We start from the raw sequence: 57,065 nt of genomic DNA on the forward strand, positions 1-57,065 counted from the left end.
TTCTGATAGTACTTCTGGCCCCAGATAATTGGCCCAGTCTTCACAAAGGTTGGCCAGTAATATTTAGAGAACATGGCAGAAACCTCACACAGTAATGTCTTCCTCACCCAGATCTGTGTGAGGCATGACAAGTTACTCAGCTGCAAACAGAGGATGAAGGCACAGAAAGGCAGAGATCTGAAGAGACTGTATGGAGCTTTGAAGACACAGAAACTCAGTAAGCAGCCTATGAGCATACTACTGGGTATACTGAATGGAGGGCAAAGTATTTGCCCAGAGTACCAGAAACAGAATCCTAAACTCACTATAGTGGCAGAAGACAACCTCTTGTTACTGAATCCCAATACTAGATAATAGTGTGTACCCGTTATCTTCTTGTTGTTAGAACAAAATGCCTGGCAAAAATCAGTTAAGGTTGGAAAGGTTTATTCCAATTAATAGTTCCAGGTTAGTCCATCAGGGCAGGGCAGGCGTGGTGCAGGATTTGAGGCGCTGGTCACATTCAGTCCGTAGTAAGGAAGTAGAGTGATGAATGCTGCTGCTCAGCTCCCTTCTCATTTGCTCCAGGGACCTCAGTCCTGGGAACGGCATCTTCCCATCTTTATTAACCTGATCAAGATCATCCCTGACAGGCGTGCCCAGAGACTAACCCAATCTACACAATGCCTCACAGTTGATTCTAGGTCCCGTCATGCTGACAAGCACTCCAAAGCATCACACAGTACTAGCCATGCTAGGCCAGGAACCTCCCCTGTATGCCATCCTGAATGTCCTGCTGTGAGCTCCTTAGGACGTGAGTCATCCCGTCATCCCTGCTGTGTAGGCGACATGACTGTTAGTCACGCAGCAGCTCTCGGGTTATCACAGCACGCCGGTGCTTGTGCTCAGATGCCCTTTATTTTACTTAATAACGGTCACAAGCTCGTCAGCAGTGATGCTGCCAACTCATACATGACAGACAGAAGCTGCCAAGTGTTTCCATTAAGTGAAATTGCAATAAGGTATCTGGAGGGGAGAATGAGGAGAGGACACATTGACATTTTTATGATAGTCATTGGTATAGTTCTATTGTATTATGAGTCATCATTTTTAATGCCTTACTATGCCTGATTTATAACTCAAACTTTCTCTCTCTCTTTCTCTCTCTCTCTCCACACACACACACACACACACACACACACACCCTGAATATGACTCCATCCTATTTGTGGTTTCAGACATTCAATAAGAAGTATCCCATCCCAATGTCATCCTGATAGGTAGAGAGGCCTATTGTAGTACACTGCAACTCATAGCCGGGTGGTACTATATTGCTGCTTAAAACTTTTTTTTTTTTTTTTTTGAGATGTGGAATTCACTATGTGGTCCTGGCTGGTCTTGAACTCCTAACCCTCCTTCTTTGTCCTCTGGAGTGCTTTGTGCATCACCATGTCTGGCTTTAGTACACTGGTTCCTGTGTGATTTCTCATGAGGTTATCACTCCTGTGACCTCAACCACAAATACCACATATTCTAGTCATACAAGTTACCTCCTCCTCCACAAACACTTTGCTCTATTTGTTTGTTTACAGAGTCAATTTCCTCCAGACAGAACCATATTTTCTTGTCTCCTAACAACCTAATTTTACGTGGCTACCACTTACTTTTCCTGACCAAGCTTGGGCTTCCTTTAGCAACTCTCTGTAACCCAACCAGGGTAGACATTCTTCCTTTAAGAACAAACATGTTGGTACTACACAGTGTGGCTCCACGGCTAGAATATGAAATTCTTTTTGAGAGGAGAGATACTGTTCTGCTTACCTTTGTCTCCCCAGTGCCTGGCACAGTACCCAGCACAAAGCATTTAATACCTGCCATTGCTTTTGTCCAGTTCCGTTGCTAGACTCTTCCATTAGCTAATACAAATTAGCAACATTCTCTTGTCATTATCCCTTTCAAAAGACCCACTTTCAGTATGTGGTCTCTGAAGTATTCCAGGGTACTATAGCAACACAATTCCATGGGTTTGTACATGAAATTGCCTCAGCTCATATTATCCTTTGTATTTCTGTCCCCCATCCTCCTCCACGAATGGACGCAGGGAGCTGCGAGTTAACAGGCACAGATACTGTAGTTCAGGCAAGAGAGGAGGATGGCCGGGACTCCGGATTGTTGGAATAAGAATGAAGAATTCTGGGGGTGGAATAGGTAGGTGAAAATTTGGATATGGGTTGAGGAAGGAAGAAAAAGCACAAATATGACTTCTGTGTTTCCTGATTTGACCTACTGCATGGTGTTTTCATTTAATTATATGGCAAAGAATCAAGGAGAAGCTGCTAGCAAGTCAGCCAACCATCCATATACCTACACAATCAAATTTATACTTCTTGAAATTTATTTTGAAAATTTTTTTCTTTTATTTTTATGTATTTATTTGAGAGTGACAGAGAGAGAAAGAGGGAGAGAGAACGAGAGAGAATGGGCATGCCAGGGTGTCCAGCCACTGCAAACGAACTCCAGATGCGTGCGGCCCCGTGTGTATCTGGCTAACGTGGGTCCTAGGGAATCGAGCCTCGAATGGGGTCCTTAGGCTTCACAAGCAAGTGCTTAACCGCTAAGCCATTTCTCCAGCCCTACTTCTCTAAATTTTGTTGATATGTGCTGTCATTTTTATTTTTTGACAGTGGTATCAGGGAGGATACTTAGCACTTATTATTTTAACCAGTTTAAGGGTACTGCTCAGTGGTCTTAAGCACATGCATATTGTTTTGTTGTCATGACCACCACTCATCTCCAGAACTTTTTCATCATCACTAACTGAAACTGCTTACTCCATGCAATAACTGACCATTCCCCTGTAGCACATTCTCTCCCTTTTCTGTTGGGTTATCTCATCACCATGAAGAAGGAAGTACAGAGACAACAAGGAGCGAGCAAAGCAAGGATTTTATTCAGTCAGAAGTGACAGCTTAAATGTGAAAGCTCTCAGCTGCTATGGGCTGGGAGCCCAGCAGGTTGCTTGCAGAAGGGCAAATGGTATCTCTAAACTCTAACCAGCCAGGATCTGAAACAAGTGAGTGGGCCAGAGTGACAGCTCAGAACTCTGGCTGGCAGTGGGCTGCCAGCTGAGACCCAACCTGAGAACAGTTGCCAACGAAAGTGACAGCTCAGAATTCTTCGTAGTGGCAGATTGCCAGCCAGGAGAGGACCAGTGAGGGGGTTGCCAAGAAGACTGTGTCCAGGCTCAGGTGGGCTCTGATTGTCTGGGTGTATGCAAATTAGGTGAACAATGAATATCAAGGAGGGGGCAACCCCCAAATAGGGAGGGCTCTCAAGCAGGTTGGTGGACTTTCCCCTTGATGTTACTAGGTCTGTGGGGAAGTGAGCATTTCAGCTTCCTGGAGAATGGGGTGGAAACAGTCTCCACCTGGTAGGTTTTAAGTCCCTTCTATAAAATGTTTCTAATCATTGGGCCCAATCACAGCTTGTGGAGGGAGACCTGTGCCCCTTCTACCCATCACTGCATTCACCATTCTACCTTTCGACTCTGTAAATTTGACTATTATAGGTGCTTCATGACTGTGGGTTTGCATAGTATGTGTCCTCTGGTGACTGCTTTATCCACTTAGCAAACGTCTTCAAAGTTTATGCATGATGCTCCATGTCAGAATTTCTTTCCCCTTATGATTAAATAACATTGTTGTGGTTAATCAATAATCTTAGTTATCTATTCACTGTTCAATGGACCCTATGACTACTGTGAATAATGTTATGAACATAAGCATCAGATATCTGTTTAAGTAAATTCTGGAGAGGGTATACTTTAGAAGTGGAATTGCTTGATCATATGGCAAATCTACTTTTTTAAAAAATAGTCATTTACAAGAGACAGTGTGAGAGAGAAAGAGATTGAGAGAGAGTAGCAGATAGATAAATGGGTGTGCCAGGGCCTCTTAACCATTGTAAACGAACTTCAGATGCATGTACCACCTTGTGCATTCAGCTTTATGTGGGTCCTGGGGAATTGAACCTGGGTCCTCTGGCTTTGCTGGCAAGCACCTTAACTGCTGAGCCATCTCTCCAGCCTGGCACTTCTATTTTTAATATTTGTGAGGAGGCACGATACTGTTTTCCACAGCAGCCACACCTATCCCATCAGCAATGCACAGGATCTAATTATTTCACATCATAATATTTATTTTTAATAAATATTTATTTGAGAGAGATAGAGATAGAGAATTAATGAGTATACCAGGACCTCTTGCTGCTGCAAATGAGCTCCAGACACATGTGCCACTTTGTGCATCTGGTTTTTCATGGATAGTGGAGAATCATACCCATGACATCAGGCTTTGCAAGCAAGTGCCTTTAACAGCTGAGGCATTTCTCCAGCCCACTAGTTATTCTTTTCTTCTTCTTTTTTTGCATTAAGAAACATTTTAATTTGCAATATTGTTAGGGTTCCATCTAGCAAACTATGAAGATTACATTGCCAATAAACTTTCAGAATTATTTACTGAAGTAGATTTTACTCAATGGAGAATAACAACTCTCCTAATGGGCAAGAAGTGCCCTCTTGTGTGCTTGAATATTTTTCTAATGATTAGTAATGCTGAGCATCTTTTCATGGGACCATTGGCCATTTCCATATCTTCCTTGGAGAAATGTCTGTTGAACTTTTTTGTTCATTTGTGAACTGGGTTCTTCTGTTTTTGTTAAGTTCACATTTATTTTGTAATATGGAGTAATTCTGGAAATGATAGTTCTCTATGACTTAAGAACAAAAGTGTATTAAAATGGTATGAAAATGTTAGGATCTTGGGAACAAGGATAGGAGGAGAAAGAAAATTAAAAACTGAAATCTTACTTTTATGGAAGAATTAAATAAAATGCATTCTTAGAATTCCAAACTTATTTTTGTATCAAAGTCTGGCAACTTGATGGGTCAAATAAGCATTGCTGAATGACTCTATGAATTTATTATTATAACCTTCTAATTAAAAAATTGTATATAATTCACATATAAGCTGAGGACTACTTCTGTATTAACATCTAAACTTAGAAAGTATGTTAGTTATACTAATGGATTATAAAAATATTTACACATCATACTTTTAGTTAACATTTTAATGAGCAAAAATGACTTACATGAGTCATTTGTGAGATACTGATATAAGAAAATATACATGATACACAGCTATAGAATTAATACTTAGATGATATATTGATAGAAATATGAAAATAAATCTAGTATTATGTAGATACAGATAAAAGTTGAAGGAAGGAATATGTACAAATATATGCTGTTCACCGAAGTACAGAAAACATTTCTGACAACTGGTAATAGATAACTAAACTCCTTTCTTTCTTTTTTTCTTTCTTTCTTTTTTTTTTTTTTTTTCTGAGGTAGGGTCTCACTCTAGCGCAGGTTGACCTGGAATTCACTATGTAGTCTCAGGGTGGCCTCGAACTCACAGTGATCCTTCTACCTCTGCCTCCTGAGTGCTGGGATTAAAGGCATGTGTCACCACGCCCGGCTAGATAACTAAACTCTAAGAGAAGTATCTGGTTAGTGTTAGGGTCATGCAAATTTTATTATTTTTAAAGTAACTTGTACTTATTCCAAAGGAAATTGTAAAATATTAGATTCTGAATTTTTGACAAAATGTTCCAAGACCAAGATTAGATAAATGACCTTATATTACAGATGTACAAAGTAATTTATACGTTTTATAAGTATATGTAGGGTTGTGTTCAAAGCTCTTTATTCTACATTCTTACAAATAATCCTCAGCTAAGCAAACATACCATTCTCTAAAAGCCAAAAAAGAAACAAAGCTTTCATTAATCTGAAACTAAAGTACAGCTCTCCATTTCTTGTCAGGATCTGTGTTGCAAACTGTGGAAAGAAAATCAAAGTAAAAATCAAGGATAGGTACATAGGCTAGATTTCAAGTTACCTTGTGGGAAGAAAAAGTACACATCCTTAAAAGGATTTTGTTGATCTTTACATAGTTAGCTTTTCTGGTATATGTAAATATCTTGCTGAGGTTTATACACAAAATCAAAGTTATGAAGAACTTCTTGCTTAAGTACTAAATTATAGAGATGACTGGTTTGACAAATGAACCTACCACTAGGTAAATAACTACAAAATTACTACTTGGTATCTTCTATTTCACTCTTTACTACCAGTTGAAACCTGTACTCATTTCCAACCCTTCCTCATGTCACAGTCTGCCTGGTCTTGGAATCTAGGAGATGAGAGGCACTATGGATAACCGCCTTTGAGTGTCATTATGGTGGTGAGGACTTAAACCCTACATGAGGTTCTAATTCTGTGGGAGCTTGTGGTTTCAATCTGTGTTCAACAGGCCTCATGCTGCCTCTCATCCTAGTGCCCATGTCTTGACTGAACATTTCAGGGCAAACTCTGATGGATGTTGTTTTAAGTAATAGGAAAGTCGTGCACTTGTAAAAATATTTTAAGTGCTAATAATAAGAGAATTAAAATTTAAATACACTTACATATTTTTCCTTCTTTTTCCAGTTTTCTCAAATGAAGTAAGAGATTATGCTCTGCCATTTTATGTAAAGTCTCTGGAATATTCTGAAAGGAAAACAATGATGAAAGAAAAACATCTTTATCTCTTTAACACATCTTTTGAAACTTTTTTTTTTTTTTATTTGAGAGCGACAGACACAGAGAGAAAGACAGATAGAGGGAGAGAGAGAATGGGCGCGTCAGGGCCTCCAGCCACTGCAAACGAACTCCAGATGCATGCGTCCCCTTGTGCATCTGGCTAATGTGGGACCTGGGGAACTGAACCTCGAACTGGGGTCCTTAGGCTTCACAGGCAAGCGCTTAACCACTAAGCCATCTCTCCAGCCCATCTTTTGAAACTTTTAAACTCCAGATATATACGTCACTTTTGTGTGTCTTTACATGGATAGTGGAGAATTGAACTTGGGCCAGCAGGCTGTGCAAGCAAGGGCCTTTAACAACTGAGACATTTTCCCTGACTGAAACTTTTAAAGTAAAGCAACATACATACAACAAAAAGTTTATCTTAAAGACATTTTAAGGTAGTACTAATTGTCTGCTTTTTTCACTACTGAATTCTCACTGGTTGGTATACTAGCACACAGTAGAAATTCATTAGTATTTACAAATGAAGAAAATAAAATATATTCTTGTATTTTCTTTTTAATATTTTTTTTCTCAAGGTAGGGTCTTGCTCTAGATCAGAATGACCTAGAATTCACTATATAGTCTCAAGGTAGCCTTGAACTCACTGCAGCTAGTCTTCCACCTCTGCCTCCTAAGTGCTATGATTAATAAAGGCATGCGCCACCAAGCCCAGCTATATATTTTTTTAATGGGTGTGTGTGTGAGGGGGGTACACATGTGTGTGGGTACAAATACACATCTCCTCAATAACTCTCCTTGTTACTTTACTGAGCTAGGGTCTCTCTCTTGAGCTCAGAGCCTGCTGGTTCAGTGTGCAGCTTGCCTGGAGGTTCCCCATCTTCACCTCCTGTGCACTAGGATTACAGGCAGTCTCCTGTATTTGCATGGTGCAGAAGTGCTGAATGCGGGTACTCACACTTGGATGGTGAGCGCATTATCAATCACTGAGCATGTCTGCAACCCTCACTAGATTTTTTTTTTGTTGTTGTTGTTTTTTCGAGGTAGGGTCTCACTCTAGCCCAGGCTGACCTGGAATTCACTATGGAGTCTCAGGGTGGCCTTGAACTCACGGCAATCCTCCTACCTCTGCCTTCCGAGTACTGGGATTAAAGGCGTGTGCCACCATGCCCGGCACTAGATGGTTTTTAAGAGTCTCATTCTCTACCAACTGAGCTAGCCTGGCACTAGATTGTTTTTGAAGACAGATGGCTTTCATGGCTTATTAAGGTTGTAGAATAATATCTATGTATCTTGTGACTCAAAAATTGTCTTTGTTTTTGCTGAAGTATAATGTGCTGTTGACAACTGTTAGCTACACGAAAAGCAAGTCGGGCTGGGGAGATGGCTCAGTTGTAAAGGTGCTAGCCTGCAAAGCCTGTCAGTCTGGGCTCAATTCCTCACTAGCTAGGTAAAACTAGACCAAGAAGTGGTGAATGCATCTGGTGCTTGTTTACAGCAGCAAGACACCCTAGTGTGTGTCCACATGCACACACATAAATATAAATAAGAAACAAAGCAAAAGTTTCTTTAAGTAAGGATTACAGTTCTGAAGGCAATCTTTTTTTGGGGGGGGATGGGAATCAAGGTAGGGTCTCGCTCTATCCCAGGGTGACCCATAATTCAGTATGTAGTCTCAGGGTAGCCTTGAACTCATGATGATCCTCCTACCTTTGACTCCCAAGTGTTGGGGTTAAAGGTGTGTGCCACCACATGTGGTTTGAAGCCAATCTTAAATACTGAATTATTTTGCCAAGATCATTGTTATTCAATCCATATTCAGTGGATTTGACTGCCTCCCTGGGGCAGAATTCAACTGACTACTCCGTACTCTTAAAGATCTCTTTCTTGCTGTGTATCCTGCTTGTTTTCCCGAATATTCTTCTTTAGAGTTCTCTTAAATGTTGATGCTTATACAAAGGCTCATGTCATTGGCTCTCTGCTTGTCGTTCTCATTAAAAGAAAATTTTTTTTGAGACAGGGTCATACTCTGTAGCTCAGGCTGGCCTGAAACTCACTATGTGTCCAAGGCTGGCTTCAAACTTACAGTGATCCCTCTGTTGTAGCCTCTAGAGTGCTGGAATTATAGCCAGTTTTTTTTTTTTCTCTCTCTCTTAGCCAATACACACAGCAATATCAAGTATTCATTTCCAAATCTCTGTTAAGGATCAGTATTATATACTAAGTCCACGAGTGTGGTTTTCCAGATCTTGGTAGGTGAGTTCCCTACCAAAGATCATTATGTGATCATTTCAGATTATTGGGTAGTTTTTTTGATTTGTTGATGAATCATGTCTACTTTTCCTATCTTATTTTCTGGGGTTTTCTTCCACATATGCAACTGTGTTTCTTTGTGGGCTTTCAAACCACCTTGCTCTTTCAAGCACACACATTGCTCCTACTGTTTGAACCCAACCTTCCCTCTGTCTAGAATAACTTCCTTTATTTTCTACTCTGGCCTAGAAAGTCCTTTGAGATGCAGTTCAGTGAGTAAGTTTCTGAAGGCTTTCCAGACAAACTTTATTACCATGTCATCACTCAGTAGAACTGATTTTTATTTTTGCAGCTTGACATACTGGTATAGAACCCAAAGTTTATATATATATATATATATAAATTATAAGCTCTGATATCCCAAATATCTGAGACATTTTGAGTGTCAACCCTCAAAATGTTTCTGATGTTGGTGTATTTTGGATTAAGGATGTTTGTATGAGGCAAGAGTCTAGCATGTACTCATGTGCTCAATAAATGGCAACTATTATCATAGAGCCAGTATTACAAGTATTTGTTGAAACAGGCCTGTCTTCACAAAAACATGGATCCCTTGAGAGCACATTCTGTAGTCAGCTTTGTATTTCTGCACCTACTCCAATGTGGTATAGAAAAATATGCAATAAATGCTGAGTGAGTAGAATACTTCATGCTATTCTTACGCCTCAGGGGTTCACACACTCGTCTGGTGAATATGCTTCTGTATGTGCGTGCACACAGTACATCTCTGTATGCAGAATCCAGAGTTCCTTAGGCTTGGACAGTTACTTGGTGATTCATTTGTATGGAGTATGAGAGTTTTGCTATCTGTACTTAGATTAGAAAAAAAAAAAATCCTTGTATATTCCAGTGTATAGATTAGAGAGACTACACTCCACTATTAAGAGGAAATGAGCTATTTTACATAACTTAAATGTTACATTTTCCAATGACTTAGTTTTCCTGGTGACACTGGAATCTGGATGCAGGCCTTGTGCATGCCAGGCAAGCAATCTACCCTAGCTAAATGTTACATTTTCCAATGACTTATTTTCCTGGTGACACTGGAATCTGAATGCAGAGCCTTGTGCATGCTAGGCAAGCACTCTACCCTAGCTCTCTTAGCTAATGACATTTTTGATCTTTAGATGCTTTAACTATTCAACCTTCTGTTTTAAAATGAAGCAGACTGAGTATGGTTTAACAGTGTATTGATGACACAAGCCTATGGGACATTAAGGTACTTCATTAACTGCAACTAACAGTTTAAAGTTATCTTTGCAGACTAAGTGTTCATAATAATCTCTTACATCTGGATGGCTACACAAGTTATGGTAGTTATACCTATTTATTTATTTGTTTATTGTTTTTTCAAGGCAGGGTATCACTCTAGACCAGGCTGACCTGGCACTTGCTCTGTAGCCAAGCTGACCTTGAACTCAAGGCGCTCCTCTTACCTCAGCCTCCCAAGTGCTTAAAGGCACCTGCCACCTTTTCCAGAAAATGGTGGTAGAACTCTTTTTTTTTTTTTTTTTTGAGACAGGTCTCACTGTTTAGTTCAGGATAGCCTGAAACCTATGATCTTCCTCTGTCTCCTGCTAGAACTACATAAATGAACCTTAAAAAACCTACACACTTACCTATGTTCTACCAATACAGCAGATTTTAGATAAACATTCACTCAAAATTGAGTAATTGAGTGCCACAAAGAACTGAGACATGGGGCATGCTCAGAAGGTTCGGTTGGTTTTCCCTATCTGTGAAATTATTCTACTTTGATGCATCTTTTTCCATCATTAGTCTACAACTTCTCCATTGTCATTATTCTAGTATTTCATAGTAGATTACCCTGTATCTGTCTCTTACTGAGGGCTAGGACATCAGATAATCATGATGGCTAGAAAAAATTAAGTCAGCAGTTTTTTTCTGCTGAGTCAAGTACTGAAGTTTAATGATGGCCCAGGATGGTTATTTTTGTTCTCTATGGACAGGGTTTTTTTTTTTTAATAACTTGAAACTGCTACCGACATCACTTATAAAATTAACAGACCTCTCTTGACTTTGGATATAATAAGTTTACTATATACAGTCCATTAAATAATTATTTATCCTAATAAGTTTGTGGCTATGTATAAAAAAAAGAAATGAAAATTACCACATAAATCTTTTTTACGAGCTCTGTTACTGTAAATGCTTTCTCAAAGTTATCACGAATCACTGCAAGAATTTGTTCTTCACGGGCATTTCTGTGAGAAATATACTGTAGAATTCTAGCTTCGGCATCATGGATTACTGGGCCATGTCCTGAATTAAAACAATTATACATATTACTACAACCAATTAAAAAATATCAAGTACAAACTTAATTCATGTTATATAAAATATTTCATATGCTATACTGAAAAAGCACACAAGAGTTCACATGAGAATGTGTGTTGACAGTGTACTGTTTGACAGAAAAAAAGATATAAACTGCTAGTATGCATACAAAAATATGAAATCAACTTTAACAGAATATACAATAAGAAGAGCGACCACAGTGACAGCAATAGGTCATGCTTGAAGAGCTTCCTGTCTCCCGGTGCTCCTCCGTGTACTGGCAAGAACCCCGTGGGGTGGGTGCTCCTACTAAGCAACAAAGAGTAAGGAACCTGCCCACAGCTAAGAGGAGGTGGAGCTGGGGTTTATGGGCTGTTAACCACAGTAATAAGCTCACTTATAAAAGGGGACAAAAAGTAAGTGACAAAAATCTGTTAAAAATTCATAAGACCCGCTGTGGAATTTTAAGAATCTTATAGCTAGGGAAGTAACTTAGGAATTTTGACAGCTCAGATTAAGTTATACTGAAATTTATTTTTCATTAAGACAACACAAGTTAATATATTACACAGGTCTGCTAAAGGGATGTTTTAAATACCTGAGAACAAACACCCAGACGCAGGCTAACCTATCATCATAGGAAGTGCACTGGGCTTTGGTTAGATACAGGCTATTCCTTATTAGTTCTCAGAGAAAACCGGTAACCCTCCCTCAGCCTGCTTATTCTGGTGCAATGAGGACACCAGCACTTACGTCATGCTTTTTAGAAACATGACTGTAAGGTTCCTGCACAGTGTTGGTAGGGCAGTGTTGGTATGGCTACAGAATCCAATTTTCATATAAACAACTTATGTGCTACTACGCGAGCTTGTTGGATGCAAATGCTCTAAGACTTCCGCAGGTAGCTCTTCACTGGCCTAGCCTGTGAGCGCGCTAGGTTTCTAGTCCTTTCACCAACTGTCATCAGCATCACGATGTGAATATAAATGCCCAGCGCCACTGCATTTTCCTGTTCCCTTAGCAACAAGAGTTCACATGAGAATGTAAGTGTGTTGACAGTGTACTGTTCAGCAGGAACAAGTCACAGGGATTTAGACAATTAAGTCGGCTAGTCCCTTTCCCTTCTTTCTGAGATCTGCTGGGCTCCGCGTCTCTTCTTAGTTTGTACGATGGACAGAGCCATATTGTACAGCAGTACAGTGACATCTGATACAGAACAGGTTTCTTTCTTTTTATGGAGACTGGAAATAAATATACCATTTTGTAGTTGCTATGGAAACCTGACATATCAATGTTCTGAGTTAAAAGTTCAGAGGACAAATGTCATGTATGGTTCTATACCTAGCATGGTCTACAAGAACTGTCAAGTTAATAAAAAGGACAGTAGCTTATGGAACGAGAACATTTTCCTATTCTCATATAAGCTCCTTTTGTTTGTCTAAAAGCTCTGTCAACAGCTGTGTAGATGCTGATGAACACTTCATATAACAAATTGTTAATGTGACTCTCAGTTTTCTCCATAAATTTAACTGTATGGCTAGGTAAGACCTAAGTGTTTAATTAATTTGTTTTTTAAGATTTAATTTTTTTAAATTTACATGAGAGAGAAGAGGAGAGGGAGAGAATGGGCATGTGAGGGCATCCTGTCTCTAAAAATAAACTCCAGACATATGTGCCACTTATTGTGTCTGGCTATTTGTGGGTGCTGGGAATTGAACCCTGACCATCAGGTTTTGCAAGAAAGTGTTTTTAACTGTTGAACCAGTTCCCAAGTCCCTAAGGGTGTAATTAAAAGATGTAGGATAGAGCTTCTCAGGTAAACAGTGGAATAAAATATGTTTTGTATCACTCATGAACAAGAAGAGTGAGGACAAACTATTAGGGAGGGAAGGAAGGCAAGACCACTGGGAGTCAAGACAGAAGTGACAGGACACGTAAATCGCTTGCGAAACAGAAAGGTGAGAGCCAGCCTTCAGCTCTTGAGGTTGGGGGGGCATGCTGAAGCTCAACCCCAAGGTGAACCAGGCAGCTGTAATGTCACAGGCCAGCAGTCCTAGCTTCAGGAGAGACCTGCAATCCTACCAGGCCTTAAGTCAGTATGGGAATTGACTGGGATGGTGGCTTCTCCTGTGTGGCGGGAAAGCAGTGAAGAACTTTATTACATAGTTCTCATATCTTGGCACACTACATGGGGCCTGTTGCCTGAGACTGAGCTATACTGGGGTCAAAAACCAAGCACAGTCCCAGGTTAAGGAGTTTGGGTACATGTTGCCACTGTGTATGGAAAATGTCCACAGTCATAGAGAAAGGAGGGTTGGACTTGGATCTGCTGAGAAGTTGGGGTAGGAAAAAGCTTAGGCTATGGAGGCCAAAAAGGCCAAAGGCAGGGTTTTAAAAATGATACTCAGTCGTTTCAAATTAAAAGATAAGTAAAGTAAACAAGTCAATTCAAGACTTGGACAAGAAACCCAACAATACAGATGAGAAAATAATAAACCTGGATGAGATTTTCTATAAAAGGAAGACTCTGGAAATAAACAACCAGAAACCATGGAAATGAGAAACTCACTAAGTCCAGGCAAAGCTCTATTGAAAGCATGCTAAATATATTAGACCAGGAAGGGCTAGAGGGATGGCTTAGCAGTTAAGGCATTTGCTTACAAAGCCAAAGGACCCAGGTTCGATTCCCTAGGCCCCCCATAAGCCAGATGCACAAGATGCGTCTGCAGTTCGTTTGCTGGGATGGAGACTCTGGTGCACCCATTCTCTCTCTCTGTCTGTCTGTCTTTCTCTCTCTGACTCTCTCAAATAGAAATGAAAAAAAAAAATTAGGCCAGCCAGGAGAAAAACCACTAGGGGTGAAGACAAAGTAAAGGAATCGTTACATTCAGGTATTAAGGTTAAATATCAAAACAAAAATGAAACAGAACCAAAACCAAACCTAGGCAATCATGACCCTAATACTCAAAATCTCTGGGAGAGGATTAAGAAACCCAATTTAACAATGTGTAGTGTAGCAAAAGGGAACCAAGATATGTATTAAAGTCATAGAAAATGTATGCAATGAAGTTATAGCAGAAAAATCTCTAAATCTAGGGAAAGAAATGGACATTGAAGTTATAGGTGGCATTTAGAACGCAATGAGACATGACCAGAAACTGCTTCTTCACATCATGTTACAGCTAAAATTCTAAGAGCTCAGAACTAAGAAGAGATCCCATACTGAAAGTTTCAAAGGAAGTGTCAGGTTACAGAGGCAAATCCAGCAGAGAATGAGAGCAGATGGTCAGCAGAAACTATGGCTAGGAAAGCAGAGACATATTTCAAGACCCAAGACAGTAACTGCTCACCAGATTTGCAGTATGTAGAAAAGTTATCTTGTAAAATTGAAGGAAAAATAAAGACTGCATTATAAGCATAAAGTAAAGTAATTCATTAGCACTAAGACAGTGTTGTAGAATATATTTAAAAGAACATGACATACTTCACAGAAATGAGGTAAGAAATATCTATAAAAGCACAGAAGCTCAAGAAAGAATCAATTTCTTTTTTTAAAAATTTTTTGATCATTTTTATTTATTTATTTGAGTATGACAGAGAAAGAAAGAGACAGAGAGAGAGAATGGGCATGCCAGGGCTTTCAGCCACTGCTAATGAAGTCCAGACGCGTGTGCATCCTTGTGCATCTGGCTAACTTGGGTCCTGGGGAATCGAGCCTCGAACCGGGGTCCTTAGGCTTCACAGGCAAGTGCTTAACTGCTAAGCCATCTCTCCAGCCCAAGAATCAATTTCAATAGCTATACAAACAAATGAGAAGTTATAAAGAAATGAACATTTACTCAGTGAACCAGCATATCTCTAAGATGAAGGCAGAAATTAGTATATACTTAAAAAAATAACCTTAAATATATGGTCTTAACTTTCAAGTCAAAAGACAAATTGAATGGGTTAAAAAATTCAACTATTTGGGCTGGAGAGATGGCTTAGCGGTTAAGGTGCTTCCCTGCAAAACCAAAGGACCCAGGTTTGACTCCCCAGGAGTCATGTAAGCCAGATGAACAAGTGGCTGGAGGCCCTGGTGCCCCTATTCTCTCTCTCTCTCTATCTCTCCGTCTCTTTCTCTCTCTCCCTCTCTCTACCTGCCTATTTCTGTATATCTCTCTCTCTAAAATAAATAAATAAAAAAAATTAAAAAAAATTCAACTGTTGGTTTTCTGCCAGAAACTCACCTCAAAGGGCACATACAGATTGAAAGTGAAAAGACAGAAAATGATTTTCTAAGAAAACAGTATCTGAAAGCATTCATCAGTGGTTATAACCATGCCTGAAAAACCAGATATATACTCAAAAATTAGTCAGGAGGAATAAAACAGGTCACTACATAGCCATAAAGAAAACATACAGGGACAGGTAAGTAGGTTCAGATACAATAATAGTGGGTGCCTTTAATATCACATTTCTATCAATCATCCAAACAAAAACTCAACAAATGTGCTGGAAAGATGGCTTAGTGGTTAAGGCACTTGCCTGCGAAGCCTAAGGACCCATGTTCTACTCTCTAGAGCCCATGTAAGCTAGATACACAAAGGTGAGGCAAGCACAAGGTCATACATGCCCACTAGGTGGTACAAGCAGCTGGAGTTCAATTTCAGTGGCTGAGGCCCTGGCATGCCAATTCTCTCCCTTCTCTCTCTCTCTAAAATAAAAAAATTTAAAAACTCCACAAACATTAGAGTTAAACTGTACCATGGAGCAAATGAATGTAAAAGGCAACTATAGAACATTTTATCTGACAGCTGCAGAATATACATTATTTTCAATAGTCCATGAAACTTTCTCCAAAATAGATCAGATTCATTTTAGACCATACAGCAAACTTAACTGATTTAAAAAGAAAACCTCTGAAATACTTTTTTATTTTACCAGATAATAAGAGAATAAAAATAGACATCAATAGCAAAAGACAACAGAGAAACTAAATCACCCCAGGGATATTGAATAGTATAATTCTGAGTGATCACCAAGAAAATCAAGGAGGAAAAAAAAAATTCTATGATAAACTGAAAACACAACTTACCAGAATCTCTGTGATAGTGGAGACAATTTTAAGATGAAATTTTATATCTATGGGTATCTACACTGAAAATTAAAGAAATATAAAATAACCTAATGAAGCATTTCAATATCTTAAAAAAGAATAAATCAAGCCTAAGATTAGTAGATGGAAAGAAATAAAGATAAAGGCAGAAAGTAGTCAAATGGCTAAAAGAGTAATACAAAGAATCAATGAATGTGCTCGTTCCATGAAAGGACAAATAAGGCTGACGAACACTTAGCCAAACTAACCAAGAGAATTAATGAAATTAGAGACCAAAAGGAAATACTAGAACATACAACTGAAATTCAGAAGATCATTACAGATGTTACAAAAATATATGGTCCAGTACATTGGAAAATTAAGAACTGGATAAACTATAGCCACATATGACATAGCAAAATTGAAATAAGAGGCTAGAAGCAATCAAAACATGTATCAGGAGCAATGAGACTGAAGCAGAATTAGAGTCTCTCAGCTAGGTAAAACCCAGGAACAAAGGATTCACTGCTGAATATTACTACACTTTTAAAGAACCAACACTAATTCTCCTCAAACATCCCATGAAACAGAAAAGGAAGGAATGTTACCAAGCCCAGTAACAAATGTAGTATTACTCTGATACCCAAGTTGGACAATGAAATAACAAACAAAAACTGTAGACAAATTTATTTAATGAACATAGACTACCAATTGTCAATAAAATCCTAACAAAACTGGATTCATCAACATATTAAACAGAACATACAGCATGAGCAAACTGGTATAATTCCAGAGGTACAAGTATGATTCAAAAATATACAGATAAACAAACATAATATAGTACATAATCAAACACAAAAATTAAATGACTACTTCAATAGAAGCAGAAAAGAAACCTTTGACAAAATTCAACATCCCTTCAAGATAAAAGCCCTAGAGAAGGTGGGAACAAATGCAGCATACCACAACATAATAAAGGTTACATATGGCCAACGTTACACCAGTTGGGAGGAAAAGTGATAGCATTTTCTCTAACATTAGGCATGAGACAAAGGGATCTACTGTCTCTATTCCAATTCAATACTGTGCTTAAATTCCTAGCCAGATCAATAGGAGAAGAGAAAGGAAATGTTCTGCATAGGCTCATGCTTTGAGCATTTAGCCCCCAGCTGGTGGTGCTACTGTGGGCTGCTGTAGACCCTCTTGCTTTCTGGCTCACCAGTATGTGAAGAGCTCCTGCCATGCGCTTAGGCTGTCATCAGCTGGGCTGCTCCACCAGACCTTTGCTGTCATGGCGGTCTGCAAGCCTCCGCAGCTCTGAGCCAAAGTAAGTCTTTCATTAAGTTCTTTCTGTCAGGTACTGTGGCACAGCGGCACAGGGCTAACTAAAACTAAGGCATGCAACCAGTAAAGTAAGAATTCACATTACTCTTATTTGCAGACTATATGACCCTATACTTAAAAGACCCCAAGGCTCCTAACGCCATATGATTGGATCTTTCAGCAAAATAGTAGGATGAAGATTCAACATAAGGGCTGGAGAGATGGCTTACCAGTTAAGCGCTTGCCTGTGAAGCCTAAGGACCCCGGTTCGAGGCTTGATTCCCCAGGACCCACATTAGCCAGATGCACAAGGGGGCGAACACATCTGGAGTTCGTTTGCAGTGGCTAGAAGGCCTGGTGCGCCCATTCTCTCTCTCTCTCTCTGCCTCTTTCTCCCTGTCTGTCGCTCTCAAATAAATAAATAAAACAAACAAACAAACAAAAAAAGATTCAACATAAACACGATTTTTTCCTGTATATAAATAATGAACCAATTAATAAATCAGGAAAACAAGCCCATTCATAATAGACTCAGAACTGCCCCCAGAAACAACCACCTAGTAGTTACCGTGATCAAGGAGGTAAGAGACATCTATAATGAAAACTGAAATACAAGACACCAAAAGATCAACAACTTCTTGGCAGAGTAAGGATTGTGAAAATGGGCATATTAACAAAAGCGATATACTAATTCAATGCAAATCCTTTTAAAAATTCGAGTAACACCCTTCACATAACTAAGAAGAAAAATCCTAAAATTCATTGCCAAAGGATTCCAAACAGCCAATGCAATCCAGAGCAAAGCTGGAGACATCATACATATCACCTGATTTCAAGTTATACTACAGAGCTATAGGAACAAAATAACAATTGTTCTGGCACCAAAACAGATACACAGACTAAAAGAACAAAAAGCAGTCTCCAAACAGACACATAGAGCTACAATCACCTGATTCTTAACTAAGGAGCCAAATACATACACTAGTGAAAAGATGGCCTTTTCAACAAATGGTACTGCTAAGAATGGATATTGGCATGTAGCAGAATGAAACTAGATCCCTGTCACTCAGAAGAACTGACAAATAGGATTGTATGAAATTAAAAAGCTCTACACCACAAAGGAAACAGCCAACAGAATAAAGAAACTATCTACAGAAATAAAAGAAAATTGTTGGCAGCCATTTATTTGACAGGGGTTAACATCTACAGAGTATAAAGAACTAAAAAAAAAAAAAAAAAAAAAAAAAAAAAAAAAAAACCCAGTAAGTAAGTGCAAAAATGAGCAGACAAATAAAATTTTGGGGCTGAAGACATGGCTCAGTGGTTAAAAGCACCTATTTGCAAAGCCTCATGGCCCAGGTTCGATTCCCCAGTACCTGCATAAAGCCAGCTGCTCTCAAAGTGGCATATGCTTCTGGAGTTTGTTTGCAGTGGCAGAAGGCCCTGGTGTATCCACACTCACTTTCTTTCTCTCTCTCTCTGTCTGCCTCTTTTCTTCTCTCAAATAAATATAAATAAATAAATATATTAAAAACATTCTTTGAGGTAGGGTCTTCCTGTGTTGTCCTTGAATTTGCAGTAATCCTCCTGCTTCAGTCTCCTGAGTACTGGCATGCATGTACAATACTCTCAGCTCACACACTTCTTTGAGAAGTACAAATTCCCAGTAAATTCATGAAAGTAATATTCAACATCTGTAGTCGTCAGGGAAATGCAAGTCAAAACTACATTGTGATTCTATTTTATTCCAGTCAGAATAGCTTTCATGGAGAAAAGACAAAGAAAAAGAAAAGAAAGAACTATCCCTTCTTTCCCCCCACCCTCCCCCCCCAAAAAAAAACTTCACCACCAAGAAACAAATGCTGGTGAGGAACCATTAAAACTGCTGGTGGGAGTGTGAATTACTACTAACTATGGAACTTAGTATGATGGTTCCTCAAAAATATGAAACAGAGGGAGCTGGCACGTAACTCAGTCATAAAGCAGTGATTAGCATGTACAAGTAAGATAGCTTAGGAGTGACTGGGGCTGCAAAGTGAAGAACTTTCTCTTGGCTAAATGCAGGAATTGTCCTCGGGCCTGTAGGGGAAAGTTTAGGTTATTATATTTTACTTCAGGTCAGAAACGTCAGGAGGGTCTGGCTTTTTCTTATCTCTGACCCTTAGAGAGTCCTTCCACTCCCTTCTGAGAAGGCCTTTCCTAGAGGATTAAGATTTCTGTGAAGATTGTCCTTTTTCTAGAAACCCTGCCCAGACTGGCTAAACTAGCTGCCCATCCATGGGGTTCATAAAATATCCCAACCTAAGGGGCTGGAGAGATGGCTTAGCAGTTAAGGTGCTAGTCTGTCAAGTCTAAAGGACCCAGGTTCAAATCTCCAGTACCCATGTAAGCCAGATGCACAAGGTGGTGCATGTGTCTGGAGTTCATTTGCAGTGGCTTGAGGGCCCGGTGTGCCCATTCTTTCTCTCTTTGATAAATTAAATTATAAAAAAAATCTCAACTTGAGCCTTTAGGTGAGCTTCTCAAACCCCCTCTTGACTTCCTAGGCAAGAGCTCTGCCTTGCTTCTTTCTCTTAAATTCAGGGCTTCTCTACATTTTCCTTCCTTTTTAAGCACCTCTTCTCTTAAAATTCTCCTTCCTAAAGCTCTAAGCTACAGTATCATATTTCTGAACCTTACCCTCTGGTATGTGGATTTTGTTAGTTGAATCCACAAAACAATAATCCAGAGATACACGATAGGTGCATTGGTGCATTGTTGAGGAACCTCAAAATTCACTTATCATGAGGCCCGAGATATCATACTGTGAACACATACACACACTCACACACTCAAAACAATACTACCATATCATCCAGCTATGCCACTCAGAAGTATACATCTGAACATACCTGAAGGTGAAGGAATCAACAGCCACATACAATAGACATAACTGAATACCCCTTTTATCTTGGAACTCTAAACCACAGCCAAGGTATAGAAGCAGCCTAGGGACACATCAGTAGATGAACAGAAAAAGAAACTGTGCAACTATATGTAGGATGGAATGTTACTCTGCTGTAATGAATAATGGAATCATGTTACTTGTAGGAAAATGGATATAACTAAAGATTATTTTGTTAAGTGAAGTAAGACTCAGAAAAACAAATATCATAAGGTTAGATTCCCCAGGACCCACATAACTTAGACACACAAAGTGACACATGTGTTTGGAGTTCATTTGCAGTGGCTGGAGGCCCTGGTATGCCTGTTCTTTCTCTCTTAAAGAAAATAAAATAAAATAAAAATTGGAAACAGAGGAAAGTTAATGGGAATAAAATAAGGGTAACAGGGATAAATATGATCAAAGTACATTGCCTAGATGAATTAAAATTTACAACAAAACCTGTTTTTTTTAAACAGATTTTATTATTTATTTATTTATTAGAGACAGAGAGAAGGAGAGAGAGAATGGGCGTGCCAGGGCCTCTAGCCACTGCAAACAAACTCCAGATGCATGTGCCACCATGTGCATCTGGCTTATGTGTAACCTACAGAATCAAACTGGGGTCCTCAGGCTTTGCAGGCATGCACCTTAACTACTAAGCCATCTCTCCAGCCCACAAAACCTATGTTTTTGTACAGTTAGTATATACTAATAAAAAATCTTAAAAATGTACATATACATATCTCTTCAAGTCAGAGACAAACCAAAATGAGTATTCTTATCACTTAGTAAGAATTGTTAGCTGTATGAAAAAAATTATATACCTGGATATATAATATTAGGTTTCATTTTCAATAACTCCTTTAGGGAGTTCATGTAATCATAGAGGTCTTCAAATACAGTTGTTCCTTCTCCTAGGATGCAATCCCCAGAGAAAATGGCATTTTCCTCTTCTAACAATAGAGCCATATGGTCATCAGTGTGGCCAGGCGTGTAAACAACTCTAGTTAAAAACAGAAATAAGAAATAACAAGCATGAATCCTTAAGCTTAAAGAAATGCTGAGAAATAAGTAATTCTATTATCTTAGGACAACACACCAACAAATGATGCCAATAAGTTAAAACGCTCTTTTTTTTTTTTTTTTTTTTCAAGGGCAAGGAGCTTTATTTCAGGCTTAAGCTTGGTCTCTTGACTTCACCAATGCAGTGGATCCATACAAGAGCCCCAAGTAGTGGGAAGGTAGAGTTTTTATAGGGATTTGAACACAGAAGAAGGGGATGGGTACATGATTGGTTGATTTAAATAATATACTCTTCTGGTTGGCTTAGGATTTTGGTGGTCAAAGTTGGCGGGCAAGGGCTAGGGGAAATGAACTTATCTATGACTACCGGAACGTATGGCATAATCAGTTTCCAGTGTTAAACCCACCCTTACCAGAAACTAAAAAAACTTAGATCTTGCCAGGAAACAGAAACTTAGGCCTACTGAGGACTCTGAAGCCTGTCATGGCATCCATCTGGTTCCTGAGTCCTTCATTCCCCCCTTTCTTTGTACCATGAGGAGCCAATCTTGGATCCCAACTGAATTAGTGAGTGGAGTCTAATGGTATATACTGTGATCTTAAAACCATAAACTGTACTGTATTAATGCGTTCCTTAACAAAAGCAACTAATCTATTAATAATGTAAGGTCCTATTGTGATTAGCAACAAAAATAAAAGTAATGGCCCTGCTCAAGCAGACAGCAGAGTTGTTAACCATGGGGAATGACTGAACCATGACTCAAACCATCCATTATCAGCTTCTCTTTTTTTTTCAAATTCTCTCGTACCTTCACCATTGAATCTTTAATTATTACCTGAATAGTTGATATAAAAACAACATTCTTCCCCCTTGCTGGAGGAATAATAAGTCCAATCCCCGTCTATTCCGTAATACAACCTCAGCTAAGGAATCTACATTTTTTCTGAGTAATTTCCAGCCAGTGGATCTGCTGGTTGGATGTGGGTGGGTGTGATGAATCCAAGTGGCAATTCCGTCCATTTTCACAGTGGTAGGTGTGGTCAGGATGAAGACGGTAGGGTCCCTTCCAGCGGGGTTCCAGGGTCTCCCGGATTATTTACATATTTCACATATTTTAGATTTGAAAATAACCCTTTGAACATCTCTATTTGTTTTTCTTTATTATAGAACTAAAACTATGGGGAAAAGATGTCTTAATGTTTGTTTCCCCTCTTGGAAAGCTCTTGTGTTACTTAATAGGCCATTCATACATGTAAGGTATTTTGTATCTCAGGTTATACATTTCTCTCTGAGTGTTTAAGACCATGCAGATAGCCACATTTAATTAAGGATTAGTTTTGGAGGTCACTAATGGCTCTCCAAAGAGACTTTAGGGACACAGGAGTAGCCCCATAGCTTACTGGTGTCTTTTGTCTGTTAGGATGAGTCAGGGCCATGCTGGCCAAGCAGTTTTCCCTTCTTTGGGAAGTCAGGAGGACTGATTGCTCCTCAGTTGTGACTCTCCTGTTTCAGACTATACACCAATTTTGTTTGGGTCTCCATATCCTCCCTGCTCAGGAAGACAGGTGACTTACCAGGGGGCCAGTGTTGAAGTGTCCTATCATCTCCAGTGGCCTCATGACCTAGGAGCACAGGCCAAAATATTGGTGCCTCTTGCTCTGATGATTCCAATTGGCTTTGGCTTCTACATAGGTAATTAACACACTGAGAAAGGAAGTATGTACATATAGAGCACCTTTGATTACTGAAATAGACTTAAAGAATGGCACAAGAGCTTCTAAAATCATTTTGTCCTATCTTTAAAATTTTAGTTGTACTATGGCAGTATAAGTCTTATATATGAGGTATAGAAAATAGGCACATCTCATATTTTAAATATCTAAGATTTACAAATATAGGCAGAACCTGCTACCAGTCTTTAAAACAGTTCCAATAGATTTATAGACTAACTCATTTAACCTCGAAAGTATCAGAAAAGGACAAGTAAGATGGTATAAAGTCTTAGCACCTGTGCTTGAAAACATCTTTGATTAGTTCAGATATCTGTTGTTACAAATTACCTAGAGAACATTGGAAACAGAACCATAGAGCTTGAAATTTTTTTTTTTCTCCTCTCTCAGATAAGGACCATTGTTTGAGCATGAGGTTATGCCCTAAAGTAGGAAATATGTCTTAAGAGTTAATTTTGTTATAAGCACTGGACTTACATACAATAGAGCAGAATCTGGTCTTTTTATTTTTTTAAAAAACAGCCAGCTAAACTTAACCTAATATAACCTAATATATAATACATATATATATATATATATATATATATATATATATATATATGTATATATATAGCTAATATAACCCTTGATAAATCTTTTTGAAAGAAAAAACATTGTTTGGCAACCAATGATTTTGGCTTAAACTTGATAGCTATTGATTTATGTACCACAGAAATTTTTATTAGCATAAAACAATTTTATGTTTTACCCATGACTTAAATTTGATAGAGCTTAAGCAAGCTATCCCAACATACCCCAGGAAGATGAAAGTTATCATTACTGAAATTAAATCACTTTTAAACCTAAGTGATTAAACCTAGTAATGACCATTCAATAGAATTAGCATAAATAAGACAGAAGCTATCTGTAAAGTCACAATGTCTTTAGGTATGAGTACTTCACCTTTGGAAATTAACCATTTCTATGTGCCTTTATTTTAAGAATAGTTAAAACCTTGATGAAAAGAGGAACCTAAAAAAAAAAAAAAGCTCATTTTTGTATATGGGGTGCCCAACCAAAAAATTACTCTCAGACAATTCTTTCCTATTACTAAATCACATTCTTATTCAGAGGTTAAAATATAACACTTTTTATTCTTGTTTGATAATAAGCAAAAATCTGGAACACAGAAATGGAAATAAAAGCCAGTATTGGTCAGAGAATTTTTTTACTAAGAACCTATTTTTTAAAGTAATTTCTATGCAAACAAAGAATAAAATTATAATTAAATAACTGACTTTTGAAATTTTTACTTACTATGCTGTATTTTTCTACATTACTAAATATTTTTCAAAATCAAGTACATAAGCAATTTATATAATAGTTAACACATGCTAAATTTTATAGTAAATAACTTTTCTTTAGTAAAATAGTAATTTTTTTAAATTTTAAAATTTTTTCTCAATTTTTATTAACATTTTCCATGATTATAAAAAATATCCCATGGTAATACCCCCCCCCCCCCACTTTCCCCTTTGAAATTCCATTTTCCATAAAATAGTAATTTAAAAGCGTTCTTGTGTACGCATATGTGTGTGTGCATGAGGTGGCCAGAGATTGACACCGGGTGTCATTTTCAGTTACTCTCCACCTTGTTTTTTTTTTTTCTTTTAATGTTCTATTTATTTGAGAGAGAGGGGGAGAGGGAGGGGGAGAGGGTGGGAGGGAGAGAGGGAGAGAGTGAAAGAGAGAGAATATGGGTATGCCAGGGCCTCTAACCACTGCAAACAAACTCCAGACACATGTATCACCTTGTGCATCTGGTTTTACATGGGTGCTGAAGCAATGAACTAGGGTCCTTAAAACTAGGTCCAGTTAAAGCAGGCAAGTGCTTTAACTGTTGAGCAATCTCTGCAGCTCTACCTTGTTTTATTTGACAACATGTTTCTCAATGAGCCTGAAACTCACCAATTGATTACACTGGCTAGCCAGTAAGCCCCAAGGATCCTTCTGTCTCCACCTCCCCCATGCTTATGTCACCACTTTGTGGTGCTAGGGATCCAATTTGGGTCCCCCACAAATTCATGTGTTCTGAATGCTTGGTCCCCATCTGGTACAATTTGGGAGGAGGCGCCTTACTGGAGGTGTGTGTTGTCAGGGGTGGACTTAAGGGTGTTATAGCCAGCTCTCCCTTGATAGAATCTGACTCACTCTCCTGCTGCTGTTTTCCACCTGGCTTGGCAAAGGTGATGTTCAGCCCCTGTTCTACCATTTTTCCCCTCTTATCATGATGCTTCCCCTTTAGACTGTAAGACAAAAGAAAATTCTTTCCTCCTGTCAGCTGTCTTTGTTGGGTGCTTTGTCCTAGAAATGAGAAGGTAACTACAACAAATGAAGACATGGCAAACACTTTATTGACAAAGCCTTTTGTGCAAGAAACATTCTTTCTTAAAAAAATATTATTTATTTGCAAGAAGAGAGAAAGAGGAAAGAGACAGAAACAAAAGAGGAGGAATGGGTACAATGGGGTCTTTTGCCACTGCAGATGACCTCCAGATGCATGTGCCACTCTGTGCATCTGACTTTATGTGAGTACTGGGGAATGAACCCTGACTGCAAGCAAGTACCCTTAACTCCTGAGCCACTCTCCAGCCCCCAAGAAATATTCTTACATGTATTTGCTTCTTTTCATAAAAATTAGTTGCAATGCAGTTTTGATTGATTTCACCCTATATAAGAAATACAACATGCTTTTATTCTATTTTCACCCTTATCTAATCTTCAGTTGTTGAGAAAACTGTACCTTTAAATCATGAGAAATACTATATTTTAAGAACTTGTATCAATATTTACATCTAAGTTTTTGTGTGTGCATGTACACATTGTATGTGGTATATGTACATGCATGCACCACATGAGTGAGTGTGTAGAGGCCAGAGAATACTGGGTGTCTACCTCTATTATTTATCTGCACGTTTCCTTGAGACAAGTCTTTCACTGAACGACAGTTGCTGTTTTCAGTCAGACTGGCTGACCAGTGATTCTCTGCTCATCATAGGACTGGGGTTGAGGTATATAAGGCCATGATCAGCTGTTTGACGGGTACTAGGGAAACAAACTCAGTACAAATCAGGCCCTTATCCTTGAACAGAAGTGCTCTTATCTGCTGAGCCATCTCCCTAGCCCCACATTAAGTTTTCTAACTATGCCAAGAATAAGGAAACAATAAAGAGCTAAGTCTAAATAATCTGTTCTGCAAAGCTCTCCTTGATGGCTCAGCCACATAAAGACTTAATTTTCAGTACTGGTAATTTTTTCTTTTGTATAGCTCTTGCACTTTGAATTATGCTTTGATTACAGAGGTTACATATTGTGTTCTTGTCTACCATTCAATTTTACAAGGTTACAAGTTCCTGAAAGGTAGTACTCTCCTCTTATTCTCATCTCAGTATTCACACTTAGGGGTAGCTAGTTTTAACACACTGCTTTTTATGTGTGTGGTAGTTTGAATGTTTGACCCTGTAGACTGAGGTGTTCATTAAACTGAATTTGCAGCGTTAGTCCCTAGCAGGCAAACTCCTGCTACAAGGAAATGTATCACTGGGGGTGGATCTGAATTTTAGCCCAAAGGTATGCAGAGAGGTTTGTGCTCTGGGATCCTGCTTACTGCTGGTTCATGCTTTCTGCTTTTTGGTGTTTGCTGGCTGGCTGATGGTTTCTCTCTGTTTGGATCTATGAAAGGCAGCAAGTTTCCTCCACCACTGATAGAACTTCTCTTGGATCTGTAAACTTGAAAAAGTCCCTTCATCTCCTACCCTGTCTGGTTTGGATGTTCATCCCAGCCTTGTGGAACTATCTGCTACAGATTTGGTACCAAGAGTGTGGTCTTGCTGAGATGAATCTGATCATGTGGATTTTGGTTTTATGGAACTTGTGCGGTGGAGGAGGAATGTTGAAGAATTTGTTTCTTGGGACTACAGAAGCCTTGCAATGTCATAAGCCAAATTTTGTGGGCTATTCTTGTAAAAGTTGGAAAATGTTATGTGCACAGAGAATTGTGTTGTTTTATGAACTTTCAAAGGGGGTTAGGAAAAGCAACAGAGAATTTTTGTTGAAACTGGGCTATTGGCATAAAGACTGGTTGTGTTCTGCTGCCTATTCCCAGAGAGTTGAATTTGAAAGTATTGGACTGGTATGCTTGGTAGATGATATAGAACTGAAAGATATAAGATTTAAAGTTGAAAAAATTCAATCAAGTTTAAAATTACTGGTAGAGAGACAGGTTTTAGGTACTATTGTTAAACAGATTACCACCATTAACAGCTTTACATTGAAACAGTGAAAAACATGCATGAGGTAATTTCCACCAAGGAAAGACTGAATGGTAAAAATGCAAACTCTTTTAAAAGGAGATGACTGATAGACAGAAACCTGCTCTTCAAGGTCACAATTTATTTCCTCCCTATACTTAGAAAATGGCTGTGTTGATGCATACCTAGTATTGGTTTGGGATGCATGAAAAATGCATGGAAGTGGGTCATGAAGTGCACACTGTTACAGGAACCACTGCTGAGCTGCAAAGGCATGTAAAGCAGAGCAATGTCCCTTACTGGAGGTCAGTGAGGCTACTGTAAGAGGGACTGGAGACCAGAAGATGATTTGGATATATCAGGATTGTGCAAAGGCTACCATGGAACACTGTTGGCTTGGGATAGAGGATTTCCCCAAATACTGAATCCACCTGGAGGGGCAGAATTGGAAAGTACAGAAACTGCTATCACTGGTTATGGATATTGGATTTGAACTGTAGATGTTTGATATTTACCTGATGGTTACTCATTTTACATTGGTCCAGTCTCTCTTTGTGATGCCTTATAGCAATATATATTTTATTTATTTATTTATTTATTTATTTATTTATTTATTTATTTATTTATTTATGTGAGAGTGACAGGCAGAAAGAAAGAGGCACATAGAGAGAGACAGAGAACAGGCGCACCAGGGCCTCCAGCCGCTGCAAATGAACTCCAGACACGTGCGCCCCCTTGTGCATCTGGCTAACATGGGTCCTGGGGAATCGAGCCTTGAACAGGGGTCCTTAGGCTTCACAGGCAAGCCTTAACCGCTAAGCCATCTCTCCAGCCCCCCACTTTACTTTTTGATATGGGGTCTACCACTGGATCTGGAGTTCATTGATTCATCTAGACTATCTACTGAGCAAGCCCCAGGAATCTACTTGTCTCCAACACTCCAGTTATATGCCACCATGTCTGGTATTTAATGTGGGTGCTGGGGATCCAAACTCAGGTCCTCACACTTGCACGTTAAGCTCTTTTATTCAGTGAGTCATCTCCCCATCCTCCAGAAAGAGATGTTTTATTTTAATGGGCTAACTCTACAGAGTATAAACAATGGAAGAAAAGACCATATCACCAGAATTTTAGAAGCTAATAAGAGAATTGAATAAGTGATCAACCATGAGAAAACAGAAATGACTGTAACTTAGAAGAGTTTTTTTTTTTTTTTTTGCTAAAATTAAAATTAATCAAGGACTGGGCATAGATGGCTCAGTGATTTTAAAGGTTTAAAGGCTTACAAAGCCTGCTGGCCAGGGTTTGATTCTCGGACTCACCTAAGCCAGACACACAGTGGCACATGCATTTGGAGTTCATTTTCAGTGGCAATAGGACCCGGTGTGCCCATTCTTTCTTCTTTTAATATTAAATATGAAGTTATAGCCTTTTAAAACCCCACCAAGATATAGTTCAGATATTTAAAGTAAGAGCACATAATGTGATTAATTAATTTTGAAAGCTTTGGGCTGGAGAGATGACTTAGAGGTTAAGGTGTTTGCCTGCGAAGCCTGAGGACCCAGGTTCAATTCCCCAGAACTCATGTAAGCCAGATACACATGGTAGCACATGCATATGGAGTTAGTCTGCAGTGGCAGAGGCCTTGGCATACCCATCTTCTCTTTCTCTCTCATAAACAAATAAAAATAAAATATTATATAAAACCTATTATGCTTTATTACTTCTAAGTGTGTGCTTTATATTTTGGAAACAATTACTATAACTAATTGGTAAGGAACTAGAGTTGTTTTAAATAACTGAAGAGCTTTAAAAAAAAGAGGTAGGGTCTCACTCTGGCCCAGGCTGACCTGGAATTCACTATGTAGTCTCAGGATGGCCCTGAACTCAATGGTGATCCTCATACCTCTGCCTCCTGAGTGCTGGGATTAAAGGTATGTGCCACCACACCTGACTTTTTTTTTTGAGGTAAGCCCAACAGGCTGGCCCTTTTTTAAATGAAAGAGAGCAAGAGTGAGAGCAAGAGAGACTAGGCGTGCCAGGGCCTCTAGCCCCTGTAACAGAACTCTAGGTGTGTGTGCCACCTTGTACACATGTGCAAGGTTGTATCACCTTGTCTATCTGGCTTATTTGGATCTAGGGAGTCAAACATGGGTCCTTAGGCTTTGCAGGAAAGCCCCTTAACTGCTAAGCCATTTCTCCAGACCAAAGTTATTTTAAATAACCACTTTTGTTTGATTAAACCTCCTACAAGCCTGTTAATACATTAAATGTTACATGAAAGTAATTCTAGTTGGTATTTTTCTTGCCAATAATAAGAATATGTGTGTGTCATATTTTATGGGCAATCTTTGAGTACATAGAACACATTGCAAACAACTCCAATCTTTGTTTTTAATTCTATAAAATCAATTTGGAGAGCCATTCTTTTGTATTCTACAAACCACCTCACCTGTCAACATGCTTGCAATAGCTATCTTATTACCTCCTCCAGCCACATTAAACCAGAATTTATAATGTTTTTTCTTTGACATTTTCTATATCAAGACCAGCAAAATTTCTAAAGTTAAGGGATCATAAATGCCAATTCTTCAGTGCCCAGGATGGTTAACATATTGTTTGCACGAAGCTGTGTTAAATTTCAGTTCATTTGGGCAGAGGGAGGAGAGAGGATGGCAACAGGAATGCGTCACTAAAGATCAAAGTAAATGCTGCTGTGCCCTTCCCAATGACCAGTTCCGCCACTTCTGCAGAGTGTGGGTTTTATATAGGTACTGTTTGAAAAAACTAGGTCAACAAAAGCTATGAGATTCACTTTTCTTCAAGAAATTAGTTGTTTAGAAAATTCTTGAACATGACATCCTAGCATCAAAACTCTTTTCAGAATTAGGGCTCATCAGAAATCAAAACATGTGTCTCTTTCCATATTTTGCATGGGCTTTTGGCAGACTAGTTATCTTCGCATTGCTGGGAAAAACACTTGACCATTTGGTTTAAGGGAGGAAGGGTTTATTCTGCTGTATGGTTCCAGAGTCCATCATGGCAGGGAGGGCATGGTGGCAGTGGCTGGTCACATTCAGTGCAACAGTGAGGAGGCAGAGCAGAGTGATGAGTGCTGTTGCTCAGCCAGTTCTCTTTGTGTACAGTACAGATCTCAGCCCGTGGAATGGTGCTGCCCACAGTCAGGGTGGGTCCTCCTACCTTAACTAACCTAATATAGAAAACCCTTCACAGAGGGGATTCTAAACCCAAGTTGTCACATAGGCAACTGGGGATCAACCACCACACTCTCCTTATTGTCTTTCTTTTTCTAATAGTAGGTGAACAGTCAAGATCAACTAGACAACAAATATGCGATAGAAGCAGGCTGTAGTCATGTATCCATAGAGTTTTTGCTTAACAAGTCTTTGGGGGTTATTTTTGCAAGGCAGGGGTGTTTTACTGACTTTATAAAAATGAGACTGGAAAGCATGGCCATCAAGAAAGCAAATGTTGGGCTGGGGAGATGGCTTAGAGATTCAAGGCATTTGCTTCCAAAGCCTGCTGGCCTGGGTTCAATTCTCCACTACCGACCGACCGACCGACCGACAGGCAGGCAGGCAGACAGAAAGACAGTTACACATGAAGCAAATGTTGCTGGGAATATGTATGTAGTGGTGGACTGCTTCTTAGCACCTGTGAGGCCCTAAATTCAGCACCACCAAAATAAATCCTAAATTGCTAGTTCTTGGTGTGGCATCTTACACCCCATAATTCCAGCACTCCTGAGGCTGATGCAGGAGGATCATCCTGAGCTTGAGGCCTGCCTGGGATACAGTGAGACTCTGATCCAAAAGAGAAAGAAATTAACACAAAATCCTAAATGCTTTATCATACATAATTTGCAATGTTTTTTCAAAAGAAGCTTACTTACTATTTTAGTGAACATATGCAGTTTTTACTTTTTGATTCTTTGTGTTAATGTCCTTCAAATCTTAAAATAAAGACTTAATCAAATGCAGCAAAATAAATACTACACAGAATATAGATAATACTGAGATCTCTTGAATCAATTTCTGCTGAGTTTGGTGGTAGTTAACTTGTAAGGGATGACTGTCCTTAACGTACAAAACCTACAAAATCTGTGATTCTGTGGGAAGAGTGATAAATGATTAGACTGTGATCCCAAAACTTCCAAGACAGAATGCTCAACCCACTGTCTGTCTCTATAACTGAACTATAGACCTGACCTAGCTAGGTCTGGTGCTATGGAGGAAACAGTATTATTGAGAATGTTTTTGGAAAAGGTAGTAATATGTTTGTTTCCCTTTAGTACCACAAGAAAAATCTGTTGGTTTTATTTTCTTGCAGCGCTGAGAGATTGAACACAGGATCTTTTTTTTTTTTTTTTTTTAAATTTTTTTTGTTCATTTTTTATTTATTTATTTGAGAGCTACAGACATAGAGAGAAAGACAGATGGAGGGAGAGAGAGAGAGAATGGGCGCGCCAGGGCTTCCAGCCTCTGCAAACGAACTCCAGATGCATGCGCCCCCTTGTGCATCTGGCTAACGTGGGACCTGGGGAACTGAGCCTCGAACCGGGGTCCTTAGGCTTCACAGGCAAGCGCTTAACCGCTAAGCCATCTCTCCAGCCCAGTTTTTTTTTTTTTTTTTTTAAATTTAATTTATTAGTTTTCTTTTCAGTAAATACAGGCAGTTTGGTACCATTATTTAGGCTCATCTGTGAACACAGGATCTTTCATGTTAGGCCATTGTACCACTGAGCAACATCCACAAAACACACACACACACACACACACACACACACACACACACTTTTCTTCTTTATAGTCTTTCTGAGAATGCCTAGCAAATTCCAGACCCATTTCTTCTTTTCCTTGGACATGCAGTTAAAGTATATTTCCCTGGTTTCCTATGGTCCGGTATGGGACCTGAATAAATTTACAGCTATGCAATAGAAAATCTCCCATACAATATCCTCTCCACGTTTTACCTGTTTGCTGGGTTAGGTGAAAATGGAGACCTTGAAAGCCCAATGTAGAGGAGGGTGGAATCACAAGATCAAATGATCCTGAACTACTGCTAACAACTTGAAAGCCATGAGTAAGGAGGATTCTCTTTTGACTTTATGTGACTGACAAATGTTTAGTATTTGAATAATCATATATATTTCCAACTTGGCTTGCTATGGCAACTGGTATTTGCTACTACTGTGAAGAGTAGTTCATTACCTTTTACAAAGATACCTTCTCTCTCTCTCTCTCTCTCTCTCTCTCTCTCACACACACACACACACACACACACACACACAAACACACACTATATATATACAATATAACAAGTGGTTTAATGAAATAACAAATGATATGAAAACTGGAGGAAGCAACAATTAATTCTGTCCATGAAGGATTCTGAAAGTAACATGTGAATTGGGTGAAGAAGTAACAACTTACCAAGGAGGTAAGCATGGTAGAAGAAGCAAAGCCCAGAAAAGGGGAACCTATAAACAAACGCATGACACATACACTGTGCCCAGGACTACTTGTATAGGCTAATTGTGTTCATGACTGGACTAGTGGGAGCTAAAAGTAGATATATGGTTGGAGGCCAGACTGTAACACAGTAATGACCAGACTCATTTTCTTATAGGCAGTGAGCCATCAACATTTTCCAGAGACAAAGTATGTGAGAGACAGAGAAGAAAGGAGAAAGTCTGGAAATGGGAAGATTAAGCAAGAAATAATAACAGTAGACACATGGGAACAGCACTGACATACTCCAAGGCAACACTAACCTGATTTGATGCAGGAGGAAGGGAAATGGTAAAAGTGAGCAGTCAAAAAAAGCTTCTATCATAGAAGAAATGTGAAGTCCCAAGTACAGAGCAAAGCAGATGTTTTGAGATCTGATGGCAATTAAAGATTGTAGGGGACAGAGGAGAACTGCCATTAGTTCAGTTTATGGACTATGTGTCTGGCTTAAATGTATTTACTGTAGGTATGGGTTATCTTTTCAAAGTGAGAACACTGACAAAACCATGCATTGAAGTACAAGTAGATCCTTAAACCACCCTAAGGGGAAATGCTGAATTTTTTTTTTTTTTTTTCTCTGAGGTAGGGTCTCACTCTGGTCCAGGCTGACCTGGAATTAACTGTGTAGCCTCAGGGTGGCCTCAAACTCATGGTGATCCTCCTACCTCTGCCTCCCAAGAGCTTGGATTAAAGTCATGCGCCACCACACCTGCTCTGAATTTTTTTTAAATGAATGAATTTTTGGTTTTGGAGACAGGGTCTTACACTATAGTCCAGGCTAGACTGGAACTTGTGACAATCTCCTGTATCAGCCTCCTGTATCGTAATCCTGTGTTAGGATGATAGGCATGAGTGACTATGTCTGAACCTAATTTTAAAAATTTAATTTATATAAAGAAATTGGTAAGAAAAGAAAAAACAATTAAACTAGGTATGGTGGCACATGCTTTTAATCTTAGCACTTGGGTGACAGAAGCAGGAGGAACACTGAGAGTTCGAGGCCTGGAAGCACAGAGTGAGTTCCAGGTCAGCCTGGACTAGAGTGAGGCCTTATATTGGTAAAAAAAAAAAAAAAAAAAAGAAGATGATGAAGAAAAAATAAAAGAGTAGATAGTATGAAAAGTCTTCCTTTCTTTGGTTTCTCTAGCAACCCAATTTCTCTCTTGAGACTGCCACATGCTACTAGATTTCTTTTTGATCCTTCCTGATGTATTCTTTACACATATAAACAAGTTTGCCTAAATCTACCTATCTCCTTTATAATACATATGCATAGACACCTGAGCTTCTTTAAGGGACATTTACTTACCTTAGTGTGGCTCCCTCAGTCTTAACCAAGTCTCCATTTTTCATATAGACATACTGCTGTTTTCCGTCTCCTATAATTTCTTCTCTCTGAGGATTCCGTGGGAGTTTTTTAATGCAGTAAGTAGTGTCTAGTCATAAAACATGTAAATACACTAAGTCACACTGTAAATGATTCAGCCTTTTAGTAGGTTAACTTTCATAGAGATAACTCATTAAATATGCATAGAGTATTATTAAGACAACAGTAAAATGGTATGAATTATAGCAGCTTATCTCTGAGATGTAACTGTTGCATACATTTCAATAAAAGTGCTTTATATTCTTCCATGCCACTCTAGGTGTACATAAAAGCATTTGTTATTTTATAATCATTCCTATTCTGTAAAAAAGCTTATAAATAGTTCTTTTTGTAAAATATATATTTATGTGTTTATTTGACAGAGAAAGAACAGAAAGGGGAGAGGGAGAATGGGTACAGCAGGGCTTCTTTCTACTTCAAACTCCAGATGCATATGCCACTTTGTGCATCTGGCTTTAGGTGGGTACTTGGTAATCAAACAAATTGGCAGGCTTTGCAAGCAAGTGCCTTTAACCACTAAGCCATTCTTTGGCCTGAGAGTAGTTCTTCATAATTACAGCTACATCAGGGCCAATGTTGAGGGGGCAGCTAATAAGGGACCTGAGCACTGTTCTGTATGTAGGTGGCTACATAGAGTAAGTAAGTCATGGCAGTAGTTAATAAGAAAAAGCCAGCATGTGGTCACTGCTGTTAGTGCTGACAGGGGGCCCCAAACCTGAGGGTAAATGTTCTACCTTTAAAATAAGTTTGACACAAGCCATTCCTCACTGGTACAAATAAAATCAATCATTTAACCAATAAACAGTGCTAGTTACCTAACCAGTATACTATGTATAGTGAATATAAGCACTTAAGATCTTACAAAGTTGGAGAAATTAAACTTACAAATGAAACAAAGACCTATATGCACTATCATTTCCTGAATCCTAAAAGGACAATTCAGCAAAAAAAAAAAAAAAAAAAAAAAAAGCAACTGAAATACCAAATAAAGGAGAAACAGTTTGAAAAGTATTAAAAAGTATGACAGAACTTGAGGTGTGAGTTATGGGGTGAGCATGATGGGGAGGTAAAGATAGACCTGTAGGTAGAACAGCATTACTAATGGTATGGAAATGAGAATTGAGTGTGGTTTAGCTACGACAATACAATACCATCTTGTGTAAGCAAAATATTGTCTGGGAAATGTGGAGAGAAAAGTTGATTAGGTAAGATGAGCTCAACTCACAGAAGAGAGGATGTGTGGTCACGATAGCTTTCTGTAAGGTAAGATGGTATGAACAGGTATATCAGTATAGCAGCAGCTCTGAGTGGTGACGGTGGAGTGATGAGATCAAATGGAACAAGGAGGGGATGACTGCAATAACCCAAGAAGAAGATAATGTGACCCAGCTAGAAGAAGCTAGAAGCATTAGGGTAGCAGCATTGGAAATACAGAGAAAAGGATACTCCAAGGAAAAACTGACAAGGCAAAGAGATTTGGCTACTGTGGTAGATAACAAAGACAGAAATAGTTTTGCCTTACAAATTTAAATTCCATTATCTTGTGCTCCAGAGGACCACAAAAAAGGGGGAGGAATGGTAAGGACTTTTTGTTTTTTTAAACCTGCATAATGTTTTTCATTAAAGAAATGAAGGTATTGCATTTCTGGTTCTAAGACCTTGGGTTAATAATCATTTTCCAAATCACTACTATCTCAAAATTATAAAACAGTATCAGTTTTCAAAACTATGTGAAAATACATACCCTATTCACAATAGCCATCGGTAGGAAGAACAGTGGTGTGCAGAAAGTAATCAATGACAATTAATTTTACCATCAGTCTGATGTAATTAATGTATTGCTCTAAAACTCACTTTTAAAAAGTCTTTCTGTACATGTATTGTGTACGAGCAAGTGAATGCAAACCATGGTGCATGTGTGGAGGTCAGAGGACAACCTTGGAGGCAGGTCCTTGCCTTCCACTGTTCGAGGCAGGTCTCTATTATTTGCTGCTGTGTACTCCAGGATAGCTAGCCCCCAAGCTTACAGGGATTCTCCTGCCTCTGGCCATCATCTCACAGAGGCATCTCTGGTATTACAGATGCAAGCTACCACGTCTGGCATTATATGCGTTCTGGAGATGAGAGCTCAGGACCTCAGGCTTGCACAGCAAGTGCTGTATCCACTGAACCATCTACCCATCCCTTACCATTGTAAAGTGTAAAACTTAGTAAGTTTTAAAAACTTATTTATTTGCTTGCAAGGAGAGGGAGAGAGAGAATGAGTGAATGTGAATGAGTGTGTGGGCACATGAGAGCCCAGTGCCACTGACCAGACACATGCTCCACTTTGTGCATCTGGCATGACATAGGTACTGGGCAATCGAACCCTGACCATCAGCCTCTGCAATCAAATGCCTTTAACCAATGAGCCATCTCTCCAGTCCCTCAGTGTATTTTTACTAGATAGTCAAAGAACTGCGCATTATCACCACTAACTAGTTTTCAAAACCCCACCCCCAAAAGTGCTAAGCCCATTGGCAGTCACTTCTCATTATTGTCACCCAGCCTCTGGTGACCACTTTCTTTCTGTCTCATGGGTAAGTGACCTATAGAAGGAAAATTAATGTCAGGCTAAGAAATTATGAAATGAAATCTTTTGGCACATAGTTGTCCTTGATTGGAAAAAAAGAAGAAGGGAGAAAGGTAAACTGCAAAGCTGGTATTTTTTTTTTTTTTTTTTTAGGTAGGCTTTCATTCTAGCACAGGCTGACATGGAATTCACTATGTAGTTTCAGGGTGACCTCAAACTCATGGTGATCCTCATGCCTCTGCCTCCTGAGTGCTGGGATTAAAGGTGTGCAACCACGCTTGGTATAGCTGTTTTTTGTATGTATGTGCAGATGCATTTGCTGTGTGCACATGCATGTGGAAGTCAGGGGAGTAAGTTGGGTATCTCTATCACTCTTCTGCCTTATTTCCTTGAAACAGGGTCTCTCACTGAAATTGGTGCTCATGCCAGGTTTTGGTTAGACTGAATGATCAGCAAGTCATTCTTCTCTCTCTGTCCACCCCACCTTCAGTGCTGGGGTTACAGAGATGTGTACATGGCCAGGATTTCTGTGTATGTGTCCTGGGGATCAGGTAGCAAGTGCTTTTATGTGCTCTGCTGTGTCCCAAGCCCTAGCCCCTTTTATAAGTGCCAGGTTGGAGTGCTGGGTATCTACTGTCTGACATAGTCATGTTGTCCCCAAGTCCGAAGGCTTTACAATAGTTTAAAATATTAGTTGAAGGAAAATGTCCATCTTCCTATGACTTAAAGTCCAAGATTTCCTTTCTGTGCCTTAAGCATGCCAAGTACATTCCCATTTGGGTGTCTTTGTTCCTTCAGTGGCTCAGTGTGGCATGTTCCCTCCCAAGGAACTCTCTATGCCTACTAACTCTAGAAAGAATGACCACTGTCTTCCTCTGTCTCTCTTTCTCCCTTTTCTTTTCCCATAGCGTTGTCTTCATAGTCCCCTTCATCATTCTTTATGTATATATTTAACACTTTCCTTGCTCCAGGTTGAGTAACCCTTTTCTGATTTAGCAAAGATGTCTTTTAGATTTCAGAGTTTTAGATTATCACAAATAGAATATCTAGATGGGACTGAAGCCTATGTACTTCCCACAGAAACCCTAAAGGTAACTCTACAGAATCCTTTTTTTTTAAAATTATTTATTTATTTATTTGAGAGCGACAGACACAGAGAGAAAGACAGATAGAGGAAGAGAGAGAGAATGGGCGCGCCAGGGCTTCCAGCCTCTGCAAACGAACTCCAGACGCGTGCGCCCCCTTGTGCATCTGGCTAACGTGGTACCTGGGGAATCGAGCCTCAAACCGGGGTCCGTAGGCTTCACAGGCAAGTGCTTAACCGCTAAGCCATCTCTCCAGCCCTACAGAATCCTTTTAAGCTGTTTGTGTTCTGACCTTCACCTATCATTTGGAGCCCAGGGAGTTCTGCAATTGTGGGATAATGTTAGAGCATTCTAGGCTTCATGACAGCAGAGTCTGTTTAGTTCGCTGTTATATCCTTTATTAAGAATATGCCTAACACATGGTGGGCACCTGAATGTTTAAGGAATGAATGAATTTAGGTGCATGAATGTGGGATAAAGATATCAACAGAACAAGTAAAATGTGAGTACTGAATAGGTTTCAGGTAGACAGAATTATCAACACAATGATATATTGTCTGGATTTCAGTATATCTTAAAGTTATGAAAAGCCTGTGATCATCTGTTTGGGATTATATACAATACTGCAGCTACCTTAGTAAACAGTGAATACTTCACAGTGGATAATTACTAAGTATGATGCAGTACTGTCACAGAGACTAAACTACAACTTCGCTTTATCACTGGGGAAAGTAAGAAGAATGAGGGTTCGAAAAAGAAAACAGAACTTCCCTTTTCCTCTTTTGTTAAAATTAATGACAGAATCCCAAACATATAAATTTCCAAAAGTACCACTGAAATATAGGCACTTCGTAAAGTTAATAGTTTTAACTATAAATTATTCCCCAAACACAGCTTTACTTGATAAATTTAATATTTTCTGCTTACCACTATTGATGTTTTTACAAATATCTTCTATGCCTCCAGAATGATCACGGTGCCAATGAGTCACTAGGATTTCCTGTATTGCTATGTCAAATTCAGCCAGAGCTTGCTTTAAACAACTGATGTATTCTGGAATGGATGGTTCTCCAGTGTCGATGAGGATTCTCCTGAGAATTAAATGGGAGATAATCACTGTTGAACACAGAGTTAGTATTAGTATATTTCTTGTACAAATGACATATTAACTTCAAGAAACTATAGAAGCTTGTTTTGCTTTCAACATGCAGGGAAAACTGTTATTCCAGCTTAACTAAAGTAATCTCAGTGTTAAGAAAGTTTTTTGAGGCAAATTATAGCCAAATTCAAATCTGAACAAGAAAGAATAGTAGTAATTTTGATCACTCACAAAGCAATTAAAGACAGCACTACTCCTATTGTATTCCTCATGACAACTGTGTAAGGCATACATTTCACTATTATGTTCAGAAGGTAAGTAATTTGCCTTGTGTTCTGCAAATAAATGGCAGAATTGGGTATTTTGATAACAGAATATGTGGTCTTATCTACTCTGTCTTCAAGATCCTTTTAAAGGTCCTCAAATACGTTGAAGCATTTGACTCAGTAAAAAGAAGCAGTCTTCTAGAGAAGGAAGGTAGCCAAAGATAGACAAACAATACTCTGTCATCTGTTCACAAATCTGAAAGAAAACACTGGATGTGATTTGTGACTGAAGAGTGAGGTGAGAACTGTAGAAAGGCAAGAGAGAGACAGTTACACTGAAAGCAAGCAAACAGAGGAAGTCTAGAAATGCTGGGTCCTAAATTTACAAAGGAAATACTAGGGTCCAACTTAAGAGCACTGAATGGGGAGTCCCCCTCCCCTGGCTCTGGGTCTGCAAAATGAAGAGGAAGGTCTCCAGAAGCAAATGCCAGGTGTCCCACCCCCCGACCCCACTGAAAGTCACGCATGGGAAATGTAGTCACTCAGCATGGCAGAGAGAAGGCTGTGGCAGGCAGGTGGAGGATGTGGCAATGAACTAAAAGTGTGGTGACCTAAGCTGAGGAATAAGCAGGAGGAATGTACAGGAACCCATCTGACCCAGGAGTGGGCCCATTTCTTCTGTGCTTTGACAATTCCACTACCCTTGTTTTTTTTTTTTTTTTTTTTTTGCTCGTGGCCATGATACTTTCTTTTCCTCAATTTGTTACAGACTAGCTTTTCTGTACATTTTCCTGAACAAAAGAAATCAAGGATGACATTTACCTCAAGAACTGATACATGAACTTCATTCATAGTACTTCACAGTTAACACTTCAAAATTTAGGTTGTCTATAAGAGTAGACTAGATAAAAATGACTCATTCATCCATCTATAACTATTTACAGATTACCTACTATGTGCCATGCCTTTATTTATTTATTTTTTGTAGAACGCAAGACAACCCTATTTTCTAGTAAAGGGTGGGAAGGGGTAGCACCAGAAGTAAACAATGCAAGCAACAGATAACAGAAAGCATTTTTTTTTCCATAGCACTAAAATTTGCTATCTAGACAGGATGATAATTTACTCTGCATGGGTTTATTTCTCTGATGCCCACAAGCCAATAAAACAAACAAGGTTGTTTTGTTAGTTAGATAGAAGCAAGATGTTCTGGTGTGCTGCTATACAGTAGAGTGACTGTAGATACCAATAATTTATCCTAACTTCTTAAAGCTAGACTTAGAAAGTTTTTATAAAGAAATTATGTTTTGTGTTGTATACATGTTTGTGTGTGTGAGCACTTACATGTGCAAGTGCAGGGGACAACCTGGGCTTTCATTCCTCACACACCCATCCACCTTTTATGAGACAAGGTCTCTCACTGGCGTGGAACACCCCAAGCAGGGACTGCTTGGCCAGCGAGTCCCAGGGACCGGGCTATCTCAGCTTCCCAAATGCTGGAAGTGTAGGCGCATCCCACCATGCCAGGCTTACTTGCTTGATTTCACTCTCTCTTGCAGCATGGGTTATGGGGACTGAACTCAGGCTCTAATGTTTACAAAGCAAGCACTTTACTATCTCCCAGTCAAAGGTTGTAAATGTTTGTAGAGATAAACATGTTTAATCTGATTTAAACATTATGAAATGTATACATGTCTAACACATATGGGAGTCCATCAATTTGTGCAAATTTAAATGTTCTTGTAAATTAAAAACAAAAATTTTTAAAAATTGGCCTTTAGGTGGGGAGGAGGGCAGTGACCTTATGGTCAGCTGATTTCTATATCCTAAGTTCAGTACACTAGTGGATCAACTTCAGAAATACAGTGTGAATTGTCTATTCTGGTGATGATAACCATGTGGCTATTGTGGTTCAAGGAAATATTGTAAGGTCCTACTGAATGAAAATGTAAGGACTGGAATGGTTTAAAGAACAGTTAAGAGGTCCAATTAATGGCGCAGGGAAGGGGAAGAATCAATTATTCTGAGGATTTTAGTATTGTAATTAATTTAGTATTGTAGTCAGTTCTAACATTGCTGGGATGAACATCCAAACCACAGTTTGGAGGAGGAAGGGATTTATTTCAGTTTACAGAATCCAGGGGAGGTTCCGTCAATGGCAGAAGAGACTGGCTCCCATCATAAATCCAAGCAGAGAGAGAAACCACCAGCAGCCACACCGCCATAAAGCAGCAACAAGCACAAACCAAGACCTCAGAGCTCACGCCTCTCAGCATACCTTTGGGCTGGAATTGTGATCTGCCCACAATAACACCTTAGGCCTGGACTCCAGGATTTCCCCCCAGTGACCCCTCCTCCAGCCAGGTGGCTGGAGACCCAGTTACAAGTTTAATTGTAACACCTGATTCAATAGGGGACATGCATTCAAACTAACATAAGTGTTGTCTGTGGGCTGACTGGTATGCCACTTTCGCATTTGGATTTACACAGGTGCTGGGAACTGTACTCAGGTTGGCAGGCAAAGCAAGTACCTTTAACCTCTGAGCCATCTCCCTAGTTCCTAGATCTTTAATTCTATTAGATTGCCATTTTCTATTATAATATAGAACATTTGTCCTGTAAGTATATACAATTTTGATAGGAATGGTTAGAATTGCAGCAGGTAAACGTTCTTGAGCAGAAAAAGAATGTAGAGACTCTGGAAAACTGAGTTATCATTTGTTGATTTAAATACTTACTGAGTACCTATATGTAAAATATCATACCAGACTTACTAGGGCTTTGGTGAAATGGGCATATGAGCTGATCAGAACAAAGGAGGAATTCCAGACAAAATTAGTTATTCTAGAGTCCTAGAATCATAATAGTGAGAATTGGGAGAAACCATAAGCAAATACTCAGCAAAAATTACTACACTATCTCTGCTATATAGTATTTGCACTAGGCTGGGGAACAGGAGCTGGGGCGAGGGGATAAAAGAGTATAACCTGTTGTAATTAATATAAACACAAATTAATATTAAAAAGGATCTGTGCTAGGTGTTGGAGATACAGCAACAAATGTGGTAAGTAGGGAAAGGCGTTAAACTTCTTATACACACACACACATGTGCACACTGACCTTTTGTATTATTGTTAAATAAGGGCCATGAAAAGTATGGACCTACCTAGTCTAAGAGGTCAGGGAAAACTTCCACGAGTAAGTGAGCTCTAAGGAAGAGTGAAGTAGGCTGGGTGAAACAGGAAAGAATGAACAGGACATAGAGAAGAAAGTGTGCATAAAAGTCCTGAGGCAGTAAGACACAGTAAGTCACCTGACCCACAGAAAGAACAGTATGGCTGAATCAGAGGTGTCTCAAGATAAGCTTCAGGAAGCTGGTGGGAGCCAGGATACTCAAGATCTTTCAATTTTCATTTTTTTAAGCAAGTTATTGATTTATTTATTTGAGAGAGAGAGAGAGAAAATGGGTACACCAGAACCTCCAGCCACTGCAAACGAACTCCAGACACGTACGCCCCCTTGTGCATCTGCTAACATGGGTCCTGGGGAATTGAGCCTCGAACCAGGATCCTTAGGCTTCACAGGCAAGCACTTAACTGGTAAGCCATCTCTCCAGCCTCAATTTTCATTTTTTTTTCTTTGTTTGCTTTTGAGGTAGGGTCTCACTCTAGTTCAGGCTGACATGGAATTCACTATGTAGTCTCAGGGTGGCCTTGAACTCACAGCAATCCTACCTCTGCCTCGCCATTGCTGGGATTAAAGGTGTGCGCCACCATGACTGGCTCAATTTTCATTTTTGAAACACTACCCTGACTACAAGTGGGAGAATGGAATGAAGAAGGACAAAAGAAGAGAAAGGAGGCTATTTATACAAGAGCTGAACTGGGTGACAGTGGACAAGAACAGATTGTGATAGTTTAGATGTGTGCTAGGAAGCAAGGAAAAGCCAGAGAAAATACTTAAGCATTTAACTTGATCACATCCATGGATGATTCTTTTAACCAAGATAGGAACCAACAAGGGAGGGCCTGATTTTAGTAGAGAAGACCATGAGTAGAGTTTGGAAAATAATCTTTTCTTTCTTTTCTTCTTTTTTTTTTTTCCAAGGTAGGGTCTCACTCTAGCTCAGGTTGACCTGGAATTCACTATGTAGTCTCAGGGTGGCCTCGAACTCACGGTGATTCTCCGACCTCTGCCTCCCAAGGGCAGGGATTAAAGGCATGTGCCACCACTCCCGGCTCCCTAGAAAATAATCTTTTAAGTGGCTGTGAATCATGTATGGAGATGTAAGAAAGCAGTCAAGCAAATCTGCTGACCAAGTCTGGCTTTTATCTAAATTTGAGCTGCAAATTTGAGCATTAATAATAAACAGATAACAGGTAAAGCTAAGAAAGAGGACAAGCTCATCTAGATAAACAATACAATATAAAATCAAGAGTGGTGCATAACTTTTCTCACTGCTGTAATAAAATACCTGACAAAGTGATTTAAGGAAGAAATAGTTTATTTTGGCTCACAGTTTGGGGGTACATTTCATCCTGGCAGGGAGAGTCTGATGGCAAAAGCAGAAGTATGAGGCAGCTGGTTACATTTTGTGCACAGTCAGGAAACGGAGCAAGATGGATCCTGGTGCCATACTTTGTATTCAGTCCAGGATTCCAGCATATAGAATGGTGCCACCTACATTCAAGGAGGGCCTTTCCACCTCAGTTAAACCTTCTTGGAAATGACCTCACAGAGATCTGTATCCTAGAAGGATCTAAATTCAGCCAAGTTGATAATCAAAATTATCCTTCACAGGAAGTTAGGACAGCATTTGGAGGAACTCAAAGATCTAGTAAAGATGGAGAATTAGAGGAAAGCAGCCAGAGGCATAAGAGGAAACACAGATGTGGTGTGAAGTCAATATTGCCAAAAGTTAGCAAGAAAGGAATAGAAAAATATTTGGTTTAGCTACTCAGAATCCACCCAAGATCTCAAACCTACTTTGTGAAATGGAAAAGTGGACACCGATCTTGGAACATCTGACTTGGACCCAGTTAATATTCATTCCTATCTTGACTACCTCAGCCCAGGCAATGTGACGGTGCTGGAGTGTGTATCTCCCCAAGAAGAGTTCCCACAGCTGTGTGCCGTGCAGTTTGTTCACAGGCTGGTTTTGAGCTAGACAGTCACCAGAACGGGCATTTCTCACACACAGCTAAACCATGTGTGATGAGAGTGAACCTCTGGGACGCCAGCCACACAAGCCTCACAGAGAATCAGAAGAAACTTTTCTTTTTTTGGTGGTGGTGGTGGGTACTTACCTTGTATATGACTTTCTGCATGCCCGACCTCCTATATTTGTGGCCACTCTAGAGGTTCCAGGGACCTGTCTACGAGCTGCAGAATTGGAATGGAAGCTGATATTTAAAAATTTTTAGATTTGCTTATTTTCAGGAAGCTGATTTTGATCGGGAATATTCATATTGTCTTTTTAACTGAATAAAATATGTAATCCAGTAAAAAAATATTCATTTCTAGTTATCCTTTAGTTTATATGTCATGGTTAGCATCATTTGCACATTATTCCAGTCTTACTACCATACATGTTTGAATAATATACAAGTATTAAGTAGTCAAAGTATAAGTTAAGATGGATGTTCCAGTGGTTATTCCAGTCTGGGTCTTAGTCATGTTATGTGGCTTAAGAGGAGAGACTGAATCTACTCTTTCCTCAATTCATTTCAGATCCTTACGTCTTTTTATTTAAGACAAGTATTTTGCTGTGCTGAGTGTGATACAAATATTTAAAGTATGCATTTTTTCACATAATTCAGCGTCTAAATGCAAGCCAACTTCTTCATCTGGTTTTCAATGGAGCTAGCCATCTGTTTTAGCCCTGGAAGAAAAGCAGGCTGTTTTGAACTTACTGAGACCGCATACTGATCTCCAACACAGTGTTCTCATCCTGTTGGATGATTCTGACTATATGCAAGGCTCATCTTGGGTGCTGACTTCGGAACTATGTTAAAATGACACTGAAGTGACTGCTCATGCACTTACTGAGCCGAAAGAGGTTCCAAATCTGACATGTTTTTCCCCTCTATCTTTTCAGAATGTGGAGGCAGCCTAAACTTTCCGTACCTAATGAACCTGGCCTTGTACACCTTGGGCTTAACCTACCTGACGTAATATTTGCACTTCCTTTTTAGTCGTCTGCTTCTGAAATGCTCATTTACTGAAGAAAACCAAAATGAGTTAGGCTCAGTGGGGTCAGGGTTTTGGACTGCACTTGCCAGCAAGCAAAGCCTGCCCTCTACTGTTAACAACACGGCTTCGGTACAATCGGTTCCTCTTCTGAGAGGAACCTGGGAAAACAAGCCAGCAAATACGAGATATATATATATATATCTGTTGTTTTTGATACAGGGCCTTGCTATATAGTGGGCCTGGTTAGCCTGGAACTCCTTCCATGTACCAGGCCACCAGCTTCCACCGTCCTGCCTCAGGTGGAGGGAACGACTCCAGGGGTCCCGGTTACCCAGCCACGGGAGCAGCTCGCCAGCAAGTAACGAAAATCGGGGATTCAGAAGCAGGAAGCCTTTCTTTTTATCTTCTTCCCGACTTCTGGTGTGGTCAGGGTCAGGGCGGTCACCACCAGGGACGGTGGTCATTTCGGGGAGCGCGGGGTGCCCGCGGCGCCGGGCGGGCCTCCCCGCGAGTGCACCGGCCGTGGCGGGGGGAGGGCCCTTTACCTGCCGCCGGTTCCCACCAGGTAAGTGTTGGTGCCCTGCAGGGTCATGGGACCCGGGTTGCAGCCCAGCACGCGCACCACCCGGCCCGACAGCCGCTCCACGCGCCGCAGCACCGCAGCCATCGCTGGGCGTCCGACGCCGGGCCGCGCGCAGCCGCGGAAGGCCAGCGGGCGGGGCCGCGGTCACGTGACGGCCGCGGGCGGCGCGCTTGGCCGCGGAGAGTGCGCAGCGCGGGCTCCGTCCCGCGTGGCCCGGCGTGGCCCGAGATTGCCCAACACCAGGCGGGGATCCGTCCCCGGACCAGGGCCAGTGTGTATGTTGGGGGGGGGGACGACGACAGCTAAACCCCCCACCCCAGGAAGGAATGCCAGTCAGGATTTCAGACGGTGGGGGTGGAGAGATGGCTTAGCGGTTAAGGCGCTTGTCTACAAAGCCAAAGGACCGAGGTTCGAGTCCCCACGCCAGCCCGGTGCACAAGGTGGCGCGTGCATCTGGAGTTAGCTTGCAGTGGCCAGAGGCCTTGACATGCTCATTCTTTATCTGCCTCTGTCTATCTCTTAAATACATTAAAATAAAATAAAAATTGGAGGTGTGTGTGTGTATGCTTTGCTAAGTGCTTCCCCACCCCAAACATCTCTTCCACTTTTTACAGGTAGATTTTATTTGGTCCCGATTTTATAAGTGGGGAAAACAGTGGAGTTTATGAGGACTTGCCCAGGTGACAGAGCTGGGTGGATGCCATTCTGGGTTTGAGGTTCTGTTCCTGTGTATTGTACTGATGCTCGTTCTCACCTCTAGAGGTTTAAGGAGCTTGCCTCTCCCGCATGGTATTGCACAGTTTTGCACCAGGTCAAAGTGACTTGTTTTCTTTGTTAACAATACCTTACTAACTGACTTAAGTATTAACCACATGTATTAACTACTGCTCCCCATTTTTTAAGATTGAGTAATAAATTAAGTAAAAGGACACACAGAATCTATGATTTCCAGTTGAATACTGGAAATCGGTTGTGACAGTTGTATAGAACTATTACTACCAAAGAGATGCAGAACATATTCACTATCATCAACTAGTCTTTTTAGAAATAAATCAGCAATTTATTTGAATTAGTTGGATACTTGGGTCTAAATGTTTGGGAAGGCACTTTTAGTACTCTGTTATTTTCAAGGAAATATCTGCTATTGACTTTACCAGACACCAATTTAATGTTTTGGAATGGCTGACAAACATCTGTGCTATGTGAGAAAAAATTTCTTTCATGTGTCTTAATGGAAAGTGTTTCAAAAGTGTTAGTGAAATGACCACATATCATTGCACTAGAAACACACTATGTCCTTTAAAAACTGCTTGGAATAACCATGAAAATCTATGTCACATATCTTCATCCTACCAATATTTATTTATAGCCATCAGTTATTGATTATTCAAACACAAAACCATCTCCGTCTTCCCTTTTTAAAGAACTCTTCTGGAAAATCAGCGACCCTACAACAAAAAATGGAGTAGTAATTTCTGGACCATAGTGCTTTTCCTGAAACTCCAGGCAGCTGTTCCCACTCTCCCTTTAAAAAAAGTTAGAACATCCATTGTGCTTTCATCTTGATTTAATTTAATGCCAGCCTTCACATTTGGTAGATGAAGAAATGGGCCCAACAAATGATTTAAAATTCAAATAACTTGTATGAACTCGTATAAGGAGGCAGTACTAAAAGAATATAGATGACAGCTAACGCATATGTTTTAAGCAAGTCGACGTGATTGTGGCATATTTAGGAAACTTAGTTGGTCGAGTTAGAAGAGAAATATAGACTACAGACACGAAATGAAGCTTTGAGGACAAATTCATTAATGAGATCTGAAGGTCAAACTCCTTTCTAAGAAATAACAACAAAGATTTTTACATTCTGGTCATTTATATTTATAACCATCATCTGCTTACAATGTACAAAGTATTATTGTAGAAATACGGAGGTAATAAAAAGGGAATAAAATATTCTTTTGCTTTCTAGAGAGTCTCAACCAAAAGGAGACATACATGCCTTATTTTAATGTGGGTATATTCTAGAAGAAAATTACAGTTAAAATGAAGAGACAACAAGGAGGAAGAGTAGAGTCACATTTATGGGAAAGCTTAAAGGTGAAGGATTTTGACATGGTTCTTTCTTTAGTTTTTTTAAAAATTAATTTGTTTATTTGAGAGAGAAAGAGGGAGAGAGAGAATGGGCACACCAGGGCCTCTAGCCATTGCAAATGATCTCTGACCGCATTCGCCCTCTTGTGCATCTGGCTTACGTGGGTCCTGGGGAATCGACCTGGGGTCCTTTGGCTTGCAGGCAAATGCCTTAACCACTAAACAATCTCTTCAGCTCTTGATGTGGTTCTTAAGGGATTGGCAGAAATTCATCTAATGGTTATATGGTTATTCTAGGTTATAAAAAACCAAACACCCTGGCTAAATATTTAGAAATTAAAAAAAGGTAGTGTTTACATGGAACTTGCTATAGTTTGCACCTGTAATTTACCCAAAGGCTTTCTTGTTAAAGACTTGGTTCCCATCCAATGGCACTGTTGAGAAGTGTTGAAACCTTTAAAGTCTTTCCAATCTGTTGCTCATAGGCCACATGAAGCCAAGATAGTTATGAATGTGACCTAACACAAAACTGTGAACTGAAACATCATGAGATATTTTTGGCTGTGTACTTTTTTGGTAACTCAATTGCATGGCTCTTGAGTGGGGGCTTTGCACATGCAAACAGCATGTTGCAATGTCAAAAGGTCAGAAATACCTGACAGGGCCCAGTGGCAAGTCCTTAGGCCTTTGAGTGTGCCCTTGAAGGGGACTGTGGGACCCTAGCCTCTTCTTTTACTGCCTCACTAAGAGCTAAGGGGATTTGTTATCCATATGCTGATGCCATGATGTGTTTCCTGTTGACCAGAGCAGTAGGTCCACCTCATCAAGGACCCAGGGCTCTGTGAGCCAAAGTAAACCTTTTGCTCTTTAAGCTGCTTGTTTCATGTGTTTTTTTTTGTTTGTTTGTTTTTTGTTTTCAAAGCAATAGAAAACTGCTTAACTGGGTGGGGAAGATGACTCAGTAGTTAAAGGCACTTGCTTACAAAGCCTGCCAGACCCAGTTCAATTCCCAGACATCACATAAAGCCAGATGCACAGTGGCAGTACATCTGGAGTTTGTTTGCAGTGACAGGAAGGCCTTGGCATGCCCATGCACACACACACACACACACACTCTCTCTCTTTCATAAACAAAAATATTTTTTGGAAAAGGAAAAGAAAACTGCTGCACAAAGATCAATAATCATGTTGAAGCAAGCCATAGGGTTTGAAAGGAATGCAGGTTGAAAAAAGTAGGCAGTTCTAAGTTAATGGCACCTTGTAAATTCTTTGTCACAATATTTTTGGTTTCAGAATCTGTCTCTTCTTCTTTTTTTTTTAATACAGGGCTTATTATCCATGCACTTTGATATGTTATGATGCAAATCGTATTTTTTAAACATTTTTTAGGTTATCGTACAGAGTAATGGGTTTTAACATGGCATTTTCATACACATCCATCATTATATTTTGTCCTCATTTATTTTCCTTCCCTGCAGCTCTTTCCTGTGCCCCCTATACCTTCAGCTTGTTCCTTTTTTTCCCCTCAGTTGATCCCCACTTATGATTTCTAATTATACATATTCCATTACTTTCCCTACTTCCCTTTTCCTTTAAGAGCTCTTCCTTTCCTCTCATGAGCCCCTTTCTAGTTCCATGACCTATGAACACACATGCACACATAGTTTTAAAACTAGGTTCCACACAAAACATGTGATGTCTTTCTTTTTGAGTCTGGCCTATTTTTCTCAACCTAATGACTTCATTTTCCTATAAATGTCAATTTAATTGTTATTTACAGCTGCAGAGAATAGAATTCTGTTGTATATGTGTACCACATATTCTTTATTGTAAATCTGATGAACAGCATCTAGTCTGATCCTATTTCCTGGCTATTGTGAGTAGTACAGCTATAAACATTGATATGCAAATATATTGACTTAGAGTCTTTTGGTATTTATGCAAGAATTATATAGCTGAGTCATATGGTAGTTATAATTTATATAAAATATTTTTATTTGTTGATTTATTTGCAAGGAGAGAGAGAGAGAGAAGAGAAAGCAACAGAGAGAATGGGTGCACCAGGACCTCCAGCCAATGCAAATGGGCTCCAGATGCATGCACCAATTTGTGCATCTGGCTTTACGTGGGTATTAGGAAAATGAACCCCAGTTGTTAGCCATTGCAGACAAGTGCCTTAACCTCTGAGCCATATTTCCAGCTCATAATTTAGGAACCTCCATCCAGATTTTCATAGCAGCTACACAAGTTGATATTCCCACCAGCAATGAATAAGGGTTTCTCTTTCTTTGCTAGCTTTTTGTTTTGTTTTGTTTTGTTTTTTTTTTGTTTGTTTTTGTTTTTCAAGGTAGGGTCTCATTCTAGCTCAGGCTGACCTGGAATTCACTCTGTATTCTCCGGGTGTCCTCGAACTCACAGTGATCCTCCTACCTCTGCCTCCCAAGTGCTGGGATTGCAGGCTTGCGCCACCACACCCGGATGATTTTATTTTGATGATAGTCTTTCTGGCTGATATAAGATTAAATCCTATTTCTCTAAAGATTTTGAATACCTTTTCAAATATTTATTGTTTATTTGTATTTCTTATTTTGAGAACTGTCTATTCAGGTCTTTAGCCTTTTTATTGATTGGATTTTTTTGTGGGTTTAATTTTTGTGGTTGTTTATATATCCTGGATATATGTATATAATTTGTCATATATCTAGTTGGGAAAGGTTTTCTTCCCATTCTGCAGACTAACTATTCATTCTGGTCATTCTTTCCATTGATGGGTAGAAGTTTTTAAATTTCATGTAACCCATTATTTTGAAGTTCTGTGAATGGAATTTTCTCTGACAAATTATATTTTCTTAAAAATTAAATGAAAAATACATGGAAGCCTGTAGTCTAAACCTAAAGAAAGAACCATGCTATTTCTTCTCCTCAGTGAAACAGATAGTAAAGGGTGTGGTATGATCACGATGTACAGACTCTCATCGCTAGGTTAGAAAATGTTACATGTGACTCACAGTTGATTTCAGTTTCATTTTGGCATTTGATCCTCAAGGATTATTCACTTGTTCTTCAGGTATACGTGTTTTCAGTAAAGAAGAAAAAAGATAACATAAAGAATTTGCAGAAGGGATTTTGAATTAAAGAAGGCTTTATATACATGACAAGTCATGACAAGTAAGTCCATTTTCACGTGTTATATTTGGTTGAGAAATGAAAGTATCTTAGTTTTTATTTCTCCAAATATTTATTTCATTACAGAGAGACTGTGTGTAAGGGCAAAGGTTATGTATTTTGACTGGCAGCCAGATAGCTACATTAGGTGGGGTGATCTCTGATGAAATTATTGAAACTCTTATTTGGTCAGTAAGTAGAATGCAAGGTGGTGTTATTTCCTAGCATGGTAATGGAATAGCGATCATCTGTCCTTTGTCAAGTTGTAAAACAATGCAGTTATTGAAAGAGTTGTGGGCTGTCTTTTTTTTTTTTTTACATTTTTTAGCTTTTTGAAGTAGTGTCTCACTCTAGCCCAGGCTGACCTGGAATTCACCATGTAGTCTCAGGGTGGCCTTGAACTCACGGCGATCCTCCTACCTCTGCCTCCCGAGTGCTGGGATTAAAGGTGTGTGCCACCATGCCTGGCTATGGGCTGTCTTTATGAGAGTTGTAACACTCATTGGCCTGCTGTGTAGGTTTACTTCCTGTTGGAATTATGTGGCATCCAACTGAATTAGGAATATGGACATTGCTGTGAGATTAATCGATTGAGTCTAACATCCTGCCAGTAATGTAATTGCTGTTTCATAGAAGTGATTCTTTCCATTTTGCAAAATGTCACATAAATTGTTTGTGTCTTTCTTATTCATGTCAGACAAAGGAAATTTTATTTATGGATGGTTCATAAATGTACATATAGGGCTGGAGAGATGGCTTAGCAGTTAAGCTCTTGCCTGTGAAGCCAAAGGACCCCAGTTCAAGGCTCGATTCCCTAGGACCCACGTTAGCCAGATGCACAAGGGGGCGCATGCATGTAGAATTCATTTGCAGTGGCTGGAGGCCCTGGCGCACCCATTCTCTCTCTCTCTGTCTCTCTGCCTCTTTCTCTCTCTGTCTGTCGCTCTCAAATAAATAAATTAAATAAACAAAACATTTTTAAATAAATGTACATATAGATTACTTATTAGTAATTTTGAGTAAATTATTTACATTCAAAAGCCATGAAATATTATCTCAACTATTTTAGTAAGTTGTACTATTCAAAATATATTAGATTATAATGTTTTATTAGAAAGAGTGTGGAAAACTAAAAATTTTTATTCCTTCATAAAAAGTAAAATACCTTTTAATAGTATTCTGAAGAATTTTAAATAAAATGCTTGTAGGTAGTAAAAATAAGAACATAGTAGTACTAGTTTGTATGTTTATTTTAGTAAAATTTTCCCTGCTGGTTTTTTTTTTAATAATTTTTTTAAAAATTTATTTGAGAGCGACAGACACAGAGAGAAAGACAGATAGAGGGAGAGAGAGAGAATGGGCTCACCAGGGCTTCCAGCCTCTGCAAACGAACTCCAGACGCGTGCGCCCCCTTGTGCATCTGGCTAACGTGGGACTTGGGGAACCGAGCCTCGAACCGGGGTCCTTAGGCTTCACAGGCAAGCACTTAACCACTAAGCCATCTCTCCAGCCCATCCCTGCTGGTTTTTAAAGTAATAAATGTTCTTTGTAGAATATAGTATGTTAAAAAAGAAAACAGCATTGGGCAGGATGGTGCATGTCTTTTATCCCAACACTTGGGAGGCTGAGGTACGAGGACCACCATGAGTTTGAGGCCAGCCAGGACTACAGAGTGATTTCCAGGTCAGCCTGGGCTAGAGTGAGATTGTGTGCCCCCACCCCCAAGAAAACACACACAAAAAACAAAAATAGTATGTTAACTTCTCTGGTTGCCATGGTAGAAGAGTACAGAGAAGGTATTTTGTCACAGCCATTTCCTTGCTGTAGCCTCACATGGCTTTTCCTCTGATGTCTCTTCCCTTTCTTTTCTTTCCTCTATACCCTGTCTTCTTCCCTCTCCTTCTTTTTATTTCTGGGGGACGGGGTGCTGGAAGTCAACCAGGCACCATGCTAGGCAAGTTCTCTAACACCGAGCAGTCCTTTAAGGAGACTAGTCTTGGGTTAGTCATCAGGAGCTAATTTGTCATTACTTACCCCCTGTTGCAGTCAGGTTTGCATTGCTGGCATAAATCACCTGACCAATAGCAGCTTCTGAGAAAAAAGGTTTATTTTGGCTTACAGACTTGAGCTGCTCTGTGATGACAGGGTAAAATGACAGCATAAGTAGAGGGTGGACATCACGTCCTGGCCAACAACAGATGAACCACAGCAACAGGAGGGTGTGCCAAACACTGGCAAGGAGAAACTGGCTATAACACCATAAGCCTACCCCCAACAATACACTGCATCCAGGAGTCATTAATTCCCAAATCTCCATCAGCTGGGAACCTAGCATTCAGAACACCTAAGTTTATGGGGGACACCCGAATCAAACCACCACATTCCGCCCCTAGCCCCCATAAACTGATAACCATCCATGATGCAAAATGAAGTGCATTCATCCATCTTTAAAAATCCCCATAGTTTTTATCAATCCTAATGATGTTAAAACATTCCCATAGTCCAAGATCTTTTAACTGAGCCATAGTATCAAAAAATCCCCCCCCCAACCCCATAATGTCACAGAATAAACATTCACATTACAAAAGATGGCATTGGGCATAGCAAAGAAATATTCAATCAACACAAAATTTACAACAGGGCAAAACATCAAACTCTGTAGCTCCAACTCTAGTCAATGACAAATGTCTTTGTCTGATAATTCTAACCATTGACAAATCTCTGGAGTTCCAATTCCTCCCCTCCAGCTAGGCTACTCACAGTCCTAGAAAACTTCATTGGGGACTGGCAGCTTTCCTTAGCAGCCATCTCGGGGTCCCGGCATCTCCACTGGGTCTCCACTACAACCCCACAGTCCATCTTCACGGCTCCGTCAGGTCCCCATGCAGGCATCCAGCAAACCTGCTTCACACTGCCCATGGCCATTTCCAAAACACAAGACCATACTACAAATTTAATGACCCTCTCTTTTCTGCATTTCTTGTACTCCATAATACGAGGTAGGGTGCCAATTTGTTAATCTGGGGGCGGGGGATAAAGCAGACTTTGAAGAACAGGACACTCCTTGAGCATTCAGGCCTCTTCAAAAGAGTCTACATTCTTCCTTTTGCCCCAGTGCAGGTCTGCTGGCCCAATCTCAAAGGTTGTAATCTCTTATATAATTGCAGCTGAGCAGGCAGCAGTTTCAGCCCAAAGATTTCATTCTGTGCCATATCCCTCCACTCACACCAGTCTGTTTCTATGCAATGTAATCCTGCACAAGTTCTCAGGACATGGGCATAACAGCAAGCTTTTCACACAAACTGCTTCTAGCTCAGTCCAAGCAAAGCTCTTTCTTACCCTCATAAACAAACATCATAGTCCTTAGTTATTACTATATTCATGTCTTTCAACTCTTACCAGAATAGTCCATCAAACTATACACAGCACTGCAAGGCACCTCTTAGGGCAAGGTTTCAAATCCTTGCACATTCCTCTTGAAAATCAGCTCCAAAAGGCCAAATCCATACAGCCAGGTGTCTATCAGCGATCTCACTCCTTGGTACCAATATTACTGCTAGAGTCAGGTTCACATTGCTGGCATAAATCACCTGACCAATAGCAGCTTGTGGGGACAAAAGGTTTATTTTGGTTTACAGACTCAAAGGATGCTCCATGATGGCAGGGGAAAATGATGGCTTGAGGAGAGGATGGACATTACCTTCTGGCCAACAGCAACAGGAGAGTGCGCCAAACACTGTCATGGGAACACTGGCTATAACGCCCACAAGCCCATCCCCAATAATACACTGCCTTCAGTAGGCGTTAATTCCCAAATATCCATCAGCTGGGAACCTAGCACTCAGAACACCTACGTTTATGGGGGACACCTGAATCAAAGCACCATACCCCCTTAATGTCCACATCTCAAATATAGACATGTTTGGGAATTAGGGATGAAATGTGTCAATTTTGAGGGGAAGAACAATTTAATTCAAAACATATAGACAAGGGGGAAGCTCTTATGTTAGATGAAGTTAGAGATCTCAAATTTAAATGCTTAAGAAGTCAGGTTAATTCCATCTACTTTCCTAAAGATGATGTTTCATGTTTTTTTTATAGCTCTATTGTGTAATTATACTGCATTTTCTACATTAATATACTAATGGACATTTAGATTAATGCCATAACATATCTATTGTGAATATTGCTATAATAAACATGGGTGTGCAGGTATCTCTCTGTTATATATTGACTTGGATTATTTTCGTGAAGGAATGGTATAGCTTGATCATATGGGAGTTCAGATTTTAATTTTTTTCCAGAAATATCTATGCTGATTTTCATAGTTGATATAGCAATTTACATCAACACAAACTGTATGTAAGGGTTCCCTTTATGCCACATCTTCACCAGCATCATGGTTTGATTTCTTGACAATAGCCATTCTGACTAGGGTAAGGTGGAGTCTCAGTGCAGTTTTTCTTTACATTTCCATGCTGGCTAAGGACACTGAACATTCTTTTCATATATCAGTTTCTTTCTTTTGAGAATTATCTGTTCGATTCATTGCCCATTTACTGATTGGATGACTTACTGTTTTGGCCTTTAACTTCTGAGCCATTTAAAGATCCTAGGTACTAATGCTCTTTCAGATCAGTAGTTAGAAAAGCTTTTTTCCTTCATATTTCATGCTGTATCATCACACTGGTAGTTGTTTCCTTTGCTGCTCAGAGATTTTAATTTCATGCAATCTTGTTTAATTCTTGCTGTTATGTCATGATACCTATTGGAGTCCTTTTCAGAAAGTTCTTGTGTGTGCCTATAATTTGAAATGTTTTCCTCTGTAGTTTCAGTTTCAGCGCTTACGTTAATGTCTTTGATCTATTTTGAATTGGTTTTTGTATAGGGTGAGAAATAGGAATCTGCTTTCCTACTTCTACTTGTATAGACCCTTTACCAGTACCATTCATTGATAAGCCTGTTTTTGTTTTTTATGATTTCTGGCACTTTTGATGAGAATCAGGTAGCTATGGCTGTGGGTTCCTAGGCCTTCATTCTATCCCATCATTGACCTATGTGCCTTTTTCACCCCTTTTTTTGGTTCCAGGGCCATGCTGCTTTTCTCTCTAGCGCTCTGTAGTATAACATTTATATTTATATTTATTTATTTATTTTTTATTTTTTGGCTTTTTTTTTGAGGTAGAGTCTCATTCTGGTCCAGGCTGACCTGTAATTAACTATGTAGTTTCAGGGTTGCCTCGAACTCACGGTGATCCTCCCACCTCTGCCTCCCAAGTGCTGGGATTAAAGGCATGCGCCACCACACCCGGCTAACTTTTATTTTACTTTTTTTGGTTTTTTGAGGTCAGGTCTTGCTCAGCAGCCCAGGCTGATCTGGACTGCACTTTGTTATCTTGGGCTGGCCTCCAGTTCACAGTGATACTACCACCTTGGCCTCCTGAGTGCTATGATTAAAGGCGTGCACCTTAATTTTAAATCAG

At 39.7% G+C, this 57,065-nt stretch overlaps 1 protein-coding gene across 1 annotated transcript; it reads right to left on the reverse strand.

Moving 5' to 3' along the window:
• Positions 1-5,727: 5,727 nt before the first annotated feature.
• Lactb2 (lactamase beta 2) lies at positions 5,728-46,421 on the reverse strand. Its single transcript, XM_045144747.1, has 7 exons — positions 46,286-46,421; positions 39,111-39,274; positions 34,449-34,575; positions 21,390-21,568; positions 11,076-11,224; positions 6,508-6,589; positions 5,728-5,878 (listed from the first exon to the last, which is right to left on the reverse strand). The coding sequence occupies exons 1-7, from the start codon at positions 46,405-46,407 to the stop codon at positions 5,835-5,837; spliced, it is 867 nt and encodes a 288-aa protein (XP_045000682.1). The 5' UTR covers positions 46,408-46,421; the 3' UTR covers positions 5,728-5,834.
• Positions 46,422-57,065: the final 10,644 nt, after the last annotated feature.

Source organism: Jaculus jaculus, chromosome 2, assembly GCF_020740685.1.
Source record: "Jaculus jaculus isolate mJacJac1 chromosome 2, mJacJac1.mat.Y.cur, whole genome shotgun sequence".
NCBI classification, from domain to species: Eukaryota; Metazoa; Chordata; class Mammalia; order Rodentia; family Dipodidae; genus Jaculus; species Jaculus jaculus.

Excerpts from the sequence above, each read along its gene's own strand:
- Lactb2 (XM_045144747.1), bottom strand. The coding sequence starts at position 46,407 with ATGGCTGCGGTGCTGCGGCGCGTGGAGCGGCTGTCGGGCCGGGTGGTG. Across the intron at positions 34,576-39,110 it reads TTGTAAAAACATCAATAGTG|ACACTACTTACTGCATTAAA; the intron begins GTAAGCAGAAAA and ends TTTTATGACTAG. Across the intron at positions 5,879-6,507 it reads GGAAAAAGAAGGAAAAATAT|TTTGCAACACAGATCCTGAC; the intron begins GTAAGTGTATTT and ends TTCTTTCCACAG.